General features: G+C 45.7%; 1 protein-coding gene across 1 annotated transcript; it reads left to right on the forward strand.

The window, feature by feature from the left end:
- Positions 1-1,796: 1,796 nt before the first annotated feature.
- Positions 1,797-58,206, forward strand: LOC310797239 (3',5'-cyclic-AMP phosphodiesterase 4B-like; the record flags this gene model as incomplete). The annotated part of the gene is made up of 16 exons (XM_083659595.1): positions 1,797-1,838; positions 10,903-11,147; positions 23,071-23,262; positions 23,341-23,377; positions 24,311-24,381; positions 25,329-25,378; positions 39,315-39,427; positions 50,356-50,449; positions 52,821-53,056; positions 53,180-53,278; positions 53,701-53,865; positions 54,238-54,337; positions 54,468-54,622; positions 54,716-54,838; positions 55,165-55,347; positions 55,535-58,206. 16 exons carry the CDS (start codon positions 1,797-1,799, stop codon positions 55,856-55,858), a joined length of 2,229 nt encoding a protein of 742 aa, XP_083515721.1. The 3' UTR covers positions 55,859-58,206.
- Positions 58,207-60,006: the final 1,800 nt, after the last annotated feature.

Raw genomic sequence — 60,006 nt, forward strand, 5'->3', positions numbered from 1 at the left:
CTACAACATGATGGGGCTGTTCCTGTCACTGAGAAATTCACTTATCTTCTTTTGAAACTTTGTTTTTTAGTTGAGTCACATTCACATATTAGTAGTGAATAGGGTTTAACAATTACTCAGACAGGAGTTACATCCCATAGTGTGTCTATATATCGTCAAATTTTTCCAGTATTTAAATGTATATTATTCTTCATATCGTTGCCTTAAGGTAAAGGTCAGTGGATGTATTCGAAAATTGTGATCCAGTCGTCCTTTGATGGTGGGTTTGCCTGCAGCCGATTCCATGCGATGGCTTTCTTGGTTGCCACCAAAAGCAAATTATAGAGATGTATTCACGGCTGAGCCATGAGACTGTGATGATCATATAGAGATATTCACCCTAAACCATGAGACTGGATGATCTCAAGATGGGTGTGGAGCAGTAACGGCCCTGCAAAATATAGCTCTTTACAATCACCTCCAGATAAAGGTGGACTTCCTCTTCCTTGCTTTGAGGAGTGAGGGCTATTTCACCTCTGCCCCACATAAAGCCACTGGTATGCCGGTGCAATCCAGATTATTCAGCCAAGTGGAAAGAGTTGGAATTGTTGCAATTTGAAGTACCGGCACAATCTATATTAGGTCATTACCAACACCAGGTTTCCTATCTGGAGGGATCGTCTTTTCCATGCTGCTTGACTTAACAACAGCCAGGAAGCAGCAACAATCGCCTCGCTCCTTCGCCAACAGCCCTGCCCTTTACCAGCCGCACAACGCCCTGTCCAATAAGCTCTTGATCAATGAGGGGCGATCAATAACGACATGGCACGTATTGATTGATTGCTGTCACACAGATTAGCCGCCCATGCCTGCCCGGCGGTTGTTTTACGCGAGCTGAAGTCAATCTATAATGAGCGTCCGGTCGTTGCGTAGCATGTAGCATGTAGCATTCTGCGCAGGCTGACAGACGGGACCGGACTACTAGAATAAAACACCTCTAGGCAGATCACATCATTTGTTAAGCTGGATAGATGCTTTCACCTGACACATCTGGCAGCATTCATAGCTCATAGCTGTTAACCCCTCGCAGCCTCATTTCCCTGTCAATTTGCCCTTAAGCAACTTCAAAGTTCGATTTTCTTCCCGTACTACTGTACAACAATGTTACTCATTCACATTCTGTGTCTGCTTATTCCAACACATCACTGAGGGAAATATTCAAAAGCAAGATACAATTGTGTTACGTCTGCTCCTTTATATCAAATCTACATGTCTTGTGCATTATTCTATATAATTCAGCTTGACATATTTGATGTCTTTGGAACCCTTGGAATGTCAACTGGAATTTCAAATAGAGTTCAGTGGGTGTGAACAAGGCTTGGCCGTGCAAAATGCATTTATAACGAACCTCCGGCAAATCCGATAGGGCGGAAGTGCTGAAGGTAAAATGTAGGATAGGCTTTCCTCGTATCATATGTAACATAATATCCCAATCATTTTATTTCCGTGCGAACAGCTTGTACTGTACCACCAGCTCTCGCAAACGGGCTATTTGAGACTAGACATGTAAACAGGTCCATTTTATTTGGCAGTATCGTATCGCAAATTCTGGAAAAGAACTTTTGTAACGGTGATCTTATCATTCTGGGCCCCCCCTCCTCCCCTTCCTCCTCCTCTTCCTCCTCCTCTTCCTCCCCACTTGGTGTGCAGGCGGACTGGGCTCTCCAGAGGAGGAGAGGCAGCAGAGGAGAGCTGTGTGTGCGGACAGAGGATCAGGGGAATCAGGAGAGAGAGAGACTGGCTCAACATCACTCAGGATGAAGAAGAGCAGGAGTGTGCTGGGGGTTACACCAGGCGATGTAAGTATTGATTTTCCCCTCCATCTATCTATCCTTCCATCCAAACATCTCCAATTTTGCAGCACAGCCACTGAGTGCTTTCCAAATCTTTTTATGTTTCGTTACCTTTAGTTTACTACTTCATTTCCCCCTTCTTCGGGGTGGCAATGTTCCGCTTCCCTGTGTCCTCCATGTGAGCAGAACTACAGCGAGGTAGCGAGGTAGCGAGGTAGCACAATGTGTGAGCGTTGGACTGTGACTCATAAACAGATGACTGTACTATGTACACAACAGACGGCTCTCCGACAGAGAGCGAGGTGGGGTGTGTGTGCGTGTGTTGGAGTGTATGTGCGTGTTGGAGTGCGTGTGTGTTTTGGAGTGTGTGTGTGTGTTTTGGAGTGTGTGTGTGTTTTGGAGTGTGTGTGTGTTTTGGAGTGTGTGTGCGTGTGTGTGTGTGTGTGTGTGTGTGTTTTGGAGCGTGTGTGTGCATGTGTTGAGAGTGTGTGTGTTTGTGTGCATGTGTTGAGAGTGTGTGTGTGTGTGTGTGTGTGTGTGTGTGTGTGTGTGTGTGTGTGTGTGTGTGTTTTGGAGTGTGTGTGTGTGTGTGTGTGTGTGTGTGTGTGTGTGTGTGTGCGCGTGTGTTGGAGTGTGTGTGTGTGTGTGCATGTGCGTGTGTGTGTGTGTGTGTGCGTGTGTTGGAGTGTGTTTTGGAGTGTGGGGGGCGTTGGTGGATTATTAGTGTTTCATGGAGAGGATGTCAGAGAAGGTGTGAGAGAGAGTTACGAGGGATTTGGGGGAGGGGGGAGGGAGAGGATGAAGAGGGGCAGAGACTGACCGAGCGTCCCATCTGTTTCTCCTCCTCCAGGCCAGTGTTTATGACTGGACAGACAGACCAGATAATTATTACTGTGACACTGTCCAGTGTTTATGACTGGACAGAGAGACCAGATAATCATTACTGTGACACTGTCCAGTGTTTATGACTGGACAGACAGACCAGAGCATCATTACTGGGACACTGTCCAGTGTTTATGACTGGACAGACAGACCAGATCATCATTACTGTGACACTGTCCAGTGTTTATGACTGGACAGACAGACCAGATAATCATTACTGTGACACTGTCCAGTGTTTATGACTGGACAGACAGACCAGAGCATCATTACTGGGACACAGGCCAGTGTTTATGACTGGACAGACAGACCAGATAATCATTACTGTGACACTGTCCAGTGTTTATGACTGGACAGACAGACCAGATCATCATTACTGTGACACTGTCCAGTGTTTATGACTGGACAGACAGACCAGATCATCATTACTGTGACACTGTCCAGTGTTTATGACTGGACAGACAGACCAGATCATCATTACTGTGACACTGTCCAGTGTTTATGACTGGACAGACAGACCAGATCATCATTACTGTGACACTGTCCAGTGTTTATGACTGGACAGACAGACCAGATAATCATTACTGTGACACTGTCCAGTGTTTATGACTGGACAGACAGACCAGAGCATCATTACTGGGACACTGTCCAGTGTTTATGACTGGACAGACAGACAGACAGACCAGATCATCATTACTGTGACACTGTCCAGTGTTTATGACTGGACAGACAGGCCAGATCATCATTACTGTGACACTGTCCAGTGTTTATGACTGGACAGACAGACAGGCCAGACCATCATTACTGTGACACTGTCCAGTGTTTATGACTGGACAGACAGACCAGATCATCATTACTGTGACACTGTCCAGTGTTTATGACTGGACAGACAGACCAGATCATCATTACTGTGACACTGTCCAGTGTTTATGACTGGACAGACAGGCCAGATCATCATTACTGTGACACTGTCCAGTGTTTATGACTGGACAGACAGACCAGATCATCATTACTGTGACACTGTCCAGTGTTTATGACTGGACAGACAGGCCAGACCATCATTACTGTGACACTGTCCAGTGTTTATGACTGGACAGACAGACCAGATCATCATTACTGTGACACTGTCCAGTGTTTATGACTGGACAGACAGGCCAGATCATCATTACTGTGACACTGTCCAGTGTTTATGACTGGACAGACAGACCAGATCATCATTACTGTGACACTGTCCAGTGTTTATGACTGGACAGACAGACCAGATCATCATTACTGTGACACTGTCCAGTGTTTATGACTGGACAGACAGACCAGATCATCATTACTGTGACACTGTCCAGTGTTTATGACTGGACAGACAGACCAGATCATCATTACTGTGACACTGTCCAGTGTTTATGACTGGACAGACAGACCAGACCATCATTACTGTGACACTGTCCAGTGTTTATGACTGGACAGACAGACAGACAGACCAGATCATCATTACTGTGACACTGTCCAGTGTTTATGACTGGACAGACAGACCAGATCATCATTACTGTGACACTGTCCAGTGTTTATGACTGGACAGACAGACCAGATCATCATTACTGTGACACTGTCCAGCAGGTGCTCACAGGCCAAGATACTAAAAAGTTACCTGATGTTCATTTGCTCAATGTTACAAAAACAAACAAAAACAGTTGATGCCTATGTATGAATTTCTGTCCAAATAGTTTGATGCCTTTACTATTGCTCTAAAATGTGGAAAATATTGCTATAATGTTACTAATTTTGTGAGTAAAGAGCTGACGATGGATAATGTCAGAAATACTCAACACAGATTTTTACTTTAATGCCAACAGTTCTTGTAATGAGAGGTCTCATTTTCTCCAAAGATCTGCACTGAAAACCTTGGCACTGACTGACATTGCTAATTACACTCCACTGGCAGGATTGAATGTAGCTTGGCAGGCTTGATTGATTTTTTTCCACGTTTTTTTTCCGGATTCCCCCCATTTTCTGCTCAATTGTACTTCCCCCCTGCTATTCTGGTCGTTGCTCCACCCCCTCTGCCGATCTGGGGACAGTTGTAGGCTAGCACATGCTTCCTCCGATAAATGTGCAGTCACCAGCCGCTTTCATTTGACCTGACAGCGAGGAGTTTCACCTGCAGGACTTACAGTAGCACAGGGACGGATCACACTATCCCCCCCCCCCCAGTTCCCCTCCCCGGTGAACAGGCCCCCCCCCCCGACTGACCAGAGCAGGCACATTACATTACACTAGTGCAATGACCACCAGGTCCAGAACACATTGCTGTCACTTTTCCCAAAATAAAGTTCGAACAAACTTTAATTGCCCGCAAAATGTTCGAATATATTCAAAGTTAATTGGTTAATTTTGGTTAATATATATATATATTTTTTTGCAGGCCAGGCCACCGGGCATCTGCATATGCAGTCCGCGCGTGCCGGTTACATCGTATACATATATAAAAAAATATATATAATATATATATTATATATATAATATGTATTAAAAAAAAATCCTCAGCTGTCCTCATGGTCCAGTCAGTCAGCTCCTCTCCGCTGCTGTGTTAGCTTGGACGCTCACAGTCACAACACTGCCTCACAAACTTGGCTGCATCCAACTCGAGACAACTTTTCAGACCCTCCTGAGGGCTGTACCACGAATGTTGTATAAGAAGATCCAGGATCTGTCCCTTGATCTGGTTTGTCTAAACCAGATAATTGGCATCTAGCTGGATTTTAGTTAACTCCTACCATGAAGGTAGATCGCCACTTGTTAAGTGGAACCAGGTTTTTCTAATCAAGCTGAGAGCTCGTGCACATGAAAATGCCCGTGCACAGGAGCTTGTGCCCGCAAAAGAGGCGTGGTTTTTAACAACTGCCAATCACAATGCAATATGGACTGCTCCAACTTCTACAGCGCCAGACATGCCTATTTCCTCATTCATTGAAACCACAAATCGTCAAGCTTTACTACTGTATGTCAGAATAAAAATCCACGTTGGATATTATTAGTCTGTTCCCGAATGACTGTCTAAAGTTACCACTTTTATCCACATCAGTAATTTCTTTGAAGAGCGGTTTCTGCCTCCACGTAGGCTATCTACAGCAGCTCAATTCACCCTCTCAATAAACTCAATAAAACCAGCATGTCTTTTTTGCGAGTGGAAGCAATGTGTAATCTATCTCAGTCCAAAATCCGTATGTATATTTAGACCATTTAGGCTCAATGAATAATAATGATCTCATGATGTGTTTAGTCGCACTGATTGAATAATTCCTATAGGCTAATCAATAAAAAAAAGAATGATAATAAAATTTAAAAAGGCTTCTGAACTGAATCGACACGGTACGTGCGGGCATAGATTACATTTATAAAAAATTGCCTATTTTGTGGTCACATATATAGACTATTGTCAGCAGAGTCGCATATCTCCATATTTCATATAATGATGCTGGAAATATGAAGTTCAATCACATCATACAGGCCAAAGGCAACACAGTTGCAGCTGCAAAATGCAGGAGTAGCCTAGATATGAATCATCTGTGTGCAGGCGATCCCATATTAAATTGCTTAGATGTAGTAGGCTATTCTAGCATGTATGACCATTTCCAACCCAACGTCAGCCTCAGCTCCGTTGCGCACACGGCAACGTGCGCTTTGGAGACGTTTATGTAACCTTTTTATGCCGGTTTAGTGATATTTTTCCACTCACCATTCAGCTGCAATCGATCGGCGGGGTCAAACAACATATCTAGGCTACTTGAGAGCACAAAAATGAATATATAAAAACATATTCCAAAGTGGTAAGTAGGGCTTAATGTAGCCTGCAACAAGTGCAAGGCTTTAGTCCTTGATTAATTCAACAGGAGCCTGTTTTTTCTTTTTCATTTGAATGCAATGTATTTTTCATATGGGGACCATATGAATGCTGACTCGCTGTTTCCAGAGAGCTGATTGGTAAGCAGGTGGGTCTTTCATGGGTTTTGATCTTATCCTCTGAACTTAACCTGCTACAAAGCAGGTTAGCCGTAGAGCATAAGTTGCTATGGTGGTCTATCTCGATAAGAAGTTAACTAGCGTTGTGGTACGGCAAAACTAGGGCTAAACCTGAAGTTACCTCGCTAAGCCTTTAATCTTGTTTCGTGGTACACCCCTCTGGAGACAATCTTTCTCAGAGGCCCTCAGCATATTAGACTAACAACCTCCTACTGTATTCACTATGTCCCAAAGCACTGAATAAGGCAGATGCTGCATGTTTTCTAATTGTATTTATTTATTTGTGTATTTTTAGTTCATTTTCAAGCATTTTCATGTGAAATCATGGTACAGTACTTATGGTTCTTCTGTGATGACCTAAGCCGTCGCTACGCACACTGAACCCCCCTGACAGTCCACTGTGTGTCTGAGGCCATTCAGATTCCATCGGCTCTTCATAATGAAAGCAGACAGCTTCTCTGTTGACCCGCTCCGTCCAGGAATCACACCGTGTTTTCCTAAAGCCTCCCGCCTGGAGCGCCGTTTCATCAGAGAATTCCTCATTAATTTTCTCCATACATGTTTATAAAAGTCCTTATTTAAAGAGTTTTAAGCCTGGAACCAAGCCAACCAGCCACCTACTGAATCGTGAGTGACCATACACTGTAAAACATTTCACTTGGAGCAAAAACGAAACGGGGTGGGGGGGATTAGATTTTTGACGTGATTCAGTAGGTGGCTGGTAGGCTTGGTTCCAGGCTTAAAACTCTTTATATGATTTTTTTTTTAACATCTATGGAGAAAATGAATGGGGCCTTCTCTGATGGAACGGGAAAAGGGGGCAGTCACTGTTCAACTCTATTTGGAAAAGCGCCCCAGAGAGCGGCCAAGATGTTCACAGCCAAGAAATCTCTCTCATCTTCATCATGTTGAAAACAGCCACTCCACCTCTGTGTGACCTTGGCCGCACACTGAGTGTACAGTACCTCCATTTGAGACTGATTGTGTTTCTTTCATCACTTCCTGTCCTTTCATGATAAAGTGTTGTTCCCGGCACAGCTCAATATGAGCAGGCCTTCTAAAATTACTGTTGTTTGCCAGAATTATCAGCGTCCTTGTTCTTCTCTCTTGGCCTGTGTCCAAACTGTCCATGCATACTGACAATACATAAGCAGTCATTCCTTTTCCAAACGCTATTCAGGAAGCAGAGAAGGAATCAATAAAGAATTGCATGTCCAGATGTTAGAGACACAATCAATGTGCAATTAATAGATAAACACGGCCATAATGCTGTGACATATCGACAGGATGTCACTTAGATCTCTGGCTATGGCCCGGTGTGTTTGAATAAGGGGGAAGTCGATTCGTCCCAGCTCAGAGTGAGGACGGAGAGAGGTGTGTTTTGACACATTCAATTGCACCCCCTTCCTTTTCACGGGACAGGGAGGATGAATCAGACAAATTACATTTCCTAGAACGAGCAGGGGAGTCAGCAGAAACGTGTTTACCGACAATCCACACAGACTCCGCTCTCTGTCTCTGCTTTCATTAACTGTCAGCCTCTCTCTCCTCTCCTCTCTCATTCTCATTCAAAATGTTTCTGGTCTCATCCTGTTCTTCTCATCATTTTGTCCCCCCCCCCCCCCCTTTTTTTTCCAATCAGCTTTATTGGCACGGCAACTCAGCAAGTCATGCTTTTATGTCGCAAAAGCTTAAAATGATTGTAATAAAGTATAACTGTAAGCACATGCACACACACACACACACACACACACACACACACACGCACGCGCATGTGCACACACACACACACACACACACACACACACACACACTCTCACACACACACACACACACACGCACACACGCACGCACACACGCGCGCGCGCGCACACACTCACACACACACACACACACACACACACACACACACTCACAGCCTGATATCAGACTGAATTGTTGACTCGCTACACTCCATTTCCTTCCTCAGTCTGACTTTGCCACCACTCGTTTTCCATAGGGGGAATCCCCCAGGGGAATCCCCTTCTCCCTAACCAATCATGCCAGAGGAGACCAACGACATATTCTCCTGAATGTAATCCAATGGGAAGAACGGAAGAAAAAAACATCTCCATTTTGAATAAAATTTGTCTTCAAAGCATAGTGCCGTTCCCATTTCAAAGTAGTCAGTACTTTTAATCCATTTAAAACGGCCTCGATAGCAGCGTCTATCGCGGTCACCATTGTTATTACTGTAGGTGGTTCGACTCACTTGACAACAGCTTTATAGATGTTGATTAGCTCATGTTAGGCCCCCTTCCTCATTGGACAAGTTGTTTCTTCAACTTAGGAAATCGCTGTTGCATGTCATGATGCCAGACCAGAAGCAACCAACTCAGATTCGAAGGTCTGGATCCAGGCAAGCACACACACACACACACACACACACACACAGACACAAACACAAACACCGATCTTGCTGGCGCCAGCCGGCTTCCAGGAACTCCCCGCTCCTCTTCCTTCCTGTTTCATGGCTTCTCCGTATCTCCCCCTGGTCGTTCAGAGCTGTCGGCGTGTTTCCTTGACACTGGTGATAAAGCGCGTAAAAGCAGAGGGTGATGTATGCCGCCGCGCGCCCGCAGACGCCTCCGCTTCCTGTTGTTTACAGCCAGTCATTACAGCCTGACCGGGGTCACGGCACTCCAGCAGACACATCACACACACTTTTATTCCCCGCATCCATAAAGACGTCAGCTCGTCCACCGCCTGAAATAAGCTTTGATCAAACGGTGAATTTGATTCCTGCCTAATGAATCACATCAAAAAAGGGGAATATAGCCAATATTGGGCACTTTATTACATCAGCCTCTCCTGCGCTGTCCTCCTGTTTTCCTGGAACTGGGGTTTTATCAGGAGCTGCAGGTTGTTTAAGTTCTTCTTCAAACATGATAGTTGTTTTAATCCCTGCAGAGCACACTGTGGCCTCTACTGAGAGGATTACAGAGGCATGGCAGGCGGAACTTGGCATTGAGTTATCTGACATTATATGGGAAAGGAGTCTGTCTGGGGTATACTGTAACTCTGCTCAGTAGTAGACACCAGCTGATCCAATTTAAAGTCGCCCCCATCGTCTTCACTATTCTAAGCATAAGTTGCACAGGATCTCGCCGTCTGTCTCTCCACTGTGTGACAGGTGTCAGGTGTCAGAGAGGACTCATTCTGGTTCTGCCCTTCACTGACGGGATTCTGGGCCAAAAATATTTGACTGGTACTCTAAGGCCTATAAAATAACCCTTCAGCCAGAGGCAGAACTCACCATCTTCGCCTGTTGGGGGTCCTCTCTCTCTCTAACTTCCCTACAGTCTCTGACACTGGGGACAACTTTTGCCAAAAAAAAATCATTTTGAAAGAATGGAAGTACGGGTGGAGAGACTCAGGTTCCTGAGAACCAACTCACTTCAAAAATGTCTAACTATCTGGGACTCGTTTCTAGCCTACCTCAATGAGGTTAGGGTGACTCGCCCGGCGTGAGATCCCATCTTACAGGTGCATAAACAATGCATCTTGTGGCTGATAGAACCACGTTGTAATGTTGATGATGTTTGTATGTTTTTTCTTTCTTTTCTTTTCCTGTGTCTGATCCTGTCTGTCTGTCTGTTTTGTTTAGTTTGTGTATTGTTCTATACAAAAAAGAAATCCCTGCAGAGTGACTTAAAAGGAGAATCGAGAGGTCTTTTATTTGATGTTCTTTGTTTTCTTCATGTTTATACTGTCAAGGACAGTTGGACGTCTTAGTGTCCTATCTGAAATGGATTAATTTCATCTCATTTTGACTTGTATCCTAATCAAACAGTACAGTAGAAGAGCGCTTATTACTGGCCAGGTCCTACAGTGCCCCCTACAGTTTTATTGTTGGAAATGTAGAATTGAAAGAGATGTATTATTCTGTGAAACTCCCATAGCCTGTGGAATAACTTTTCTATTTAATCCTTGTTTTTCTGTCACCATCATCACCAGTCAAATGTCATTTGCCTTTTAGAGTTCAATGCATAACCTCCCACCACCATTTCACATTCAACATTCAACATTTAGTTCTTACGACTCCTAGAAATCGTAACATTTTACACTCCAACATGCCATAATTTCCTTCATCTTTGTGATTGATTTCTCCCTTTATATCTCCCTCCCTGCATCTCAGGAGAGCGAGGAGCCTCCGTCGGGACAGTTCTCCACCGGCAGCACCCTGGGGCTGGAGCTGTGCAGAGTCCACAGGCGTTTCTCCGGCAACCTGCAGCTGCCACCGCTGTCATGGCGACAGGGGGAGAGGGAGCGGGACCGGGGCAGGTCACTGACGCCCGAAGAGGAGACGGGGACCCGGGCCAGACCCACCAGCCTGCCCCTCGCCTCCCTGCCCCGCATCGACATCACACAGGCCACAGACAGGTGAGGCTGCAAACCTCCAGGAGATCACTACCACATGATGTATGGTGGTTATTTACTCCATATTACTCATGGGATCGGGGTTATATCCATAACCTTGAGTTTTCAACAGGTTGTCCGCGGCCCCCTGGTGGTCCATGAAGGTATTGCAAATGGTCCCTGACCATGCATTCAATAATGTAGTTGTCAAGTAATCTCAACCCATTTCTTCACACCAGTGGTCCGGTTGCTTCTTCAGTCAGAATGGTGGTCCGTGGGTCACAACCTGTTAAACCTACCTGTTAAAGCATTGAAGTAATGCCAATATATTTATGACAGCACTACTGCTCTGCATGTGGCAAAGAGTTACTGCTGGCAATGAGTTTAGTTTTTATTTGTTAGAAATCTTTGGTTTTAGTTCGGTTTTTATAATTTATTTATGGAGAGGTTGTATGTTTTAAAGGTATAATCATAGAAATGTAGAACACGTATATTGTATATGTTTGCAACAGCTATTATTTAGCTCAGAATAATCTCAAAAATGAGTCTGGAACTATTTTTGACCTGGGCCTGACAAGTTGATGGCCTAGTTCAGCAAAAATAGCCATAAATTCTCTGCCCAAAATTCCATTATCTGTTTTTTATCGACACAAGATGGGTGGACCAACAAAAAAATTATTATTATTATTTTTTTTTTAGATTGTTTTACAAGTTAACACATTCACTGCCAGCCGTTTTTTTTTTACTGTAGGTAGCTTCTGCCAATGGGTTTTTTTGAGGATTCTGGCTCATCTTTCAACAGCCGAGGATTATTTTCTGCTAAGATTTTGTGAACACAAAATATCTCAAAAGAACTAATAGAATGTGTGCTTTCTCTGTCTAAAAGAGTTAGTTTGTAGAGTTAGTAGTTATGTAGGCATTAGCACTTGAATACAGCATGGTTTCAGCGTCTGAAAATTTAAGCTGAGATAAATGCCTTTTTGTGAAATTCGATAGAACAGTCACTTTAACCATTCATTTTTGGCATCAGTAAGACGTAAGACATCTAAACAATAGTTTTGAACAGTAATTTCCTCCATAACAGCAGGAAACCCCCCTCTCCTTCAAACTCCTCACTCCGTGTGTGTTCTCCTCCTGCCTCCCTGGCTCTGCAGCGGGCGTGTCACAAGCGAGTTGCTGCTGCTGCTGCTGCCTGTGCTGGCGGCCACTCTTTGGGCGAGTCTGGATGGGCTCGCTCGTTTCTTGGGGTTTCGGTTGAGAGCTTTGATGAAGCTTTTGCGATTCTGGTCTTATTTATGCTGCGTGTTTCAAAGTGTGTTCCACCCGTAATCTATTATGCAAATTTGCAATCCCCCACCGCCAGCTCCCTGCGCGAAAGCGAAAGCGTTTTCGCCAATCCATTTTCATGAGAATGGCTTCCTCACGCGGCTGTTTTTGCTTGGCTTTCTCTCGTCTGGAGAGCACTGTTGCCACTTAGTGGGTCGGTAAAATAGATTATACACATTCAATACCTCCCATATTTTAATATGAGATGTAAAAGGGGTTGATCGACGTCCCACCGTAAAAAAAAAAAAAATACATTTTAAGACGAGATATCTCGTCAACGGCAGTCAACCGGTTTTTTTTTTAAGACGAGATATCTCGTCAACGGCAGTGAACGTGTTAACAAGATCAGTTAAGTCAAAATTTTCTAATTTTATTTCCGTAGTGCTAGTTTGATCTTATAATAATACAATAACAACATTGGTTCTCTGGAATTAAAATTTTTGCTACACTTCTCAGGCATTAGCAAGCATTAATGTAGGAATATTCTACTATACTACTAATATTCTCCACACAGATCCATGTACAAGTGTTTTATTTTCCTCTGAACTACTCTGACTCACATGACGCACAGGAGGACATTAGCGGAGCATGGGAACCCTCCCTACACCTGTCGTGTATTGACTGTATCACCATCTGTTGCTTTTGTCTGAATCGCACACTCATACTCTCAGTCTGCTCCACACTGCTTATGAAAAGCATGGAGCAAACTCATCTGGAATAAGGGTCAGGATCTGGGACAGTTTGGCTCTGTTTATTGCATGTGACTATGGAAGCTCCACAGCTGTGGGTATTGGTGTGTGCTTTCCCAGCTGTCAGCCATTAGCCAATCAGCCTGTATGATGTTTGGAATCTGGGCACAGGACGGCATCGCAGTATTTCCTTATGAACGCTGCAGAGGGGCATGTCTGAAAGGAGATATCCACCAATCACATCGATCCCAAACTGCTTCTGAATGTAACTTCCACAATGTCTTAGCATGATGAATGCGATATTGCGAAGACATCTCATCTTTCAAAAAAAGGAAAAGAGAGACTTGATGTGGTTTGATCGCTGCACAAGTCGCTACATATTAGCCAGATAGTGATACTAGTGAGAAAAAGGCTCTGATTTCCAAACTTGCTGCACGTGAAGAGTGGTTGAATGCTGGGAGGGCATCGTCACTCTCCCACACCAGACTCCAGTAAACAGCAGCAGTGAACCCAGGAGGAGCAGCCGATGGAGGCCGGTGGGGAAAACGGGGAGTTTGGGCCAGAGCAGGCGGACTCGTGTCGCGTCGTTCCTCCTGTCGTCCAGAGAGCTTCACCTCACAGCTCGCCACGACACTTCCGCAAGCAGGGTCACAAGTGCCTCCGCCGACACAGGCGCTTCACTGTAGCTAACACCTGGTAAGGTGTGTGTGTGTGTGTGTTTGTGTGTGTGTGTGTGTGTGTGTGTGTGTGTGTGTGTGTGTGTGTGTGTGTGTGTGTGTGTATGTGTGTGTGTGTGAGAGAGAGAGAGAGAAAGACAGAAAGAGAGAGATTCGAACAGTAAAATAGTATGTATATATATATATATATATATATATATATATATATATATATATATAATAGTAAACTAATATTTTTTAAATTACACTCTTGATTGTGATGATTAAGTTCTGTATGGACGTTGATTCAAGGCTGATTTGTGAACTGGCTCAGAGACTCTTGTTTATGTAAAGTCATTGGGGCACGGTGGCTCAGTGGTAGAGCTGTCGCCTCACAGTCAGAAGGTCCTGAGTTCGATTCTCGCCTGGGACACTGTGGGCGCTGTGGTTGTGTTCCCCCCCATATCTTCAGTGCCTACTGCCCAGGGGCCGGTTGCACCAACTGGTCTTAACTATGCCTGGTCGTTACTCCTACGTCGGTCTTAGTTAAGACCATGGATTTACGCCTGTTGCACCAACACGGCTTACTCTGGTCTTAACTACGCTGGTCGTAGCAATGCGCGTTCATGTGAATTGTCGGGGAATGCCCTCTGATTGGCCCACATGTGCCTCGCGCCGTCACCCACTACTGTATGTGCGTCACTACACCCTCCCTCCTCCCACCCCCCTCCTCCTGTGGAAGCCCCGGGGGAAAATGGCGGCGGCGATTAGTGTCAGGGAGTCTGAATGAAATTGAATGTAACGTTCCCAATTCTATGTATTACATTCTAAAAAAGTAACGGCAACATTTGGGAAGGCTAAGCCACACAACTAGTTAGTTATAATCTAACGTCGTGCTTTCAAAGACGGCGAACTGGCGGTGTTACGACGATGACGGTCAAAAAGGTCTCCGCGGAGATCTCTGCTACGCCTCCTCCTGACGAGGCGTAGGAGTTACGCCTGGTCTTAGTGAAAATAAGGCTTAAGTCGTCTTGGTGCAACCGGCGTAGCTGTTAGGTCATAAAGTTACGACCAACTTAGCTTAAGACCAGTGTAAGACCAGTTGGTGCAACCGGCCCCAGGTGGGTTATCTCGTCGTAAGGGCCTTTCTCTCTGTGTGGAGTTTGCATGTTCTCCCCGTGCTCCCGTTCCTCCGTATATAACCCCCCCACTAAAAACATGCAGAAGATCAGATCGTCATCGTCATCCGACCAGTGACGACAACATCCGAAGTTGGTCCCCGGGCGCTGTACAAGAAAGCGACCACTGCTCCTGGCCTGCCCCCTGGAGGAAAGGACAGGCCTGGATGGGTCAAATGCAGAGGACATATTTCACCGGCCACCATCAGCATGAGTGTGTGCAGTGGCCGCATGCATGTGTTGTAGTGTGTTGTGTGACAATAAAGACGGGCTGCCGTCTGAAAATCGTTTTTTTTTCCGTTTTTTTGAGCCAGCCGTCTTCCTGCACGCTGCCCCAGGAGAAGGTAGAGCTCAGTGGATTGAAGTGTCAAACAGATGCATCGCTATGCAAAACACTGCAAGCAGAGCCTGGCAATGATATATGAACAGTGCACTAACAAGCTGCAGATGTCTAGAGCCCATTAGTGGGGAATTTGATTAATTAGAGAACCAATTAATTGAGTAAGTCTAGTCTTAATAAATCCAAATAAGGTGTCGCTATCCGACTACACGGAGCTCATCGCTACATATGTTTCTGCGCGCTGAAAACTTTGTTGTGAAATGTGTGAATAATGAAGTGTTGAGATAATTGAACCGAGTGGAGCTAAAGTGTTCTTCATCTAAATAGAAAGGTTCTCCCCCAAAGCCGGCCTGTTTCTTTCCCTCTCTCCTCTTCTTCTGGTTCCACTCACACTATAATGGCAGGCTCTGGTTCCTCTCAGTCTTCCAGACGTCACGCAGTCACAGTCACAAGGTTTGTCTTCAGCCTAGTTCAGCCTGCAGCCCTGCCCCACCCCCCCCCCCTTCCCAAACCACTGTCTTCTGCCTGAACTTGAATATGGATGTAAACACTGGGCTGGTTTGTTATGATAGCAGTCTGACAAAGAAATAGTCGTCATCCTAGATTGGCCATTTACACAATTATTATCTCTGTCCTCACGGTTCTTGTCAGTTAGCCTGTGATTTGAGAGAGGGGTGTATCTGTTCGCCTGTGTTTGGCTCAGGATGTATTACAGTCGCTCAGAGTGTGTGGCATCTTGCCCCACTGCCCTCTGCCCTATAGCAGCTCTTCCTCTGACTGTCTCACCCCTTCTCTCTCTCTCTCTCTCTCTCTCTCTCTCTCTTTCTCTCTCTCTTTCTCTCTCTCTCTCCCCCCCTCTCTCTTTCTCTCTCTCTCTCCCCTCTCTCTCTCTCTCCCTCCCTCTCTCTCTCTCTCTCTCCCCCCCTCTCTCTCTTTCTCTCTCTCTTTCTCTCTCTCCCCTCTCTCTCTCTCTCTCCCCTCTCTCTCTCTCTCCCTCCCTCTCTCTCTCTCTCTCTCCCCCCCTCTCTCTTTCTCTCTCTCTCTCCCCTCTCTCTCTCTCTCCCTCCCTCTCTCTCTCTCTCTCTCCCCCCCTCTCTCTCTTTCTCTCTCTCTTTCTCTCTCTCCCCTCTCTCTCTCTCTCTCTCTCCCCCCCTCTCTCTTTCTCTCTCCCCCCCCCCTCTCTCTTTCTCTCTGTCTCTCCCCTCTCTCTCTCCCTCTCTCTCTCTCTCTCTCTCTCTCCCCCCCTCTCTCTTTCTCTCTCTCTCTCCCTCCCCCCCTCTCTCTTTCTCTCTCTCTCTCCCCTCTCTCTCTCTCTCTCCCCCCCTCTCTCTTTCTCTCTCTCTCTCTATCTCTCTCTCCCCCCCTCTCTCTTTCTCTCTGTCTCTCCCCTCTCTCTCTCTCTCTCCCTCCCTCTCTCTCTCACAAAAATTTCCCCACCCTTTGGTGGCCACTGTTTTCACCCTAGGAGGCTGAAATTTGTGTGTGCGTCTGTGTGTGTGCAGTGTTTCCCACAGGATTTTGAGAATTTGTGGTGGGGGACCGCAGACCCCCTAGGGGGGTGAGATTTTTTTAAACATTTTAAAGTAAAATGCATGAATTTGGTGTACTTTGAGAAAGCTTAAGAGCATAATTAAAAGGCTAGATCTATGAAGAACATGTCATCATTACTGTGCTGTGGGTTTACAATGACAAACTAAATTTCTCCCTATAGGTCAGGGATACTCAACTTGCTTTGCCACTTTCGTGAAATGATAGAAGGCGAGGGGCCAGTTAATAAACAAACAATATACATTTTTCTGTAGCGGATTGTAGGTTTTTGGGGTGTCAGCCGGAGTTTAGGCTGACAGTGTTGTGCACACCGGATAGTTAGGTTAAGTTAGTTAGGTTAAGTACATACGTGCCTGGGTAGCAAGCAGATGGCGGTATTTGACAATTTAGCTGCTAAATCATAGATTATTGAAAGATATTCCATATTCCAGACTGAAATGCTATAACAGAAGTATTGGCCAGAATTAGGGATGCACCGATCGATCGGCACGTGACCGGAAATGGCCGATTTTCACGTGATCGGCCCCGACCGGTGACCGGCTCCGGTCAGTCCACATTTTTTGTTTGGTCAATTACCTGCAGCTGCACGATGCACGCGTTCACGTGACGTGCGCGCACCCCAAGCAGCCAAAAGAAAACACACGCCAGCATGTCCTCCTCATTGTGGAAATGTTACAGTTTGTCACACATGCAAGTTGAAAATAAGCCGTGGAGGAGCAGGGTACGTTGCCGAGTCCCGCTCGGCTGGAGTCCACTCCAGTCTGAGCGGCTCGCTTCACCTCACCGGCCCCTCTCTCTCCCCGGCCACAGCGCAACACAGCCGGCTTGCTATCGAGCCCTGTGTTACATTCCCAGACCAGCTGCAGTCCACAACACCGCTGCCTGCTGCAGATCAGCTGCTGCTGCTATCTGTCAGTCACATTGTAACGTGGATACAGGAGAGGAGGACTATTTGTTTCGTATTGCAAATAGAACGACGAACATAATAATAAAACGCATCGGACCAGTGTGCAAGCTTTACTGTGCGTGATGATTTTTTTTTCGGATGGCGGATTAAAAGAAACGGACTCTGTGTGTAAACTCAACTCAAACTCACTTCCTCATCTACAGCCAAATCCACAACTGTAGAGTGGGCATGGCTTCGAAGGTCTCTGGGCTCCAGACCTATAGGCTATAAACTCCTTGTCCAGGGATAACATTTTGATGTTTATTTATTTTTATTCTATTCGTTTATTTGGCAGGGACATATACAAAAAAAACATTAAACCCCATAGGGGAAGAGATGCTTTGTAACAGATTTAGCCATAGGCTACTTTCCATCTGGAGCCCCTCATGCAAATGATAAGAAATGTGACATGAATCTTAATTTTCTATTAAAGCAAAGTAAAAAGAAATATAAAATAACCCATCAATTATTGTTCTTAGAAAGAAAATCGGAATCGGCCAAAATCGGTATCGGCAAGTCAGACTATTCAAAAATCGGAAATTGGAATCGGCCAAGAAAATGGCAATCGGTGCATCTCTAGCCAGAATGACATGAACATTTATTGGACACTTATTCAGCGGATATCTTGCATGTTGGGTTCAGGTGCACTGTAAAAAAAAAAAAAAAAAAAAATTTGGTCAACATCTTATTGTGGCGGTCAAAATATTATTGTGGCGGCCCGCCACAAATTCCTTTATGTATGGGAAACACTGGTGTGTGTGTGTGTGTGTGTGTGTGTGTGTGTCTGTGTCTGTGTGTGCGTGTGTGAGGGTGTGTGTTTGCATTCATGCCAAGTGGCTAAAAGGGAGCCGTGTGTGTGTGTGGGGGGGGGGGGCACTTTGTGAAAAGCAGGGAGGCAGAGTAGGGCAGGTCCTGCCCCTGCCATCCTGCATTTTGTAAATTGTCAGTGGGGTGTGTGTGAGAGTGCATGAATGCGTTTCAGCTTGTTTCACAGACTGAGCTGCACCCTTGCTGTGCTACCCCTGTTAGTTACGTCTTATTCACAATGCACAGCTCCCGCAAGTGAGCTTACTAGCCACTGTTACACAGAGGTCCCCCGCAAATGAGTCAGCGTTGCCTTTTTACACATGTCTAAGGAGGCCATTTACATAATTACACTATTTGAATGGTTTGGTTGGATTTTATATCGGGAAAGACTTTGTTTGTTTGTGTGAATGATGCACTTTCTATCCCCTTATCTTCCTTCCTCATCTCTTTCTGTCACTCATTCATTTTGATTGGTCGTAAAGGAAAAGTAACCTTCATGCAAATTGACAAAATCAGTTTGATCAACAAAATTCTAGCAAAGCTGAAAAGGTTGATTTGGTGTCCGATATAATATATTAATTCACTCTTTTTCAAAGCCTTCAGATTTCAAAATGCACTTGTCCACCTGTTGGGACCAGTTTTAAGTCGATGTAACATGGGCACCACAGTAGAGGTGACAGGCCAAAGACATTCCACTGCTCTTTGCCAACATACAGTAGATGATTTTCTGACATTTGGAAACTATCTTCCTGGGAAATATTATATTAATATAATATTAGTCAGAACTCGCTTAACAAACCAAAATCTTCATCTGATTTGGGATCAGAACACTTTGCTGCGTGCATGGACGCCACATCAGTGGCGGCCGAGTCGATGGAGGCTGGGATGATGAAGGCGTGCGCTAATCTCCAGCGCTCTACCAGAACGGGAAGAGGAGTGGCGGCCGGATCAACAGAGCGAATGAGAATCCGGTCCCGGCGTTCCAGCCCGGATCTGCCCTCTAGCGTGTGCCAAGCCTACGTTGTTCCAGCACGTGGCTCGCTGCTGCACACTGGACAGAAGGAGGGCCTGTCAGTGTGTGTCACTGTGTGTGTGTGTGTGTGTGTGTGTGTGTGTGAGTGAGCGGTCACTGCGTGTGTCTCGGGGGTCCGCTGAGGAGGCGTAAGGCAGAGAAGAATGTTTCGGAGGTCTCCTCGAGTCTGCAGAGTGGGCCACTTTGACTTCAGCGAGGAGGTGGTCAGCAGCACAGCTCACCTCACAGCACCCAGGTCAGGTGACTCCGCAGCTCTTTTGAACGCATCTTTACAAGCTAACGTGTTCATATCAACTGTCTCTTGGAGTATTTCTCTCTCTGTGGTGTTTCTTCTCCCTCTTCTTCTTACCACAAACAAGGGGGTCTTTCTTCTTTCTGTCTCCATACTGTATGCGTATATTTTAGAATGACTGCAGCTGGTGGCGTGCTACGCTACATGCCACTGATGCATTGCAGAAATTGCATGCGAGTCTCCAGTTATTGAATCAAGAAGAGGGTGATGTGTACCAGACCGCTGCTGTGAGCGGGACCGGCAAAAAAATGTGTGTCAGATTAAGAGATTAATAATTGATATACGGCGGTCTAGTGCGCGTGTCGGATTAAGAGATTAGTGCACGGTAGGTAAAGCATGTTGCAGATGGAAGCGGGTATTTCGATGACGCACGACACGACGTGGGTGACGCTTACCGTTCTGCACGAGTGCATGTGTGTGTGTGTGTGTGTGTGTGTTGCACATTTTCCAGGAATCGGAGCGTCTCTCTCTGGCAGAGGTGTTGGATTGGGAACGCCGCGGCGGGATATGTGCCGGATAATCCCACATGTTGCTCCGATTACAGAGGCAGCGGGCGAATATGGGGCAAAAGCTGAAGGGGCCTCTGGGTCATTCCATTAAAAGATACACTGTTGACTCACTGATGAGAGAGAGACATTAAAAGATACACTGTCGACTCGCTGATGAGAGAGAGACATTAAAAGATACACTGTCGACTCGCTGATGAGAGAGAGACATTAAAAGATACACTGTCGACTCGCTGATGAGAGAGAGACATTAAAAGATACACTGTCGACTCGCTGATGAGAGAGAGACATTAAAAGATACACTGTCGACTCACTGATGAGAGAGAGACATTAAAAGATACACTGTCGACTCGCTGATGAGAGAGAGACATTAAAAGATACACTGTCGACTCGCTGATGAGAGAGAGACATTAAAAGATACACTGTCGACTCACTGATGAGAGAGAGACATTAAAAGATACACTGTTGACTCACTGATGAGAGAGAGACATTAAAAGATACACTGTCGACTCGCTGATGAGAGAGAGACATTAAAAGATACACTGTCGACTCACTGATGAGAGAGAGACATTAAAAGATACACTGTCGACTCGCTGATGAGAGAGAGACATTAAAAGATACACTGTCGACTCGCTGATGAGAGAGAGACATTAAAAGATACACTGTCGACTCACTGATGAGAGAGAGACATTAAAAGATACACTGTCGACTCACTGATGAGAGAGAGACATTAAAAGATACACTGTCGACTCGCTGATGAGAGAGAGACATTAAAAGATACACTGTCGACTCACTGATGAGAGAGAGACATTAAAAGATACACTGTCGACTCGCTGATGAGAGAGAGACATTAAAAGATACACTGTCGACTCGCTGATGAGAGAGAGACATTAAAAGATACACTGTCGACTCACTGATGAGAGAGAGACATTAAAAGATACACTGTCGACTCGCTGATGAGAGAGAGACATTAAAAGATACACTGTCGACTCGCTGATGAGAGAGAGACATTAAAAGATACACTGTCGACTCACTGATGAGAGAGAGACATTAAAAGATACACTGTCGACTCACTGATGAGAGAGAGACATTAAAAGATACACTGTCGACTCGCTGATGAGAGAGAGACATTAAAAGATACACTGTCGACTCACTGATGAGAGAGAGACATTAAAAGATACACTGTCGACTCGCTGATGAGAGAGAGACATTAAAAGATACACTGTCGACTCGCTGATGAGAGAGAGACATTAAAAGATACACTGTCGACTCACTGATGAGAGAGAGACATTAAAAGATACACTGTCGACTCACTGATGAGAGAGAGACATTAAAAGATACACTGTCGACTCGCTGATGAGAGAGAGACATTAAAAGATACACTGTCGACTCACTGATGAGAGAGAGACATTAAAAGATACACTGTCGACTCGCTGATGAGAGAGAGACATTAAAAGATACACTGTCGACTCGCTGATGAGAGAGAGACATTAAAAGATACACTGTCGACTCACTGATGAGAGAGAGACATTAAAAGATACACTGTCGACTCGCTGATGAGAGAGAGACATTAAAAGATACACTGTCGACTCGCTGATGAGAGAGAGACATTAAAAGATACACTGTCGACTCGCTGATGAGAGAGAGACATTAAAAGATACACTGTCGACTCACTGATGATAGAGAGACATTAAAAGATACACTGTCGACTCGCTGATGAGAGAGAGACATTAAAAGATACACTGTCGACTCGCTGATGAGAGAGAGACATTAAAAGATACACTGTCGACTCACTGATGAGAGAGAGACATTAAAAGATACACTGTTGACTCGCTGATGAGAGAGAGACATTAAAAGATACACTGTCGACTCGCTGATGAGAGAGAGACATTAAAAGATACACTGTCCACTCACTGATGAGAGAGAGAGTGTTCGGCCATTGGTTGTTTTAGGCAACACAGCTGTGGGATGTTGTTGTGGACTCGTTATTGCTGCAATAGGAAACTAAAATGCCACAATAATTTACATTAAACACAAAAAAAATTGGATCGTAATATTTTAGTATGTGGAACACATGCACCCTCATTTACTCACACACACACACACACACACACACACTGCACGTCTGTCAACCTCTCTGTGCATAATTATCAACCTCTCTGTGCATCATATCTAACCTAAAAACAGGACTTGGAGTATTATTTTTTCATTCATGCTTTGTGGCAGCTGTTGTCTCCGCAGGCCAATGATACTCTGACCTTTCCCCTATAAAACCCTGATCCATCTGACCTCACATCTCTGATCCACATGTGCCCTCTCCTCCACACACACTATGGTGACTAACAGATTATCTCCGTTTGTATTTCTATGAAGGCTTCACTGTGGCCTCCTCCAGCAGCAGCAGTCTGGGTGGATGGATTGTACATGTATGCATTATGTACTGTTGTATACAGACACTTTGCTCTGAGCATTTCTGCTCGCACACGTGAGGTTTCATACGTTTACAACTACAACTGCTAGAATACTAGAATCTATGCCACATGTCACACAGAATGAATGGAAATGTAATGGACAATAATCCACACTTCCCCCTTTCTCTCTCTCTCTCTCTCTCTCGTCATCTTAGTTTTGAGGTAGAGAATGGCCCGTCGTTGTGCTGCAGCCCCTCGGACCAGGCGTCCCCGGGTTCGGGTTTGGTTCTGCATCCCAACCTGGCGAGCCATGGCCAGCGCAGAGAGTCCTTCCTCTACCGCTCCGACAGCGACTACGAGCTCTCGCCCAAGTCCATGTCTCGAAACTCTTCCATCGTCGGTGAACTGTGAGTCGTTTGCATCAATCGTTCACATGGACCTTTGTGATGTATTCACCATGAGCTAAATAGCTTTTCTCCCTCCAGGCATGCAGAGGACTTGATTGTGACTCCATATGCCCAGGTAAGAGTTGATTGCATCATTCCCACCCTTAACCCATTGATACCTGATGCAGCATTTGTGTGTGTATCCCTTTAAGACGGTTCGCGGTAGGGATGGGCATTTCTAGCAAAAACACTATTCGAAATTCGCTGGCCAAATTCGAATTTAATTCGAAATTCGAAAATAAAAATAAAAATGTAATTTTTTTTTTTTTTTTTTCTTTTTTTTTGGTGAGTGAAATGTTGCATTGTCTCCCCTGATTCTAAGTCTACGGCTTTATTAATTAATATAAAAAGCTTCTGCTGTGGATTTTTAGCTCAAACAAGCATTGCACCACTGAAGTAAAGAACATGTTACATGACATTGACATTTTCGAAAATAAAAAACAGTTTTGACAATCATGAGTGGTTCATTAAATATTTAGTAGGCTCAGGTCTGAGTGCCAAAGGGGTGCCAAAGTCACCCCCTCTCCCTCTTCATGGGATTTCATCCGCCATTCATTTTTGCATAAACCTTGCTTAAAATGCTTATAAAAATTGTTTTACTTGCTCAAACCAAGCGATTTGACTATACTTAGAATCAGGGGAGACAATGCAACATTTCACTCAAAAAAAAAAAAAAAAAAAAATTCGAATTTCGAATTTCAATAATAAAAGTCGACCTTGATAATAACAACGATTATTCGAAAATTCGAAATTCGATGCCCATCCCTAGTTCACGGTCTTAAAGGGATACACACACAAATGAGGGATATACACACAAATGCTGCATCAGGTATCAATGGGTTAAACGTTCCTATAAACTTCCTAACATTCCAATAAAGACTATTCATTCGAAGGAATAATTGAACACCCCTTACTATGATAGTCAGATAACTGATGGTTCTGATGGCTATGTAACTTCAAACAACTTTATGTATTTATGTTGCTCACAGCAGAATTCTTATCCTTTTAGGTTCTGGCAAGTCTTCGCAGTGTCAGGAACAACTTCACCACCTTGACGAATGTACAATGTACATCCAATAAGTAAGTCCTTTCATTGTTTTTCTCTTCCTTCTGTCTTGCAGAAGTGTTTTCTCCTCTTGTGAATGCATGCTGCAGAATGTCTTCAGCTAATTAAGCATCAACGTTTCCATACTGGGCACATTTTAATTATTAGGGTGCTCAAAGAAAGCTTTGTTTCCCCAATCTTTTACCACGACTTGATTTTCAACTCGGTGTGGGAAGGCTTCAATTGAACTTGGGATCAATCTCAAATCAAATCAAAATATTACATACATCTAAAATGGTAATGCAAATTAGGAAAAGAATATGTCACTGATTCTAGTTCATTGTGGATAAATGAGATTCTTCCATTTTAGATGTCAACACTTGGGGGCGCCAGTGCGTCATAGATGTTTCTCAAAGCGGCGGCGCTAGTTGGCAAATTCAGACTAAAGTGGGTACAGACTTCACCCTCACCTCTCCCCAGGAGTGCTGTTCTTGCTTTGCAGGACCTGGTTGCATCTACAATGTTGCAATCCTCAAGTGTTGCAATCCTAAAATTGACGTAGCAATTGGACATGGACATGTGTTTGAAGTGTGCCTGACTTGACTGGCAGAATCACATTTAAAGCTCTCTGTGATCGCCGACCTGGGTCAGAATAGTCACATGGAGCCTGCCAGCAGTGAAGACATGTAGTCAATGTGACCTCAGACAGAGGTCACTATGAGCCGTATACATGACACGGTCACATGGTCGACAGTCTGCCCATGTGTGACCTTCTGAGAGTTGAGAGAGACTGAAGAGGCATCTGTTTCATGTTTGTGCTATGAAAACAACTGCCGCAGAGCCCAGATCACACTGAGAAGAATGCAGCCATGTGTTACAATGTAACAGTTACATGAACATATCAAAGGGTTTTGTACACAGGCAGATTTTCCTCTTTTTTTCTCTGACTTGTTTCTGTCTGGTTGTTTCTGTCTGGTTGCAGGAGGTCGCCTGCTGCGAATCAGCCTCCTGTCACCAAGGTTTGTCTGTCAGGTGAGTTCTGCAAGAACATCAATCTACTCACACATTCATTTGGGTAGTTTGTGACGTTTGTTCATTTCTCTGTTTCCAGATAGTCAAATGTCAAGTTTTGCTGCTGGTGGGTGGAAATGCTATACATAGATTTATTAAGAAAAAAAAAAATGTGCTAGTTGCATATCCTCTAGTCTCGCAGTACGTCTGTGGCGCAACTCTTAACAAGTGGTTAAGAACCGCCCGCTGAGACCAAAACAAAATGTATTTTTAACAATGCATGCACGCATGTACCAATGCACGCAGAGAGCCGGACTTCCGTAACAGCCTAGCCAATCAGATTTTACCGTAGTAATTCCTACGGCAAAACCCGTAAATTCTGACTTGTGATTCAGACCCTCCGTCGCTGTGTGAGTGTGCTGACGTAAGACGTTGGGTCTCCAATTTGGAGTTGCATCTTGTTCCGGGCCTTTCAAGTCAGTTACTCCGAAAAACACATCCAAACCTAGAGACATTGAGAATTATTGGACGTGGAAATGTTGCACCAAGTGATGAAAATACACACAAAAAATGATTAATTTAAATGTAATTGTCAATCAAATTTGTAAAAATGTGTTGGAAGCCTCTACTGTAGCTCTAAAACCATTCCTTTATATAAATAAGTCAAGAATTTTGATCACAGACAGCTGAGTCTCAATCCTGCCATAAATCTGTGCCAGAGCTGGACATTTTACTAGCCTGTAGCTGTGAGTAGTATTTCTCAGGATTTACAAAATGCATTAATTCACCATTCATAATTTGAACGAGATCTAATGGAAATTGCATACAAGTGGCACACAATGTCTCAGTATTCAGGCCACTAGATACTTGGAGTATACCTCTGCCAACACAGAGCACTTGCAGCATAAGTATTAAACATATTTCACTATTATGCAAATGCTGCTAGAGCTTTGACTAGAGCTGTTATCCCCTCTCGAAATGTACATGAAGACACTGTAATCGATGTTTACACGGCGAGCACAAAAAATTGGATCATTGAACCTGTCAGGCCTGAAAATACAAGCTGTAATCTTCATGGTTATCAGTTCAGGTCAACTCTGACAAGTCAACTACAGTATGATGATGATGATGAGATGAGATAAACTCTATTGTCCCTTAGGGGACAACAACAGAACATTCCCCGCAGGCTTGGCTTGTGTAGTTTACCTGAGGGGAAGAGAGAACGAGTGTGAGAAAAAGAGAGTGAAACAGAGACCAGCGATCTTTGACGGTCCAGATGCAGATTGGGTAGATGTGAAACAGCGACGGATAGGGGCAAGAAGGAGGAGGGAGGTGTGGTGTTGTGTGTGTGTGTGTGTGTGTGTGTGTGTGTGTGTGTGTGTGTGTGTGGGGCGGGAAGGGGGTATTGGTTCCTGCTCCACTGGTTCCTCCGGGGCCAATTGACGTCACATACGGGTGCTCTCCACTTCCTATCAGCACAGATGGGCTGTTTGGGAGCGTCTCCCGGCAGGAAAAAATACAAGACGACTGTGAGCCTCTTATTGTCCTTCCTCCTCCACACCTCGGCAATTCGCCACCTGGGAAAATGTAGTGAGAAACATACAGCTCTGATAATTATGCGTTTGAAAGTTTTTAGAATATTTATTTGTATGTTTATTTATTTATTTATTTATTTAATACAATATCCAATACAGCAGATTTTTTTAAACACTACATTACATTACATTACATTACATTACATTACATTACATTACGTCATTTAGCAGACGCTTTTGTCCAAAGCGACTTACAATATCACAATTTGTCAACAGTACAGAAAACAACTATGCAACACGATCAATGACAGCTAAGATATTTTCATAGACTAGCACCATGTAGAAAGTAGTTAGAAGGAATAAGTAACATGTAGCATTATTATTATTGTTTTTTTTTCACTAGTTTCCTCATCATACATGAAACGTACACCTGCCGCTATATAATGGTGATTGTTCACATAATATTACATAAAGGAGGTTTGAACAATGAACAATGTCACAGAAAGATGCCCTCATATCCTCCCTATACGCTGCTCTCTGTCTTGTGCTCGTCAACTCAATAACATTTCATTGGCCGGAAAAGGAGAACAGATTTTTCCTGTTTTGCATCTGTGTCTTTCTGGATGAGGCAATATTCCCACTGTTAATGAGCGGCGTTGTAGTGGAAAGGATACCTGCGTCTTTCCGGGCGACGGCTCCACGTAGAAGGGCTGCTTTAACGCTTCTATGAGACTGTGAATAACTTTGTAGAGAGAGGTTAAGAAATGTCAGAAACAACACACACACACATATATACACACACACACACACACACACACACACACACAGGGCACGTTTCTCAGAGAGGAGGGAGTGAGGTTAGAGAGAGAGAGGAGATGGTAACAGTCAGAGACAAAGATGGCGAGAGATTGTTGTCACAGGGAGGTGAAACGCACGTAAAGGTCGGCGAGAGACGTCAGCGTTTGTGAACCTTTAATCAGAACAGATATGGAAAAAACATTAAAAAAAAAGATGAAATCGCATTAAGTAAACATGGAGCAGGAATGTGAACCACAGTCATCGGGGGTGAAAGTGGCCATGGGGGGGATTCTGCCGAAATCAGATTAGTTGCAGTTGCGTCATTGCGGGGCTGTTTGCGCTCATTAGCCGTGTTTCTTTAGTAACGTGAGGGGATTCTTTTGCACATGTGAGTTTACAGTTACACACGTCTCGGCCCCATCGCGCCAGGCAACAAAAGGCTCGCTCTCGCCTGACTGATTTATATTATAGGCTTTTCACTCGTTATGCTTGACAAATTGTACTTTTGAGGGAAAACGCTGCCGTTCTTCTGACGTCATTGTGACCGTCAGGGAGCAGTTCTCGCTCGTTAGCTGAGTAGCATCAAGGATGCTAAGTGCTCCGGGGTGTGTGGTCCGTTTGAGCAACTACGGGATGTGCCACTTGTTATGTTCTTTTAGAGGGGATGGCAAAGTTTAACTGCTGATCTCTGCCTGGCCTCTGTGTTTGCAGTAGTCAAGCACCAAGTCAGGCATGAAATCACCTCATATTACTTGATCCCCATTAGGATCTTAGTCAACCACCAAGTCAGGCATGAAATCACCTCATATTCCTTGATCCCCATTAGGATCTTAGTCAACCACCAAGTCAGGCATGAAATCACCTCATATTACTTGATCCCCATTAGGATCTTAGTCAACCACCAAGTCAGGCATGAAATCACCTCATATTACTTGATCCCCATTAGGATCTTAGTCAACCACCAAGTCAGGCATGAAATCACCTCATATTCCTTGATCCCCATTAGGATCTTATTAATGCTTATGCATGTTTGTCTAATGCAAATGCAGCAGGCACATGTCTCCTTTACATTCACGGCTTTGTTTGTGCTGCTCACAAAGCCTGTTCCCACGATTTTGGTGCAGCTCGACCCATGTGACTTCGCAAAATGAATTTACTGAGGCAAACAACTACATTCTGAGACACACACACACACACACACACACACACACATTCTTTGCCCTGAAACTCCGCAGACACGTGACTTTGTGCGTAAAATGCCCAGGGTGTGGGCCCCACTCAATAAGCATTGCTCATCCATCTTTTGTCTCATTTTGTAAACATGTCATGAAAGACGGTAAGGAGACGGTAATCTGAAACGGGTTCTTCTGACAGCATAATGATGCGGCACCGCATGTGGTTATCAATCTGCAGTTTTGTGGTCAATGCAGATGCGTAATCACTTCTAAGTAAGGGCGGCATTCTGTTTGCACAGGTTTCTCATCTTTCTTCTTCGCAATAATGTGCGTATGTGTGTACGTGCAAGTGTGTGTACCTCTTGTGCACATGCATGTGTTTGTACGCACAAGAGGTACAGTACACACTCGAGTGGACTGATGCAGTTTGGCAGTCCGCTCCAGGCCCGTCCCCGTGTAGCGACTCTGCTCCATCATGCAGGGGGTCTGTGCCTGGTTTTCCCCGGCGCCAGAGCAGAGGATCCTGGGGCCTGGAAGCGTGCAGCCTGGTTAAGTATTTGAATTATGTCATTGACGTCAGCACGGCCATAAAGCTCGCTGCAGCCCATCCCTCAAGCCAGCCCGTGCCAGCACCAGCTCCATGGTGCATTGTGAAGGGACTGTCAAACAGGCCTCTGCGGTGTGTGTGTGTGCGCGTGTGTGTTACAGTGGAAGTCTGTTGTTTTGATAGGTGAATAGATTACGGCGTACTTGTAAACTATGTTGAAACACAATCAGCAGTGAAGGCTGTTTGCCCAGAGAAAATACAAAGAGTGATAGTGTGGTTTCGGGGTTGGGACCTGCACGTGCACCACACCACACAAGACGACCCAGAGTTTGCTTGCGTACTTGTATGCAACACCTGTAACATCATATCTTCTCTGAGACAATGAGACGTTTTTCTTATATAATGATGAAATGATGAAATGTTTTTATAAGATAAGAGGAAGCCTCGATCTCCGCGGGGAAATTGGTTGGTTGCAGCAGCGGTTGTGGGATTGAGCAGTGAAAAAAGAAAACCGAATATAAGCACATAAATGGAATATAACAAGGCCAGGTCGAAACCTGGCATAGGCCCGTGTGCTGCTAATTTGAGTGGGAAGAGGGAGAGGATTTGCTAGTGTAACAGACTGTTCCGCTTTTTGCCCATATTCGGAAAATGTCTGGTGCATTTGAAGCCAGGTTTAGAGGAATAACTCATTTTAAATTAACAGTTGTGGTGTCATTATTCAGTCTTAACCACCAATATTTGATCCTTTTCTCACTCACTCCTATGTCACCACCTGCTCTCAGGGCTTGAAATTAACTTTTTTGACCACCTGCCAATATGGCTGCTAGATTTTAAAGTTACCAGCCAATTAGAATTTCCACTAGCCGAAATATTTTTCTTGAAATAAATCAGAATATGAGTGGGTTAATTTAAGCATAAGTATCAGTAAGTGGCCCGGCATGATCAAAGCCTGTGTTGAGGGTCACACGAACAAAAATGCACTCTTGAAGCTAAATAAATCCAAAACCAATGAGTTAATTATTTAAATTTCTACTTCAATGTAGCCTTTTAGTCATAAAGATTATTGAAAGATATTCCATATTCCAGACTGAAATGTTATAACAGAAGTGGAGTATTGGCCAGAATGACATGAACATTTGGACACTTATTCAGCGGGTATCTTGCATGTTGCGTTCAGGTGCACTGTGTAAAAAAAAAAAAAAAAAAATTGTTGCAATTCCATCGCGGGCCACACAGGTGGCGCGTATTTTGCCCATGTGTGGTTTAGAGCATGTAGCAGAATATTTATTTCTGGCATCAATGTACATGTAATAAATGTAATATAGTGCAAATTGCAAAACTGCAAAATAGTACACATTGAAATTGAAAACATATAGTGCAATGAAATATGTACTATCCATTGAATGAATAATGCAAAATAAAATTAGGGCACTACTACGTGGAATGGAAATGGAACCAAAAACTATTCACTATGTTTGCAACCAAAATATCAACAAAAATAAATTGTTTCAGTCTTTTCAGGCATCAAACACATTTTTAAATGTCGTAAGTAGAGTACAAACTGCGGAGTAAAATGAGGTTTCCAGTATTCCCGTCAGCAACACATGAGCTTAACGTTGCTATGATGACAACGTTACAGCAGGCTTTTAACGTTAATATCGTTAGCCAATAGCTAACGTTAGCAGCTCAAACTTAACGTTGCGGTTGCCTGTGAGCTAACAAGCTAATTAGCCTTCATCTGCATTCGCCACAACGTGCTTCCTTTTGAGATGCTCGTGCATCATACTCGTTCTGCCATGATAAGCGAGTTCAGCTTATTTAGCAGATTTTGCACTTCACATTATTGTGCGTGAAATGCTCCCACACATTGGACGTATGAGGACGGTTGGACATTTTTTCTGTGGAGCACTGGGAGGAAGCTGCAAGCTGCTTGTTTTTCCGCTGACGAGATATCACATGCTTTTTTTCACCAATCACCATTGGTTCAAGGCAATGCTGTGTTGCCTTCAAGTGAACTGGGACACAGGCTCTCAACTTTAATGCCGTTCTGATTTTGATTTTTAAGGCTCTGAAAAAAAATACATATATATTGAAGGTCGAATTCTGTACTCGCACACATGCCCCAAAAGGCATTTTACAATTCGCACTGTTCTATTTTTAGTCGCATATGCGAGTAAAACGGGCACAGTCACCAGCCCTAAGACCAGCTTCGAGGTGCATTACCGCCACCTACTGGACTGCAGAGAGGTGCAGGACCAGCGGCCAAATAGGCCAGTAAATAGGCGAGCAAAGTCATTCCCGACAAACGGGAATGTAAGGCCCTGTGTGTTCTCCACACACGGGCCAAAAATAAGCTCTAAAAGTAGTAATAGTAGTGGTAGTAATTAGAGACCGATCAATATATCGTTCTACCGATATGTTGGCCGATATTGCAGATATTTTTATGCCGGCAATAGCCAGGCCGGAGGCATTATGGATTCGGGTTGTTCGTCCGTACGTCCGTCCGATGTTCGTTAATGCGATATCTGAGGAACGCTTTGACGGAATTTCATCAAATTTGCCTCAAGCATCGACTTGGATTCAAGGTTGAACTGATTCGATTTTGGTGATGAAAGGTCAAAGGTCAAGGTCACTGACCTCTCGAACACCATTTTCAAGCTCGTTAACGTGATATCTCTGGAGCGCCTTCATGGAATTTCTTCGAATTTGCCTCAAATGTCCACTTGGACTCAAGGATGAACTGATTAGATTTTGGTGGTCAAAGTTCAAGGTCACTGTGACCTCACGACCGCTCATTTCATGCTCGTTAACGCGATATCTCAGGAACGCCTTGACGGAATTTCATCAAATTTGCCTCAAACCTCCACTTGGACTCAATGATGAACTGATTAGATTTTGGTTGTTGAAGGTCAAAGTTAAAGGTCACTGTGACCTCACAAACCCCATTTCCAAGCTCTTTAACGCAATATCTCAGGAACGCCTTTACATAATTCATTCCAATTTGGCTCAAACGTCGACTTGGACTCATTACATTTACATTACATTACGTCATTTGGCAGATGCTTTTATCCAAAGCGACTTACAATAACACATTTTTGTCAGCAATAGAGCAATCAACTATGCAACACAGTCTATGACAACTACAACTTCTGAAGGACTAGTGGTAAAGTTTTTTTTTTTTTTTATGAGAGAGAGAGGGAAAGAAGTTAATTTCAAGAAGGGCCCAGATGGAGCCTGAAAAGGTGTGTCTTTAGTCTTTTCCGAAAGATCAGCAGTGATTCGGTCGTCCTGACCGAAGGTGGAAACTCGTTCCACCATTGAGGTGCCAGGGACGAGAAAAGTCGCGAACGGGATGAGCGACTTTTGAGCCCCCGTAGCAGAGGAGGGGTGAGGCGTCCTGCACTGGTGGAGGAGCGGAGGGAACGATGAGAGATTGTAAGTACAGGGGAGCTGACTGGTGTACTGCCCTGTAGGCCAGAACCAGTGTTTTGAATTGAATGCGTGCCAAGATGGGAAGCCAGTGAAGGTCACGGAAGAGGGGAGTGACATGAGAGAATTTGGGTTGATTGAAAACCAGATGGGCTGCAGGGTTCTTAATGAGCTGAAGCAGACGGATGTCAGCTGCAGGAAGGCCGGCCAGAAGCATGTTGCAGTAGTCCAGGCCGGAGATGATAAGTGACTGGACCGGGAGTTGTGTCGCTTCCCTGGTGAGAAACGGGTGGATTTTGCGGATGTTGTACAGGGAGAACCTACAGGAGCGTGCTGTCGCAGCAATGTAGGCCGAGCAAGACAGTTGGTTGTCAATGATCACCCCAAGGTTCTTAGCTGTTTGGGAGGGAAGTACAGTGGTATTGTCAATGGAGATGGAGAGGTCTGCTAGAGGCCAGGGCAGTCTTTGCCAGGGAGGAAGAGTAGCTCTGTCTTACCAAGATTGAGTTTAAGGTGGTGGGCAGACATCCAGTCACCAATGTCTTTGAGGCATGCAGAGATGCGTGCCTCGATTTGGGTGTCTGAGGGGGGGAAGGAAAGGTAAATCTGAGTGTCATCGGCGTAGCAGTGATAGGAAAAGCCATGAGATGAGATGACATGAGCGAGAGATCTGATATAGAGAAGGAAAAGCAAGGGGCCCAAGACAGAGCCCTCTGGGACACTGGTGGTAAGAAGATCCTTTCCATAAGACTCAAGGATGAACTAATTAGATTTTGGTGGTCAAAGAACAAAGTGAGGACCATCTATGCCTTACGACAAAGCATTTATAAATGAGATTAAATACAATCATTAAATACATTATAGATTATAAATGAGATTCAATACAATCATTAAATAATTATAGATTAGTTTATTAATCAGGAATAAAACATTTATAACTGTTTATGAATTACTAATGCTTAGTAATGTATGAACAATGCTTTATAAATGATGAATTAATTATTTACTGATACTTAACTAATGCTTAACAATCAGTACCGGTATATATATAAACTTATTGGCTATGTATATGTATGAATCTAAGTATACATAGACAGTAGACATACATTAAAACATTAAAGTAAACATTAAAATAAAATGATCACTATACATACAGTATGTTGTCGTTCAAACATCTTATAGTGAGAGCACACAGCAACTTACATTTTCTCTATCTCATATGTACACAGGAAGAAATAGCGGAACCATTCAGAAAATGTGCATGTAAATAAAGTGTGAAAGTGAGGAAGCTGATATATGAATTTACAGAAACACACGTGATGCAAATGATGTAAGCTGATGCAAGTTTGCTGTAGTCGAGGAGAAAGCAGGAGGAAATTGGCTGCAGGCCAATCACTGATGAAATCCAACCTATTTCCAGTTTATTGAGTTTTCCCGTCTAAACCGAATAACCCTGAGTTCACTTTTAACCTGTAGAGAATCTCTGCTTGTGTCAGTCTGATCTGACAAACCTCTGTCTGTCTGTCTGTCTGTCTGTCTCTCTCTCTCTCTACAGTATATATATATTCAGTATATATCTCTCTCTCTTTTTTGTCTGTCTGGAGGGGTGAGGGAGTTGACACACATGGGGGAATGAGACAGTGTTGATTCATTGTGCTCCTCTCTGAAGCCCTCAGCCTCACGTGTAGTGCAAAGACAAACCCCGCCAAGTACGTGCACGTGTCAATGTAAGCGTGTGTACATTGCTCGCAGCAATCGCTCTCCCCTTGAGGTGAGGTCGAGAAGCGAGCTATGCATTTGTGTGTGTGTGTGTGTGTGTACGTGTGTGTACGTGCCGATACTGCGGAAATGTTTACAGTACACTCCAACCGGCATCGCTGAGTCAAACCTTGTCTCATTGACCCTCTGTTGTCATTGACTCCTTTATTTCCTGCAAGTCAAAATTAATATTGATAAAAACATGACATGAGCCACATTAGTCACACATCAGTCACACATCAGTCACCCGCGCGCGTGAAAAATCAAATATCACACGCACGCACGGCGATCTTAACGCGGGCCCTTTGTGCAAACATCCGCCGTTGTTCGGGGCCGTGTGAGCTGCTGAAACAAAGCCATGCTGTATCTCTCCAAGTGTGTAGTACAGTATCATAGATGGGGCTGCCCAGTGCTGCAGCCAGACGGCGAGAGGGAAACCGGCTTTTGGCGGGGAAGGAGAGAGAGCACAGAAAGGGGCAGTGTGAGGTGGATGTGAGCGGGACGGGGGTTTTGGAGGGGGGCCGGTTTGCCGAGCCCAGCCCCGCTCGTTAGTGCAGTTGATGGCTCTCACAGAGGAGGGGGGGCCGGTTTGCCCAGCCCAGCCCGGCTCGTTAGTGCATTGATGGCTCTCACAGAGGAGGGGGGGGGGCGGGTTGCCGAGCCCCGCTCGTTAGTGCAGTTGGGGCGGGTTGCAGAGCCCAGCCCCGCTCGTTAGTGCAGTTGATGGCTCTCACAGAGGCTGGTTTGTGGCCCTGTAAGACGTGGAGAGATGGAGGAAAAGGGAGAGCGAGAGAGAGAGAGAGGGAAGGGGGGGAGACGCAGACTGGGTCCGTCTGCACACTGAGGTCTGTTGTCCTCTCCGCAGCCTCCAGCATATGGCCAAAGCATTTAGGAGTCTCACTGGAGGAACCCGGAAAAAAAAATCGACCTCTGCTGAAAAAAACCAGGCCTAGTCTGGAAAAGTACATCACGCTTCGGTGTTGGAGCAGGTTTTTCAGACTTATGTGAAAGTGCGTCACACCACCTTTTGATTGGCGCCTCTGTAACGTCGCATGGTTGATCATCAACTAGAGGTGACGATGGATTCAACAGTGCCATCTAATCCTGCTGTGTGTGTGTGTGTGTGTGTGTGTGTGTGTGTGTGCGTGTGTGTGTGTGTGTGTGTGTGTGTGTGTGTGTGTGTGTGTGTGTGTGTGTGTGTGTGTGTGTGTGTGCGCATATCTCTCCATTGTTCACCGCTTCAGCTCACACATTGACCGTAACATGAGTCAGTCACACATTGTCATTTTTAGGAAACACAAGTTACCCAACAGATAGGTGTGTTTATTCTGTCAGGCACACAGCCCTGACCTGCTTTAATACTTACTGGCAACAAGCTATTTTGTCTCAATGACCATGTTCAGATTCAGATTCAGACAACTTGATTTTTCCCAGAAGGGCAATTCAGTTTCACAGCCGACCCAACAGCCTAAAAAGCTGACAGGCGAGCAGCAAATAACAATCGTGGCAGACATGACAAGACATAACTGACAGCATGACATAACATAGACATAACATAACAAAAACATAGCATAAGATGTCAGAGATAGCAGATCAGTTTACATGGGAACATGTACAAGAAATAAATATATGTATAAATGAGCCTAACTAGGGCATCCGGGTAGTGTAGCGGTAGATTCCCTGCCTACCAACACGAGGGTCGCAGGTTCGCACCCCCGAGTTACCTCTGGCTTGGTCGGGCCTCCATACAGGCACGATTGGCTGGTGTCTGCGGGTGGGAAGCCGGATTGGGGGTATGTGTCCTGGTCGCTGCACTAGCGCCTCCTCTGGTCGGTCGGGGCGCCTGTTCGGGGCAGAAGGGAACTGTTGGGAATAGCGTGATCCTCCCACGTGCTACATCCTGCCGGTGAAGCTCCCCGCTGTCAGGTGAAAAGAAGCGGCTGGCAACTGTACATGTGTCGGAGGAGGCATATGGTGCTAGTCTCGGCTCTCCCCAGATCGGCAGAGGGTGGAGCAGCGACCAGGGCAGCAGGAGGGGAAATTGGCCAAAGTACAATTGGGGAGAAAATGGGGAGGAAATCAGAAAATAAATAAATACAGAATAAAATAAAATAAGCAAGCCTAACCTGTTGGGCACAGACATGATACATACTACATGCTGTGTGTTTCAGAAAAGCATGACATTTTTTAATCAGGTATTCCACAGTGTTCTTGTTCCTTTAATGTTTTGTATTTATTTATGATCATGTCCAGCATTAAACAGTGGATAAGTAAAATGTTTAATGAAGATGAAGATAGTTTGGCCGCAATTAAATGCTTTTTAGGCCCCTCTGTGTTTTACGAGGCTGAAGCCAACACAAGCCTTGTATTGCAAACTAGATGTTCGGCTCAGAGAGTTCGTCTGGGTCTGACCCTGCCGTCAAATTCTACACTCTTTCTGTATAGGAAATCAGCACCCGCTTCCAAATGAACTGAATCCCAGTCATCCAGGCGGGCGAGTGTTTGATGTGAAAAGGTCCTAACGTCTCCATATTTCCTCGTCGGGAGGGAACGGGGGCAGGATGTGGTCGCACCTTCTTGGCACGGGCTCCTCTCCCCCTATGGCTCAGGGCAGCCGCACGCTGCTGTGTGCCTGCTTTTCAACAGGCCGCCGCCTTGTGAGCGCGCCACTTTGATGTCGCACTCGCTGCTCCGTGTCACTGACTTTAACATGGATGGGATGCCAGCGCTTCCTGTGCATAATGTGGGGTTAAGGGGGGCTTAGCGGGCCGATGATCTATCGCAGCCAAACTCTCCCGACCCGGCACTCAAGTTTAAGGGAATTCTGTTAATTGTGCTCTTTTGACATGAAGACCCAGTAGGACACGAGGCCCGCGACACTCTGGGTTCTGAAACGGCGCTGTTCTATAGACATATGGCGTGACGTTTCCAACGACGCAGTTAAATCTATACGCTCACGAAATGTCTCTCTCTTCGTGATTTAGGAGGGTCGCTGTCCTCACGTTGCGCCGATACCTTTCATTAGCCTGAAGCTAACTCAACTGCCACAGTGCACCCGCATGCCATTTCATGGCATGCGATTCCATTGGAGTTCTTTGTTCAACGCCAGTGGTTCAGAGGCTGTATGCCGTCACTGCGCTTTGAAGTGCTTTTGATCCGCTATATTGACGTAAATTGGGGAGCAGCACGCTGGCTGTCCTGTTGTGCTAAAGCATGTGGGCTCAATCTCTTCCATGTGTGAAGCCCTATGAAGTAGAGATCAGTGTTTTCCACAGAGAAGAAAAAAAGGAAGGTGGGGAGGTCCAGATGCGTTTGGTGTTAGCGCCCTCCTGGCAAAAATTAGTTGAGTCAACATATAGTCTCCCTGCTTTACGTCTGCAAACAGTACCGGGGCTGTATCTGTCATTTTGCTTCCTCCTGGTTTTATCATCTCAAATCCCTCATAAATCAGCATACTGCTTCTCTAGACCTTATGAATCACCACACTGCTTCTCTAGAGCCTCGCGTGCCTTCAACACGCGAGGGTCATAACTCCCGGGCAACACGGTCGTTTCGCCGAATGACCGCTCCGATTGTCTCCGGGCAGTCACGCCATCGTTCATGTATTCCGCTCCGTGTTTTGTGCGAGTTCAGGGCCAAAGAGGAAGCGCTTTGGTTTCTTTGGCACGCAGTCAGAACCCGGGTCTGGACTCCCCCCAATTCAGGGAGTCAAAGTTTGCCTCTCGTGTTGCTTGTGCAAACACAGAGTTTTGGTGTTTGATATCATTTTTTTCCCTCCCTCGGAGAGGTTCAGAGAGGAGAGGTTCAGAGAGGAGAGGTTCAGAGAGGAGAGGTTCAGAGAGGAGAGAGCCAGTCCGTGGCGTCTGGCGTGGCGGTTGCAGGCCGAGTTGCCGTTTGCAGCAGCTCGGGCCTTGAAGTGGTCAGCACGTTTCCAAAAGGAAGCCGTTACTGGAGAACATCAGAGCGCTCCATGTTTGGGAGGCTGCAGCAGTTGTCTTCGCCACATTATGAAAAGTGTGTCAAGCACTAAAACGCTGATTTTTCTCTCACTCTCTTTTTCTCTTTCTCAGACCTCCTTCTCTCTCCCTCAGTTCTTCTTGCCCCCGTAGTCCTGTTATATCAGAGATCCTCGCGGTGCAGCAACCTGCTCCATATTTCAGGATCTTCTGTTGCCCTGCTGCTTGTTTGCTGCTTAGGGATGAAGACCTCATGTGAAAAGTGTGTTTGTGTTTGAATGGGAGGGGGGGGGGGGGGGGTCACTGGCACGTCAACAGCAGGAGGCAGCAGACCGCCTAGTTCGCACGGCAGAGCTGGGGCAATCGAGCGGGAGTGAACGAGGGAAGAGAGAGAGAGGGTGGGGGATTGAGACAGAATGGGAGGGGGCATGCAGCGCGCACGAGAGTGAGGCAAAGAAGGGCTATTGAGTTGACAACGGAGAGAGAGAGAGAGAGAGAGAGAGACGGCCAGCACTAACTCTAGCCTCGCTCTGTCAGAGGGGACGACTCACTCGGCTGAACTTTCTGAAGTGCTGGAGCGGAACAGGATGAAGGAGCTGTGTGTGCACACCCCCTCCTCTTCCTCCTCGTCCTCCTCGGGACGTCCCGCGGCCCAGCCCTCTGTGACCCTGGGACCCCCGCACATGGTGCCCGGGGGCTCGGCCGTGGATATGGATCCTCTGGGCCCTGAGTACGTGTCCATGTGTCTGTTGGCAGATGAGTCCTACCAGAAGCTGGCTATGGAGACCATGGAGGAGCTGGACTGGTGTCTGGACCAGCTGGAGACCATCCAGACCTACCGCTCCGTCAGCGACATGGCCTCCAACAAGGTATGAGCGTTTACGCTATATACTGTACTCTCTATATACTGTATAGACAAACAAAATGGTCATCTGTGGGTTTTGTTTGTGAAAAAATGACAGTAGTCTATCCACTGTTTGCATGAGCAACTTGGTGGAGTGTGTGTGTGTGTGTGTGTGTGTGTGTGTGTGTGTGTGTTGGGGGGTGGGTGGGGGGGGGGGGCGTAGGTGGTAGTGTGGGGTGGTGGATGTCCATTTGGGCTGCTTGATATGCAAGATACCATTATATAAGTACCATCATTCTCAACTAGAGTGTGATTGCAAACAACCTCTGTCTCAGCTAATAATAAAGTGTTAAAGCAACAATGCACATGCAGCAGAATAGTTCAAAATAGTATCCTTTGTCCCTGTAATATTCATATATGATCTATAATACAGGAGTACGTGCTATAAAACAAATAAAAGAAGAAAACAGTTATGTTTGTGCAGGACAAGGAATAGGATAATATCCTGCATAATTGATGAAAACCTTGAATCTCCAAAAGGTAAAAAAAAAAAAAAAAAAAAAAAACCTGGCTTGTCTCCAGCTTGACCGCCATGAATGTTTGAGTTTATGCAGTGGGGTTTTGAATGGCTTCCATCAGCCTAAGAGATCAGAGAATTGTCTCAACCCACAGAGAAGCATGAAATCCGCCCATTGTGTAGTGAAAATATGAAACAGATCAAAACTTGGAGGTAGGAGGTTTTCACACGACAGCAGTGATATGTGCTTTATAATGATGGATGCCTGTATTCATAGTGCCTTCCAGTGCCAGTCACACTGTTAGCATTAGCTGTGTCCATGCCATGCTCTACTCACTAACGTCCAGATGACGGTAAGACCACCCAGGAGCCACCACATCACACCACCACTGTACAATGTCATGTCTCAACCCACAATTACTGGAGTCTGACATCAAAGACCCCTCACTTAATTAATGACTATCACAAATTGAATCTCAAGTCTCATTTTGATTGATGATAGTAGCTAGAAAACATTATGTTTGTTGGGTGGATACTAATTGTCACAGTAGGTGTAGACGGCAGCAGACCACAAACACATTGAGACTGGACTGGACATCTGATGATGACTTATTGCAGTGGTTCCCAAACTTTTTTCTATGATATACCATAGGAACATTTAATATTTAAGTAGAATTAACTTCAAATGTAATTTGTACATTGAACAGTGCAGCAAAATGTCACTACTTTTAACAGCAGGAGAGAGAGAGAGAGACAGAGAGAGAGAGAGAGAGAGAGAGAGAGAGAGAGAGAGAGAGAGAGAGAGAAATAGATATCTTAAGGTGAGAGGTCAAGGAACCCCTTTGAAAATATTTTTCCCCTCGCCAAAATTCCCTTGCCAAAATGTATTATTAATAAATAAACAAAAATAAATAAATAATTATTTAGCCACCTCACCAATGGATGCCTTAGGTCAATTTAGTTTCATATGATACCAGACACTTCACTGTGTTCTACAGGGTGTATGTTGCTGTGCTCTGCAGGGTGTATGTTGCTGTGTTCTGCAGGGTGTATGTTGCTGTGCTCTGCAGGGTGTATGTTGCTGTGCTCTGCAGGGTGTATGTTGCTGTGCTCTGCAGGGTGTATGTTGCTGTGCTCTGCAGGGTGTATGTTGCTGTGTTCTGCACGGTGTATGTTGCTGCTCTGCAGGGTGTATGTTGCTGTGTTCTGCAGGGTGTATGTTGCTGTGTTCTGCAGGGTGTATGTTGCTGCTCTGCAGGGTGTATGTTGCTGCTCTGCAGGGTGTATGTTGCTGTGTTCTGCAGGGTGTATGTTGCTGTGCTCTGCAGGGTGTATGTTGCTGTGCTCTGCAGGGTGTATGTTGCTGCTCTGCAGGGTGTATGTTGCTGTGTTCTGCAGGGTGTATGTTGCTGTGCTCTGCAGGGTGTATGTTGCTGTGTTCTGCAGGGTGTATGTTGATGCTCTGCAGGGTGTATGTTGCTGTGTTCTGCAGGGTGTATGTTGCTGTGCTCTGCAGGGTGTATGTTGCTGTGTTCTGCAGGGTGTATGTTGATGCTCTGCAGGGTGTATGTTGCTGTGTTCTGCAGGGTGTATGTTGATGCTCTGCAGGGTGTATGTTGCTGTGTTCTGCAGGGTGTATGTTGCTGCTCTGCAGGGTGTATGTTGCTGTGTTCTGCAGGGTGTATGTTGCTGTGTTCTGTAGGGTGTATGTTGCTGTGCTCTGCAGGGTGTATGTTGCTGTGTTGTGCAGGGTATATGTTGCTGTGTTGTGCAGGGTGTATGTTGCTGTGTTGTGCAGGGTGTATGTTGCTGTGTTCTGCAGGGTGTATGTTGCTGTGCTCTGCAGGGTGTATGTTGCTGTGTTCTACAGGGTGTATGTTGCTGTGTTCTGCAGGGTGTATGTTGCTGTGCTCTGCAGGGTGTATGTTGCTGTGCTCTGCAGGGTGTATGTTGCTGTGTTCTGCAGGGTGTATGTTGCTGTGTTCTGCAGGGTGTATGTTGCTGTGTTCTGCAGGGTGTATGTTGCTGCTCTGCAGGGTGTATGTTGCTGTGTTCTACAGGGTGTATGTTGCTGTGTTCTACAGGGTGTATGTTGCTGTGTTCTGCAGGGTTATGTTGCTGTGCTCTGCAGGGTGTATGTTGATGTGCTCTGCAGGGTGTATGTTGCTGCTCTGCAGGGTGTATGTTGCTGTGTTCTACAGGGTGTATGTTGCTGTGTTCTACAGGGTGTATGTTGCTGTGTTCTGGAGGGTTATGTTGCTGTGCTCTGCAGGGTGTATGTTGATGTGCTCTGCAGGGTGTATGCAAAATGTAAATAGCTTTCTTGCCACATTGACGCACTTGCAAAGCAGCAGCCGCTCTGTGGTGGTGAGCTGACACCAACATGATATGGATCTCCTGTAAAATGTATGAGTAACCCTCATTTTGCATAGATCACAAAGTTCCGGTTATCTTTGAATAGCATTAGCATTAGCATATAGAATAGCATTAGCCTACTGCCTCTATTCCATGAAAGGCAGTGTTCTCTTTTAACTTTCTTACCACGTTCAAATGAGCTCACCAGATAGAACAGAGCACGTTGGCCAAAGCAGTGCTATCGTGCAGAATGATTCACACTGCATGCATTTCACTCCATTTAGCGTGTGTGTGTGTGTGTGCGTGTGTGTGTGTGTGTGTGTGTGTGTGTGTGTGTGTGTGTGTGTGTGTGTGTGTGTGTGTGTGTGTGGTGTGCATGGTGGCACTGCTGCAGTGTAGAGCTGAGTTGGACGTGGATCCCACTTTTTTCCAGTGACATCATTATGAAAGGTCATGTTTAACTAGCAGACACCACTTTGGCCTGGCCCTGGTTTAAAATTAACAGTGAAGAAGAGGAGTCATTAGAGGAAAGTTCAGTCTGGCTTAAAGGTTACCCTTTACACCGTGATATCTCTACTACAGTCTGGGGCTCAACAATTAATTCTTAATATAATATTGGTGAAAACCTGTCATCATTCTCAAACCATAGGCCGGATAAATATTTGGACATAGCTGCCGTGATGTCACCCATTGGTTTTTGGACTTGCGTTTTGAAGCCTTGAGGTTTGTTATTTTCACCGTCGCCATCTTGGTTATCTGGAGCCAGATGTGACGAGAAGAGCTGCAGCGCTGCCTGCTATCTGCACGATCACTGGACAGGTGACCTGTCAATCATGCCCCAAAGCATAGTCTGCTTTATCGTCTATTCTACTCTAAATGGGACCATAATTTACAAAATGAACATCATAAATCAATCAGGTTCATTATGTCTTCTTAGTTCAAATGATAGTTTTTTGGTAGTTTTTTGTTTCTTTTGATCAGAGAAATGTGTAGTAGATGTTAAAAGAAAAGAAACAAAAACAACTATCAAATGAACGTCATGCTGTATTGAAGAAGACTTGAAACTTGAAGTGTTTATTGGGGCCATAAATCAAGTGAGAAATTGTGCCATTTTCCCATTCACTCCCATTGTAACCAGACTTCTTTTTGCAGCCAGTGGAGTCGCCCTCTGCAGGCCATTCGAAAGAATGCAGGTTTAAGTTACTTCCGCATTGGCTTCACTGAAATAGCTACCAGCCAGCCCACTGACTCAAACTCAAAATCACTTTTCTCTAAACAATTTAAAAGTTCTAAAAGATGTATGAAAAACTAATATATAAATACTAATATATTCACCTATGTCTACTAATTCACAATGTATTTTGAAAATGAAATCCACTCTACCAAATGATAGGGCATCCGTTCTCAACAATTGGCATTATAGAGTGGATAAGTGGAATATTTTACCCCACAAAAAAATATTTAATTTTTATGAAAATCCACTTCCTGAATTGATTGACTGGAAAGTCAGTGAATACACCGCAGTGCTACTCAACTAGAAACCCCGATTATGGTACTTCCCTTTTCGTGGATGCACAGAAACGTGTAACCTCGCTGGCTCACAAGAGCTTGTCATTTTGTGCAGACCTCATCCCCCTGTCGCTATATACATCCAGTGTTACTCAACCCCCACGCAGTCAGAGGAGACAGTATGGCGGCGTCAGAATATAAACTCCCAGGGTGGCGTTGTGTCCGCTTCCTTCCAGTAGTCTACACACACACGATACAGCGGTGCTGCGGTCTGGAGGAGGAGAGGAGGAGGAGGAGGAGGAGGAGGAGGAGGAGGGGAGTCAGACTGTGACTGTGACCGTGACACCGCTTTCCTGTCTCTTTATTTCCTGTGACCCCCCCCCCCCCCCCCTCCTCCTCTCTCTCCTGCTTCTCTGCTCCCTGGTCACCAGACGACAATGGGCAGCTCTTGAGCCAGGCGGCCAGGTTTAGTCTTTACTGTCAAGCGCGTCACTGGGACTCTCAAGACAATGAGCCTGAGGCCCCTGCAGGCACACAACAACAACACAGTCACTGTAGCAGGCACATGTAGCAGGCACATGTAGCAGGCAGGCTACATGGCACATTGTTACTTAGCCGTGAGTCATATTCCTTCTCGTAGTACATGATGGCCCCAAGCCATTCCTTTTATGATCAACCCATTATGCGTTTTTCAGGAAGAAGCGCGAGGTCAAGAGGTTCAGATGTCACAATTTAGATTTGCCAACGTGTTCAATTGTTGCAACTTGCACAATTGTGCAGCCAGGGACCCAACAAGTGACCCAACAAGTACACAGTCACATTCAGGACCCAACAAGTACACAGTCACAGTCAGGGACCCAACAAGTACACAGTCACAGTCAGGACCCAACAAGTACACAGTCACAGTCAGGACCCAACAAGTACACAGTCACAGTCCTGGCAAAATTGGCGTCATACATTGTTTCCGTTCTTGCACCAGTCACGCTGTTAATCATCTATTAGGCCACTGATTCACTGACTCAACCGAGGACCACAAATTTAGTCCCTATTATGGCCACGAACCCCCAATTGACGAGGTGTTGTCTCTCGGACCCAAATCTGAGAATATTTTTTTTTGTTGGATATGATTTTGTCCAGAATTCAAACATGACCTGTGCGCTAGGTACAGAGATACACTGTCACAGTGTAACACTAATTGTGTGAAAGGGACACTGTGGAACCCTCTGAAGGACCCCTGGTGGTCCCCAGCCCGCACGTTGAGAACCACTCATCCAGGCTGTGTGTGCAGCAGCATCGTTAGCATGACGTGCTACCTGACAAGCTCCTCTTCACAACCCCAAATTTAATGACGGCCATTACCGCTCATGCGTGGAGAGGATGTAATAGAGAACGGGCGGTGTGACCGAGGGGTGTCTCCGCTTTCGTTTTCCAAGGGCACAGGTGTTTCCGGGGGGGGGGGGGGGTGTTCGGACCATGGGACCACACACCCTGCCGAACCGCCTGGCCCAGCCAGCCAGCCTGGTCGCTGTGACCTCAGAGCGGGGCGCTGCCCCCCTCTGGCCCATCACTATCATTAGCCCCCGCCACACTTCCATTCTGACGCTGGTGACGGCCTTGGACAAACACTGCCATCTGAATCCAGTTAGCAGGAGCGGGCGCTCTGCGGGTTAGCGTGCGAGCGAGCCCCCGAGCAGGAGCGCGAGCCAGTAGGAAACTGTAACTCACGTGTGGTCACTTCACTCGTGGCTTTGAAGCGCCGACGCTCTTTTTCGGAGGGGGAAAAAATGACAAAATGATTGAAACAGATGTAGCGGCGGGTCAGGAGCTCCAGCGAGGGTAATGCACGTTAAATTATACAGTAGTGCCGTGGTGATGATTCCGTTGGCCTGGAGGGGGCGGTGGTGAGGGGACGAGATGAGACCAGCTGCAATAGTGATTATACACTGCCTACTTGTAAATACAATTTGTTTTACATCTATAAAGGTGCCAATTATCATGGAAATAGAGCATGAAGAGGAAGGTAAATAAGAGTCTTGTTTTGGCTGAAACACTTTTTTCTGCACATCCTGTCTAGGAAATGTGTATTAGTGTGACTAAATGGTGACACGTCCTTAGGCGTGTTGACACTGTAAGCATTGGCTCGGCTGCTTTTTAAATGGGACCTGTATCTGGATACAGGTCGCATTTTTAAACCAGGTGTAAATGGGGTCTATGTCAGGTCAAAAGAGCTTATTGCTTAATGATTAGTCCTTTAGTAATAAATCCATATCTTTTTTGAATTCACGTCAGCATGACTGTTTGCTGAAGTTGTAATATGGGACATTACCGAGCACTCAGGTATGTTTGTTGTTTGCTGCCCGGGGCCATGCTAGGCAGCTGGATGTCTACCAGTAAAATGACCTCAGCGCCGGAGTCTATTAGCGAAGGAGCAAAAGGGAAGTGGGCGGGGCCACAGTCTCGGGGCCTGCGAGGGAGGGCGGAGCCATCGCTGTCAGATTAGACTGTGTGTTCAGTCAAGTCAGCTTCATCGTTTCCTGCCTGACACACCACATCAGACGAGAGAGTACACAGAGGAGGCAGGCAGGCACAGTCTCACACACGCTGAACCAAACCAGGCTGCTTTTCTCTCTCGGAGCTTTAAAGGGAAAGAACTTTTAGAATCGTTACCGACACCGTTTTGGGCTTTGCTTGAGTGACAATGGGACTATGCTGTTCTGAAAGGAGTAAGAAAAAGTTTGGGATGCCGACAAGTTGGAAACTGGTGAGTTGGATTTGGAGCGAGACTGTGTTTTGTGCTGTAGTGTAATCTGCCATATCGAGATTGTAGTTGATCGAATAGATTTGATCCCAGGTAAAACGATTGATCTAAGAAGGTACATTGATCAACAAATGTTATATTTAGTTTGTGTTTTTCATGAATTGCATTGGGGAAATGTGTGCCTCTTATTGGCTTGGTTCGTTGTAGGATGAAGGTAAGACAAAGTTTGCACTGTGCAGATGTTTGGCTAGAAAGAAAATCATTTCACTTTTTGAGTCCATTTTAAGAAGATGTGTTCTCCTGGCGTTCGTTCACCCCCCTAAAGACATCAGGATGTCATATTGAGGAGCCATGCTGCACAAAGACAGAGCAGCACGCACGCACCTCCCTCTCCACACACACTATCTATCACCATCTCTTTTGAATATGCAAATTGTCGAATGAGGGACGCGCGGCCCTTCCTTTCCGAGGAACAACAACAAGCACAACCACAAGTTGTTTTTTTTTGCTGCTGTATGATGGTGGAGTAGATTAGCTAAGAAAAGGGCTTGTTGTGAGCGCGAGCGCTCTTGACTAACCTAACAGGATGTATGGGGTTGGTTGACGCCATGCGTTGAGTAATCTTACCCTCCTGAGCACACTCACGGAGCTGTCATCATGCTGGAGACGATGCCGTGCGTCTGAGCCGAACCCTGTGACCCGGGGGGGGAAAACACAGAGAGACGTGTGGCCTCATGTCTGATTCATTTCCTAGAGGTCACACAATCCACGCCATCGCGCCGCGCGCTTTAAAGAATGAATTACAAGTTCCCTTTGAATGGAATAAAGTGGCCCCCGATTCCAAGCTCAGTTCTTTTCTCTCTCTCTCTCTTTTCTCTTTACGAGCTCTCTTTGATTTTTATGGACTGTCTCTGGCAGTTACATTTGTGGGGGTTTCGAGTGCAGCCAAAGCTTTGAGAGTGGCGTTCAAGTTTCACAGTCAAGTCAAAGTTTTGCTGTCTACTTGACAGCTATTAGACAGCTGTGCTAGAGAGAGAGAGAGAGAGAGAGAGAGAGAGAGAGAGAGAGAGAGAGAGAGAGAGAGAGAGAGAGAGAGACTTCACTAAGGAGAGAGGGGGCCCTATATTGTGAAAATTAAAATGGCTTAAATTAGCTTTACAGTTGGTAATTCTGCTCTTTCAGGATGTCACGGAGAAGCAAGACGATGAAAAGAAAAACTGACATTGTCGGGAAAAGTGCTTGTCTGCACTATTATTCCAGTGTGTTGTGTATTAGAAATAGGATACAGTGGTAACCCTATATTTTACAGGTTCCGAACAACGAAAACACTATTAACGCAGTAACGTGTCAAATAATTATACACGTACAACAACATATTTGCGTTCATATGTATTTTTCATGGTGAAACAGGTCTATTTTCTTGAATGATGGAAAATAGACACACTTCAATTCACAGGTCCGGCATTATGCAATTATGTATGAACGCAAATATGTTGTTAATCATCTATAATGATTCACCTTGTTACAGCATAATAGTGTAATTTCTACTTAGAAATAGTCCATACGTCATTCAGGACCTGTGAAATGAAGGATTACTGATGAAGTCAGGCTGTGGTTGTGGGTTTCTCGATAAGAAAGGCCATTTTGATAAATGATATCAGCAGTGTTGGTCAGAACCTCCCACAGTAACTCAGGAAGTGTGTGGTAAACTTGTGTGTGTGTGTGTGTGTGTGTGTGTGTGTGTGTGTGTGTGTGTGTGTGCGTGTGCGTGCGTGTGCGTGTGTCTGTAGTGTTAGCCTATCTGCAGCATCTCTGCGGTATATGTGTGTGTGGGGAGCGTGCGGTGTGTTTCGAGGGGGGACCACCGTGAGAACGACCGAGTGGGCCATGTGACTCTGTTGCCATGGCGTTCAGGTTGTCGTGCAATTGGTGGTCCGCTGGTGGGCTACAGATCTCTCTCTCTTTCTATCTCTATCTCTCTCTCTCTCTCTCTCTCTCTCTCTCTGTGTCTGCCTCTCTCTCTTCCCCTCTGCAGACAGGCTTGCTGCAGTGAGGCACAAAAAAGTACACAGCGTTTTACTGTAAATATATAGTAGACAGACAGACAGACACGGTACACTGATCTCTACGACAAGTACATTCAGGGACAGGGTTAATGCCGTGCTGCGAAACACCTACTCATTAGGATGTACTTGTTGTGGATATCCGCGCACTGTGTCTTCTATATATTTTCCGTACACGCTGTTTTACTGTCAATATATAGTAGACACGGTACGCTGATATCAACAACAAGTACATCGTAATGAGTAGGTGTTTGGAAACACAGCGACTCGCCACCCACAGCAGCTTGGTGTCCTATTCTGATGAGAAAGAACACTCAAAGCCAAACGAGCCAATTAAAAAGCCTGCGTCTTGTTGCCCATCATGTGATGTTGCTTTTGAACTTGAAGCCTCACATTGCGCAGTGTGCCATGGGTCTGTTCTGCATTACTGAGCAGTGTGCCATGGGTCTGTTATGCATTACTGAGCAGTGTGCCATGGATCTGTTCTGCATTACTGAGCAGGGGCAGAGAATGGAGGAGGGAGAGATGAGATGAAGAAGGGGGGGGGGGATTCTCCAAGCTCCTGTGTTCTGCAGTGCTGTGCATAGCTTAGTGTTTAGCGAGGGAGGGAGGCAGAGAGAGAGAGAGAGACTCCAGCAGCCCACAGGGGGACTCTACGGCTGGACGCCCCCCCACCCCGCCTCCTTCGGTCCCCTCCTCTCTTTTCCTCTCTTGGAAGCCCGCCTTTCCTCTCGGAGCCTCGCTCAGACCAGGCTGGAGGACCGCTGGATGTCCTTTTCTTCGTCTCATCAGCTTCCCTCTACAGAGAAGCAGCAAGGGAGAGAGACGCAAAGACAAAAAGACAGAAAAGGGAAATATCGATCGCAGCCAGCAGGAGAGGGAGATTCCGTTGCTCTCTAGCGGCTGGTTTTTTGCGAGCGCGTTCTGGGGGAAAAGCGGGGGGGACACCAGGGATGAGGGTCTGTCGCAGCCCCTCTCCACACTTCAGCTGTAGCTTCGTGCTGCTTTTCAGACCGTAAGCCGAGCGTGTGGGAAGAAGCGCCGTGAGCTTTGGGGGCTGCAGGTTTGAGCTCAGCCTTGGGGGTCCACTCAGAGAGGAGCGTACAGGGCTTCTGCTGGGGAGCGCCAGGGGCACAGCACAGCGCAGCACCATGCCTGAGGCCAACTACCTGCTCACGGTCTCCTGGGGATACATCAAGGTGTGTCCCAGCGGAGAGCTGTGGAAGGGACTGTGTGTGTGTGTGTGTGTGTGTGTGTGTGTGTGTGTGTGTGTGTGTGTGTGTGCGTGCGTGCGCGTGCGTAGCCTAATTCTGTCATCATGCAATATCCAACGCTAGCCGAGTGGTACTGTGTGTGCCGAGTGGTACTGTACTGTGTGTGCCGAGTGGTACTGTGTGTGCCGAGAAAAATCTGCCGCAATTTTTGTTTTTCATAAACTTGATAATGCATCTTGTTTGTTTATGCTTGAAATGCTAAACGGTCAAGCTTAGTGACTAACTGGAACCAGGACCTGGGAAAACCTAAACGCACTCCTTATATGGTGTCTAAAGACACAGAGGCCCACCTCCCATGGGACATATTCCAGTGGAAAATTAAATAGCAGGAAACGCTTCATCCCTCTGCTCGGAAACAGCCTCGAAATTCGGGCCATAATGATGTGATTCTCCCCAAATGTTTTCTAAGTGTTTTGATTATGCGTCCACTTAATCTTATAATGTGTTATTTTCTCCTTTCTTCCTCTGTGACTCCAGTTCAAGAGGATGCTGAACCGGGAGCTGAGCCACCTGTCAGAGATGAGTCGCTCTGGAAACCAAGTGTCAGAGTACATCTCCAACACCTTCCTAGGTGAGCATGGTAGCACTCACACACGCACACACACACACACACACACACACACACACACACACACACTCACACACGCACAGACACTTAGAGTAACACACAGACTGAAGCATGCATTGGACTCAAAACATGGTACACATACAGTAAGTCACACTATGCTACATCATGCGTCGGTACAACGTGAGACTTAAACGAGCCGACGTCTAGGGTCGGGTATCGTTTGGATTTGAACGATTCTGATTCCGATTCTGCGTATCGATTCCGGGTTCTCAACGATTCTCAATTCCAATTCTTTGAGGGGCAGGGTCAAAGCCACATGCTTATTTCACAGAGAAAAAAGATCCTTTCAAAAACCATTACACAAGTCATATTCATATTATCATAACATTGCGTGTTGTTTATTATGAACTTTTGTAAACATCAACAGTTTAAAAAAAATTATAAAAAATTTAATTGACAGTTTAATTGACACGCCATCCGTGTCTGCCACTTACTGTAATATGTTCAGGTGGGAACTCGGATTTCAAATATTTTCTGCACGCAGAATTTATTTAGGAAAAAACAGATTCCTTTTCGATTCCTTTGGACTTTCAATTCCTTTTGGAATCATAATTGGGCCCGGGTTCAAACTGGAACTGGTTCCAATTTGGAACTGGTTCTCAACGCCCGACCCTACCAGTGTCCCCTGGGGAATGCCACAGTAGCCTGGGTGCCAAGGTCATCATGAGGGACCTTAAGCATGTGCTGGGGAGTGGAGAGCCTGGTAGTTGGTCTGCACCACTGCTCTCAAACCAGTCTGATCTGGATCTGGAAGAGAGAGAGGGAGAGAGAGGCAGAGAGAGAGAGAGGCAGAGAGAGAGTCCCCTCGCTCTCACTGCACAGAGGTGGAGGGAGGCAACGGGGCTGTACTTAGGGAAGACTTCTCTCTGGAGAGAGTGGGGGGAGAAAAGTGTGTGTGCGCCCATGAGAGTGGCGAGTTGGTCCGTGTGTGTGTGTGTGTGTAGAGAGCCATGAGGACCAGACACTGCATTATTCATCAGAAGGACAGCAGTCCTTCTTTGTCTCTTAAAAGCCGAGCGGCGCTTTGGGGACCAGCCAGCCAGTCCGCTTCAGTCAGGCCGCCAGCTGTCCAGTCCACAACCTGTCCACCTGTCCAACCAACCCACTATAGCCAGTAACACAGTCCGCTGGTCAGCCACCCTGCCAGCCTTTCAACCAGTCAGCTTGTGGCTTGTGTCCGGACGACAGTTCGCAGCAGGTCTGACGCTGGGACTCCACAGCTTGTCTGTCTTCTCCTCTGCTTCACTGCGCACTGCACCGTTCTGCTCTGCCTGCTGTAAACATGCCTCCATCTTCTTCTCCCCTCGGAGGGGGGAAACCCCAAAGGAGAACAGAGGGGGGAAGAGGGGAACGATGGAGCAACACAGAGATGGAGGAGATCATTGAGAAATAGAGGAAGAAGGGATGGTGGAGAAATGAGATGTTTCTCAATGCTAGAAATAACGCGGTGACAGAGTCTGCCGCTCGTGGGGAGAAGAGACAAACACACAGCGGGAGAGAGAGAGGAGGCAGCTCAGCTCGGCTTCTGAAGCAGAGCTGTGGTGTTGTCATCTGCATTGCAGCGAGCACCTGTCAGGTGTAGTGAGATCACTAGTTCCCCCCTGCCTGGTGTGCCTTGTCGAGAAGGCAGCTGAGAGATTCATTTTCACTGTGGCGTATGTGACGCACGTACACAGACAGACGGAGTCACACGCACACACACGCCCACACACACACAGTGTCAGCTGCACACACACACACACACACACACACACACACACACAGTGTCAGCTGCACACACCATGTCAGAATCTTAGTCTGGAAGGAAGTGGAACCACCTGCACCAAATAAACCCGCATATTTACTACTCGCTCCTCTGAACATGTCTGCCTAATATGAGTCAACTGTTCTGGGTTATTGCTCAGACGTCACTCTGCTTCTCAGAAGGCATGCGGGCCATTGAACTACAGTACTTTCAGATTTCATAACAGCTCATTAGTACTCGTTGAGCCATCTTGGGAATAAGACGTCCCTGTCGACATATATGAATGTTTCAATATAATTGATTCATTTTCAATTGTTCATAATACTGCTGTCAACTGAATGGGATTGTTGTTAATATTGGAGACTGTAATTGCCTTGCTAATTGAGTAACTGTCAGTGGAGCTGATGATTGAATGTGGTGACGCCTGCGTGTGAGAGTTTAGAGTTACATTTGTTTACTCGGTACAGTGGCGAGACAAGCCAGGATGCTAACCCAGCGTGGGCTAGTCGCTCTTTTGTCTTTGGGAGAATTCAATTCCACTCTCTTACCACGTTTTCCTTTTCTCCCCAGACAAGCAGAATGAGTTGGAGGTGCCGTGTGCAGTTCCCAAGTCCAGGGAGAGGAAGAGGAGGCAGGGGCACCAGGGGCATCATGGCGGCCAGCCGCAGCAGCAGCAGCAGCAGCAGCCGGCTGGGATGATGAGTCAGATCAGTGGGGTGAGGAAGGTCGGCCACACGGACGGCCTCTCCAGCTCCACCGCCAACCGCTTCGGGGTCAAGACGGACCAGGAGGAGCTGCTATCGAAGGTACGTAGATCAAACCCTGGCGAAAGGCACCGTTCAAGAAGTCTCACCCTATCATTGAGACATGGAGAAGATGGAAAGGGATAGACACTTAAAAGTCCTCTCTGTCCATTCCTTCTTTCTCAGGACCTGGAGAACATCAATAAATGGGGCCTGAACATCTTCAGGGTGGCCGACCATTCGCACAACCGACCGCTCACGTGCGTCATGTACACCATCTTTCAGGTCAGTGCCCTGAAATGGGGGCGAGCTTACACACACACACACGCACACACACACACACACACACACACACACTCTTACATATGCACACACACACACACGCACATATGGGTGCAGTAGGCAAGAGGGCGGTGAGTCACCAGCACACAGCCCACTTCAATGTGTCGAGTACATCCTCTGTGATGTCCAGCTGTCACTATCACACTACTACACCCCTAAGAGCATCTGCTGGATGGAAACCAGCACTTCAAATCCATTTCTAACAGTGAATCATACCTGGCAGCAGCGCAGATTCTGCTCGACCATATGAATCACATATGAATCACAAACTAATGGCGTCCAAATTAAATGTAGTTGTGTCATTTCTTCCTCTTGTTAAGGTTTCGTTTTGTCCCTCTTTGTCCTCCCTGTGTGTTGGCATGCAGGAGCGAGACCTGATGCGGACGTTCAAGATTCCGGCGGACACCTTTGTGACGTTCATGCTGACCCTGGAGGAGCACTACCACTCGGACGTGGCGTACCACAACAGCCTGCACGCGGCCGACGTGGCCCAGTCCACTCACATCCTGCTGGCCACGCCCGCACTGGACGTGAGTGCCGTCCAGTCTGTTCTCAACTCGCTGGTTCTCTGTGATCGGCCTTTTACTGTACATCTTACTGTCCAGAAACGCAAAAGTGTAGCCATGCGTCCTTGAAGAGTCAGGAAATGCCTTAAGCCTTAAAAAGAATTATGATTAAATTATTAGAGGAACTTGAGCCATTTATAGTTCAGAACTTTCAGTAGTTACATCTTCGTTTATTTTCGATAAACTTTTAAATTGGTCTTAAATTCACTAGCAGGTAACATTAACAAAAGGTCTTTGAAATATTCTAAAATGTCTTAAGCCACTTCCTGTACCGGGAAGCCTGGTCATCGCTGTATTTATAATCTTTCTTTTCTTCTTCCTCCTCTTCAAATGCAGGCGGTCTTCACTGATCTGGAGATCTTGGCGGCCATTTTTGCAGCGGCCATTCACGATGTGGACCACCCAGGAGTGTCCAACCAGTTCCTCATCAACACCAGTAAGTTCTCTTTGGTCCCTCGCACAAGTTTACAGGTTTCTATTTAGTCTACTTAAGAAAAAAGGCAGAAATATTTGCATGGTTTTAATGGGATCATCGTGTCTCCCTCTCCCTCTCTCCCTGTCTCCAGACTCAGAGCTGGCTCTGATGTACAACGATGAGTCAGTGCTGGAGAACCACCACCTGGCTGTAGGCTTCAAGCTGCTGCAGGAGGACAACTGTGACATCTTCCAAAACCTCACCAAGAAGCAGAGGCAGAGCCTCAGGAGGATGGTCATAGACATGGTGAGCAAACGTCTGCATATCTTGTCTGATGACTTTCCCTTGCATTACTCCTCAGTCTTTCCTTACACCACTTTCCTTGTTTTTCTCTGCCAGGTTTTGGCGACCGACATGTCGAAACACATGAGCTTGCTGGCTGACCTGAAGACCATGGTGGAAACCAAGAAGGTCACCAGCTCTGGAGTTCTGCTGCTGGACAACTATACAGACAGGATGCAGGTATGAAGCATGCCCGCATACCAGATTTGTTATAGTTTTGTATTTTTCATTATTTTTTAATTTTTCGTTTTTAACCTTTGTACCCTGATAACATTAAATATCCTTAATTAAGCATCAAAACTTGACGCAATAAGTACATTTTCTCTATATTTGTATTTTATCTTAGTTTTTAAGTACGCGATGTCATTTCAGTTAGTTTAAAAAAAATTCTAAAGTCCTTCCCCCCTAGTTAACTAGAATGTGTTTTTTCACATCTACTAGTTTTACTTTTTAGTTTACTTTTAGTTAACTATAATAACCTTTGCTAAACTGTTGATCTTCTGCAGGTTCTGCGTAACATGGTTCACTGTGCTGACCTGAGCAACCCAACCAAGTCTCTGGATCTGTACCGGCAGTGGACCGACCGCATCATGGACGAGTTCTTCCACCAGGGGGACAGGGAGAGGGAGAGGGGGATGGAGATTAGCCCCATGTGTGACAAGCACACCGCCTCAGTGGAGAGAACACAGGTAGATAACGCATTCAAGACTATCATCACAGCACAGATATAAAAATGTATATTTATTTATTTATTTATTTATTTATTTATTTATTATCTCAAGTATCTTGTTTTCATAATTGTGGGAAGCCAAAATTGTATTTGAGAAAATTTGATTCATTGCACAGCCCTAACATCACCCTCCTTAACTCTTCCAGGTGGGCTTCATCGACTACATCGTCCACCCACTGTGGGAGACGTGGGCCGACCTGGTGCACCCGGACGCCCAGGACATCCTGGACACGCTGGAGGACAACAGGAACTGGTACCAGAGCATGATCCCCCAGAGCCCCTCCCCTCCCTTCTACCCCAGCGACGGGGAGGGCAGCCCGCCCGGGGAGGAGGAGGGCAGGCCGGTGGGCAGCAAGTTCCAGTTCGAGCTGACACTGGACGAGCAAGACGGGCAGAGTGGAGACACGGAGAGCGGGGCGATGGAGACAGCGGACGGATGCGACGGTCAGGACGGGGTCGAGACGAGGTAGAGACGGCCACTTGCGAGGTGACGTCTTCCCCGCCGAGACATAACCGAACCCCCACCCCACCCCCGCCCGGTGGCCGTGTGGGTATCGCTGAATTAATTTTATTGCAGTGGAGCAATCCTGCAATCTGGCTCTTCGGAGCTGCCTGGCTAAGAAGGCCTGACTGACGGGCCCACCCCCTGCAGAGGAGGGTTGGAAACCCTGCGTTGGTTTGTTTTTGAGCCCCCAGAAAGGGAGGAAAGAAGAAAGGACTACTGTACTGTACTGTACTGTACTGTACAGACAGAGCTGGGTCCTGGTTCTCTCGGAACGTGAAACGGACGATATCTATCTATGTACTGGGACAAGTAAAGAACTCTGAGCTTGCATTTCAGGACATTTTTTTTTACGTTCATTTAGATTCTTTGTATTGTGTTGGACACCACCTGGTAAAGTGTCCAACCAAACTACTGGTCAACATGCATTTGTAGTAGTTTACTTTTTCTAACACTTGTCTAAAGATGTGTGCCTTTTTTACAACCATGTCTTTTGTAAGTGCTTTTTTTATAATTTATTGATCACGTTCACGCAGCTGTACAAGGTGTTTTCTACAAAGAAGACCTACGTATAATATGTCTCACACAGTCTTCCTGAAGTTCTGTCAAATCTTCCGAATGTTCTTCTGGCAATAGTATAAGCTTGTTCTCACACAAAAAGTGTTCAGTGGATCTATCTCTGAAAATCATTTCACTTCCCAGCACAATTTGCACTTTGTGTCATAGGGCGAAGAGAGTGTATAGCGTCAGATATTTTCTAAGTCACAAGACATTATGTACACATGTAAAAACCAAATATTATTCTATTCGATGTAATGAATATAGATAAAGCCCCTATCCAAACATTTGACTAATTTCAAATTCATCACATAAGGAGTTAACTCACTTCCTTATAATTCAGTCTCCCTGAAAGTGGGGAATTTTTGTTTGGTTAAAAAAATTAAAAAAAATCCAAAGTTCTGAAAAACTCCAAAGATCTTGTGATGAAAGCACTTTGACGTACTGTATTCACTGCCACCTTGGGAAAGTGTGATGCCATGCTTGACAAGAACATATCAATCCTCCACGCAGAAAGCAAATTGATCCCTCACATCCTCATTTCATCAAGCAACTCAAATTTTGAGCTGAATCAAGAGTTGGGGCTAATCAACACCAACAACTAAAACCAGATTATTTTGAGAACAGAATAAAACGAGCTTGTCACACACGAGATTATGCCGAGCTCTTCCACTAATCTCAGTCAAGGAAGGTGGAGAAGAAATTCATCTTGTAATGATTGCAAGATGAACCAAAAGGATTAAATCCTTTCAGTTCATGAGCTCACACACATAACACCTGTTGCGGTTAAGCATACGTTTTCTGACAGCATTCCAATAGAATGAACATACAAGCGACGCGTTTCAAGCTTTGAATGACTTTAGACACATAAAAGAAAAAACCATAGTGATCGAGTCTTATCTTATTGTTTTTTTTATTCTAGCACTTTGAGTATTTAGACAGTTGTGCAGCTGGTTGCCGATCTGTCCAACACTACCTTAAAGGTACCACATTGTTGCAATAGTTGCAACCCTCGCAGTAGGGAAAGTCAATAGTGTCACATGTCTTTTCCAGTGTGTGTGTGTGTGTGTGTGTGTGTGTGTGCGTGCGTGCGTGTGTGTGTGTGCGTGCGTGCGTGTGTGTATGTATGTAAACGATCACAGTCGCACAATCTCTTGTTGCACCCAGCCATGTCGTGCTGACCCTTCAGCTGTTTGTAACAGTGTATTTATTATCTTTTCCTTGTACATAATAATATTGATGTTGATCGATGATATCCACTGTACATTTGGTATTATTTATATGCACTACCAACCACATGTCAAACATGTCTGGTGGTTCTGTTGGGTTTTTTACTTTTTGTTTTGCTAAGACCATAACATGAAGTTATGCAGCTCAATTTGGACCTTTTCTTGGTGTTCTGATGAAACAGAGAGTTCAAATTTCAAATGTATGTTTAAGTTTGAAACTCCCAAAAAATGTTTGTACAGAAGTCTTAACGCGCAACATCTCGTTTGAGATGCTTGGCAGAGAAAGTCAAGTCCCCCCTTCCCCCCCTCCTCTCTTTTTTTATCCTTATGAAGGCTGAATTGATTGTTACTGCAGTATATTGTGTACGGTGACGGGTCATTGTACAGCTATAAGCATATATGCTGAAATATATAACATTGTTTCAAATGTATTTTTTCAGTGTTTTCCTCACACAATGTATGGTAAGATGGTGTATCTTGGGCTCAGCTCAACAAATGTTTTCTATGAGATTATTAAATTGGGCATGAATTACTGAATTCTGTTTGATTCTGTATCTTATTCTGTCATCCAAATATGTTGTGCAAAATCAGTATTAGTGAATCATATGATAGCGATGAGAGCAAATATTTAAGTCAACTCAAATGTTTTAGACGGGGATTTGTTATTACCGGTAGATGGTAGATTCTGCTCTGCAGTTGCCATCTTCACATGTTGGAAAAACATCCGTTTGTTTTCTGTCGACCTCGAATACGAGTTCAAAAGGTTTGCATCCCTCCTGGCTGATCATGTGGACAGAGTGAAGCTTCGTTTCACTGTTTGATCTACACAGTTTACAGGCAGCCAGCTGTGTGGCCCTCAGCTAAAACAGCTAAACCCAGGGGCCCGACACAAAAGCCTGATGCAATTTATAATTGGCCTTGTGGTTTGTTCATGTCACGGATCTGGTTTTGCGAGTCGGAGGGGATCAGTGAAATCGCGAGGCTTCAACCCAGAGGCGTCCCTTCCCTCTAACTGAGTTCAGTCCAGTTGAGACGTCCTTTCCCTCTAACTGAGTCCAGTCCAGTCGAGATGTCCCTCCCCTCTAACTGAGTCCAGTCCAGTTGAGATGTCCCTCCCCTCTAACTGAGTCCAGTCCAGTCGAGATGTCCCTCCCCTCTAACTGAGTCCAGTCCAGTTGAGACGTCCCTTCCCTCTAACTGAGTGCAGTCCAGTTGAGATGTCCCTTCCCTCTAACTAAGTCCAGTCCAGTTGAGATGTCCCTTCCCTCTAACTAAGTCCAGTCCAGTTGAGACGTCCCTTCCCTCTAACTGAGTCCAGTCCAGTTGAGACGTCCCTTCCCTCTAACTGAGTGCAGTCCAGTTGAGATGTCCCTTCCCTCTAACTAAGTCCAGTCCAGTTGAGATGTCCCTTCCCTCTAACTAAGTCCAGTCCAGTTGAGACGTCCCTTCCCTCTAACTGAGTCCAGTCCAGTTGAGACGTCCCTTCCATCTAACTGAGTCCAGTCCAGTTGAGACTTCCCTTCCCTCTAACTGAGTGCAGTCCAGTTGAGACGTCCCTTCCATCTAACTGAGTCCAGTCCAGTTGAGACTTCCCTTCCCTCTAACTGAGTGCAGTCCAGTTGAGATGTCCCTTCCCTCTAACTGAGTCCAGTCCAGTTGAGATGTCCCTCCCCTCTAACTGAGTCCAGTCCAGTTGAGACGTCCCTTCCCTCTAACTGAGTCCAGTCCAGTTGAGACGTCCCTTCCATCTAACTGAGTCCAGTCCAGTTGAGACTTCCCTTCCCTCTAACTGAGTGCAGTCCAGTTGAGATGTCCCTTCCCTCTAACTGAGTCCAGTCCAGTTGAGATGTCCCTCCCCTCTAACTGAGTCCAGTCCAGTTGAGACGTCCCTTCCCTCTAACTGAGTCCAGTCCAGTTGAGACGTCCCTTCCATCTAACTGAGTCCAGTCCAGTTGAGACTTCCCTTCCCTCTAACTGAGTCCAGTCCAGTTGAGACATCCTTTCCCTCTAACTGAGTCCAGTCCAGTTGGCTGTAGTGTGGCTGCACACAGAGGCAGCAGTGTCAACAGGAAGGGCCAGAGATAGAGACGTTATGTGTGAGGCCCTCTGGGAATTCTTCACCCGTGAAATGTGCCTGGCAGCAGTTATATAATCCATAGAATGAACAAAACCCATGAGAAATGTCAAAACACACCCAGAATATGACATCTTCTTTTGAGCTTTCTCAGAGGGATAAGACAATGTGACCTAATTTATGAATCAACTCTTGCCTCTAGGGCAAAAAACTGAATATTAGTCACAATTTGATATCAGCATCCAATTCATAACA

This window comes from Poromitra crassiceps (assembly GCF_964638095.1).
Source record: "Poromitra crassiceps genome assembly, chromosome: 23".
Lineage (NCBI taxonomy): Eukaryota > Metazoa > Chordata > Actinopteri > Beryciformes > Melamphaidae > Poromitra > Poromitra crassiceps.